Source organism: Drosophila mauritiana, unplaced genomic scaffold (assembly GCF_004382145.1).
Source record: "Drosophila mauritiana strain mau12 unplaced genomic scaffold, ASM438214v1 Y_10, whole genome shotgun sequence".
In the NCBI taxonomy this organism is placed as follows: Eukaryota; Metazoa; Arthropoda; class Insecta; order Diptera; family Drosophilidae; genus Drosophila; species Drosophila mauritiana.
In genome coordinates this window covers 102,947-175,035 of record NW_022881549.1, presented here as the reverse complement: position 1 = coordinate 175,035, position 72,089 = coordinate 102,947, and the positions used below count along the sequence as shown (strand labels likewise).

The 72,089-nt window shown below is 36.5% G+C and overlaps 1 protein-coding gene and 1 pseudogene across 1 annotated transcript; both read right to left on the bottom strand.

Annotated features, from left to right (window-relative positions):
* Window positions 1-17,726: 17,726 nt before the first annotated feature.
* LOC117149987 lies at window positions 17,727-18,345 on the bottom strand (the record flags this gene model as incomplete). The annotated part of the gene is made up of 2 exons (XM_033316877.1): window positions 18,145-18,345; window positions 17,727-18,076 (listed from the first exon to the last, which is right to left on the bottom strand). Coding segments are annotated over exons 1-2 (512 nt in total), but the record flags the coding sequence as incomplete, so codon positions are not given.
* Window positions 18,346-45,319: 26,974 nt separating this feature from the next.
* On the bottom strand, window positions 45,320-46,360 carry LOC117149988 (annotated as a pseudogene).
* Between the last annotated feature and the right edge of the window lie 25,729 nt (window positions 46,361-72,089).

The following is a 72,089-nucleotide window of genomic DNA, read 5'->3' as shown; positions in this document are numbered from 1 at the left end:
TTGCGACGAATTTCCTGTACCATCCGCACAATCCCATGAAACTGCGCAAGTCTTTCAAACTTTTAGGCAATGGAAAATCGGTAATCGCGGCCACCTTTTCAGGGTCTGTGCGAATTTCACCGTCTCCGATAATGTGGCCCAAATAGCGTACTCGTCGCATACAAAAGTGACTTTTGGCGACGTTTAGCGTTAAGCCGTAGGTCAGTAGGTCGTCTAAATAGATAAAAACCTCGTTTCTCAAATGAGCCGGCACTACTTTGTGCATTAACCGTGACATAGTGCTCGTGGCGTTACACAACCCGAAAGGCATGACTTTAAACTGATATAACGGTCTACCCGGGACGTTAAAAGCTGTTTTGTCCCGAGAGTTAAGATCCAAAGGGACCTGCCAATATGCATCCTTCAGATCTAGGCTCGATATGTACTCGGCTCTCGGCAAACGACTCAGTATCCCGTTTATTTGGAGTAACGGATATGCATCCTTCTCCGTAAAACTATTAGCCTTGCGACAGTCAAGACAAATTCTAACTTTCCCTGGTTTAGTCACCATCACGATCGGCGAAGACCAAGCACTCTCAGACTCCTCTATCACCCCTAAGCGTAACATCCGGTCGATTTCCGCATACATTGCTTTTTCGACGGCGGGGGAGACCGGGAAATGCCGTTGCTTCACAGGCCTAGCGGTGCCCACATCGATCGAATGAGAGACCAAATTCGTCTTACCTAACCCTTCTTGGCTAAAGGAAGGAAAACAGTTGATTACATTGGCCAACTTGGCTTTGTCACCTTCACATAATTCGTACTGATCCACCACCGTTTGCTGGTTGGGCTCAGGCGACAATATCTCAGCTATTTTCAAATTAGCGGGAAGGAGGTCATATAATTTCCAAAAGTCAATTCCCAAATAGAGATCCTGTTTCAACGATGGCACGACATACAACTTCAAAAGCTTTTTGATGTCACCGTATTCCACTTCTATTTTTAGCAGTCCTACTATACGTTGAGAATTCCCGTCTGCTGTCGCAGCTTCTCCTACCATCCTACCTTCCCGTTTTCCATCGAAGCTTGCACTAACCCTCCTCCAATACAACTAATCGATGCGCCTGAATCCAACAATCCATAGACCAGGCGATTCAATAAGCGAATCGGTAAGAACGGTCGAGGGTCTCGAGGTCCTGTTGGAATAGAACTGATGTAATCCAAACTGGCTTTACATTTTTTGACATTCTTCCAGAACAATTTCAAGCGTCGAGCACTACGAGATTTTCGTTTAAGAATTGCAGGAGTTTTTCTGGAATCCGAAATGCAGACGTTCCGTAATTCCGAAGTTTTGCTGTAAAGCAGTCTAATAGCCGGTTTAATTGGTACGTCAGGGAGGGGTAGAGACACACTTTTATCGGTGTTCTCTACTGATCGGTCATTGTTGACTGATTCCGTGCGGCATTCGAAGTCTTCGGTTTGACTGGCAACTTCGACATGCCGACCTTGAAGTTTTTTTGAGCATTTTCTACAACTTGGTTTGTAGGTGTTTGCTGCACCACACCCGTAACAAAACACTCGTCTTTCGGCTATACATTCTTGGTATCGGTGTCCTTCGACTCGGCAATTCCAACACACTAGGGAAAAAGCTTCAATGTCGTTCTCACCTCCGTATGTTGACCACACCTCCCGCCCAACCGACCGAGGGGCGCTGCCGTGTATCGTACGGCTCGATTCGCGAGAAGATATAGACGCGATATAAAAAATAGAATAGGAACGAGGAAATGAATATAATGTGGAATAACTATGTTAAATATTAGTGTTAGTAGGATCTAATTATGTAATAGAAAAAATAAAATCGATTGCTTTAAAGCGGCAGAGAGTCAAGATTACAGATAATAGGATAAAGTCTATTATAGTCAGAAAATAAAACTCTGTAAGGGTCATGCAACTCATAATTAGATCTACAATGATTTAAGATAAGGGGTATATAGTTTCTAGTGAATCTACTTGGAACCGAGAAGTTAAGCCGACTAATCAGGTCGGGACTCTCAACATCCCCACGAATAAGCTTACAAATAAAAACTGTTCCAAGCATAGTTCTACGGTTAACTAGGGATGGTAAATTAATTAAAAGTAGTCTACTGGAATTAGGAGGTAATATATGGTTTGCATCCCAATGTAGGCGCCGCAAGGCAAAAAGTAAGAAGTTTTTTTGGACCGATTCAATGCGGTCCGAGTGGACTGCGTATTGTGGACTCCAAACAGGTGATCCGTACTCGAGAATCGGACGGTTCGGTTTTAGTCAAGTAAGGGTCATCAAATTCCTTAGACCACCTTTTTATAAAACCAAGCACACCCCTGGCCTTATTGACAATAGACGAAATATGGTCAGAAAATTTTAGTTTTGGGTCCAGAAGAACACCAAGATCATCAACTCGTGTTATTCTGTCCAGAGAGCACCCACTTAGAGTGTAAGTCGTGCGTATTGGGTTGGCACGACAAAAGGTCATAACTTTACACTTGGAGCCATTTAAGTTTAATATGTTATCACGGCACCATATTTGAAATCGGTCTAGATCGGATTGTAAGTCCAAATGGCAAGAAGTGTCCTTGTACTGGAGGCATAATTTAACATCGTCTGCGTACATAAGTACACGCGAATGTTTTATTATTAAGGGGAGGTCGTTAATGAATAAGGTAAAAAGAAGCGGACCAAGATGGCTCCCTTGTGGGACACCGGATGTGACTTGGAGAATAGAAGATAACGAATTTTTAAAGAGGACTTGTTGTGTCCTGCCATTCAGATAGCTTGAAATCCAATTTAGAAGATAAACAGGGAACCCTATAAGATCAAGTTTTTTTATTAGAAGGTAATGATTAACAGAGTCAAATGCTTTACTAAAATCAGTGTAGATGTATTACGAAAGAAGTTAGCTCCAAGAGGTTAGTGGTTGTAGATCTGCGTTTCATAAAACCGTGTTGACACGGTGATATGATTGATCTACAAAGGTGCTGCAAATGAGGAGTGATAACATTTTCGAAAAGTTTTGGGATAGCCGACAATTTAGAGATTCCTCTGTAATTGCTTGCATCCAGTTTGCTACCTTTTTTATGAAGAGGAATCACAAAGGACTCCTTCCATATATGAGGGAATTGTGAAGATTACAAAGATAAGGTAAACAGTTTCAGTAGAGGCTTGCACAAGGCTTCCGCACAGAATCTGAGCACACAGCCAGGGATTCCATCGGGACCTGGCGAATAGACCGGTTTAACACGCTGAAGATCGTTAAGCAGTGAGCTTTCGTTTATAGTGGGGCAAAATATTAGATTCGACTTAGATAGAATGAGGTAAAGTTGAATATGTTGTTTGAAAAAACTTGCCGAATAGATCGGCTATTGCCTGATCCGATGTAACCGTAGTGTTTTCAAAAAATAGCGAGGAAGGGTAAGAACTTGTTTTTCGCTTAGTGCTAACGAAATTATAAAACTGTTTCGGATCCTGTGCAAGCTGGAACTTACAACGGTTTAAATAATTTTTGTAGCACTGAGCATTAAGCACGGTAAAGTTTAACCGAGCGCTTAAATATTTACAAAGGATGGACTGAGAACCGGTATTTTTAAATTTCATATAGAGTCTGGACTTTACATTTCTTAGGTGTGTCAACACTTTATTAAACCAAGGAGGTTTAGAGATTGACGGATAGTACATCGGAACACAAGAGTCAAAAAATGATTTAATTGCGGTATAAAACATATTAATCGCATCCGCCATTATGTTGCAGGAGTAAAGATCGGACCAATTAAAGCCAGCTATAAAATTGTTTAGCCTCCGAAAATTTGCCTTGCGAAAACAGGGAATTCGCTTTGTGGATTTCTCTGAATTTACTTTTAATACCGTACCTAAGTCGATTTCCACCTCGAAAGTAGGATGATATTGATCTTCAGGTTTTCCAACCATTTAATATGTGGACGACTTTATCTGGCCGATCAAACAAATCGGAAGAAGCGCTTCGTGGAGAAGGAACAGGATTTGGCGATGCTAAATACTGCCTCTCATAGGCATTTGGGTGATCAGCGGACATTTCACTTGCTGTAACGACTACAGCCGGACTCGGAGTGGGCATTATTCGCTGCATGCTTGAGGTGATAGCGTTTTGTACTAAATCAGCCATCTTCTCTGACAACGTTGCTAGAAGCCTACGCTCCATGGCTAACAAAGCTACTGCATTAGCACTTACATCGCTTGAACTAGCTTCATTTGTGTTAGCACCGCTAGCTGATGTCGAAGGACCCCCGTCTACTGTTGCGGGTGGAAGATTTTTAGTTTTAGTACGAGTTTCTCTCCCTACCCTTTCGGTCGCTTCGGCTGGAGGCCTACAGGTTAGTTTGCACCTCGGACAGATCTCACTTTTTTTTAAAATGATTGCCAATGCACTCCCTGTGAAATTCATGGTGACAGGATGTCACGTACAAATCTGGTGTGCTGATCTCGGCTGCACATAATTTACAAACAGGGTTTGAGACACTAGGAGATTTCCTAGTTGGTGATCGGTCTAACCCCATCATACTTGCGAAAAATTACAGGTTCAAAAATGGCGAGCAAAAATAGAATAAACTTATACGTAAAAATATCAACGATAAGGTGCGAAAAGATAATAAAACTGAACTCTTGGCTTGATGTTCTCCTTTCGTAGGGCTGTCTATTATTTTGGCTCAAAATTCTCACGAAGGCGTAGAAGGAGTTTTGTTAAAAGAAGATATTCCATGTTAGACTAAATTTCAACACCTCCAGTAGGTGTATCAGTGAAGTCCTGGATTGTGCCTTTTCCTTGGCACGAATATTCCAACCTAGAGGAAACTCTATCTTATTTAAAACGAATAGTAAAAAAGGAGGAAAATCGTCAACTATATGAAGATCTTGCATTTCTCTTGAGTAACGCGAAGATTTTCCGTTATGTTACGTTCAATATCTTTTTTTTTTTTTTTTTTTGAATAGCGTTAAGTTAGCTCAAGGAAGTAGATAAAACCGGGTCAGAAACCTAACCGAAGTTACTGTTACTCTGTTTTCCTCAGCAAAATTCACATTTCCTTTTGCTACACTTAGGAAAGTTTTTGGGATCAGTCTTAGTTATGGCCAGTCAGCAATATTAGTATTGACTTGACGTGTACTCCACAACCAATTCTAAACACAAAAATTTTTGGAAAAGAGACGGAAAATGTAAAGAAAGGATTGAAGATATTAATTCGCGAGTCTTAATGAATTCAAAATAAAAACTCACTAAGGCCCCACACGTTGGGATTAACTAAACTGTAACGTGTAATGAATTAAAATGATGGATGATTTGAGTACCTGTACTTGCGGGCGCACGCTTTAGAGGCCGGCTCTAGCTCATGGCATTGGGTGTGGTGGTCTTGCTTGTACAGATCTCTTTTCGTTACAGACAATAATTAATAAGATCAAGAAATTGAGCGTGCTTGCAACAACAACAAAATGAAGGAGCTAGAATGCAAAATCGGAGGAAGCAAATTAATACTTTCGGAAGCGGACAGTTCTAGAATGGGAGGAAGGTTGGAGAATCTTTCGCCGGCGAAACACAGGTGGAATCGTGTTCGCGTATTGCCCTACCCTACCTAAGACCACTTTCCTTAAGAGCATATCTAAAAATAAGTACATACTAAAGGAACCAAGTAAATATAGAAATACAGACTAGTGTAACTCAAAGGAATCTAAAGCAAGGTTTTTTATATTCAAGACCATTACAATTAAAGAGCTAAAGATACTAGTGGCTAAATTTATTTTTAGGAAGGAACAAAGCTTTCATTTAAATCTTCAATAATTTTTCGTTCTCTCCACAATCTTGTTCTATGAATTATTAATTTCATTTATTTTTTCTTTGATTTTTCTTTATAAAGAATCTTTAACGAGAGGATAAATTAATTTCGTTTGATAGAGAGCCGCGAGTAAATTCGGTTAGATTTTTTCTTGCTCTATCTTTTTTTTTCTTTTTTTTTATATTCCAAACGGCTGCTCTCGCCACTCCATTATTATTACTTGTTTATTTGCAGTGTATATACAATATATGATGCCCTCCAGTAAAATTTTATCGGTTTACTACCGAATATTTCTAATAAAAAGTAAAGTTTTATAATTGAGACTCACTCAACTTTTCACTCCTCGGCGAAAGATCGATCTCCCGGCGAAGATGAGCTGAAACGAAAAGGTGGCTTTCCACAAACACTTTAAGGAGGCATAATTTTTGGATTACACGACTGCGATCAAACTTTTATAAATCCCTACTCGAAAATTTAAGCGAGCACTTTCCAAAAATGATCTCTTCTTAAAAAAATTTAATTAGCTTAGGTCAGTTCACATACTATATAAAAATTTTAATCACTAATGAGAATTCAATTTAATCCAAGAAAAATTATTAAACAGCAAGACCGAGTTTCCTACTCGAGTACTTATTCTTATACCTTAACGTTAAACTTAAACTACATAAAAAAAATTTTGATTTTATTCACTCTATGTTCAAGATGGCGATCTGGCTGGATTAATACTCTCCAGTAAAGGTTAAGTCTGACTTTTAGCGTTTTTTTGCGTATAATTAGAAATTTTGATCGATTTAACTCTGATTTAATTTAATTTCTGGCATTCTGGACTGCCAATCAAGCAACATAAATTTTTCCCATTCACTCTAACCTCACTTTAAGCACTACTTAGGTTGCATTTCTGATTAATTTAAATATCCATCCTGGTGGTCCCGGCTTGGGTCGGTCGCTGTCCTGCGGCTGCGGCTGGTCCTTCGCTCCGGCTTGCTGGGACGGCGCTCCACTTCCCGCCCTGGCGCAGTTGCCGTCTCTCCTTCTGCCCGCAGGTGGCGGCTCCGTAAAACCGTGGGACCCGGGCAGTGATGCGAACGTAAAAGATGCCCAGCGAAAACCCTCCGAGCTTCAATTTCGGCTGTAATTGACCCAGTCGAAACTAGGGTCTGGCGGCAAGGCGGCAGTGAGATGGCCGTGACGAACGCCGATCTCTTCGGCTTAATATCGCCGGGAAACACACGCCGGACTTTTTTCGCGCACCACTATAGGCGAAGGAACGCCGTGCTTCCGATATTTCGCGCGACAAAAAAACCAAGTATGCCCGCAAGTTAAAATTTTTCGACGCACTTTCGAAACCTGACTCGTTGACTGTTCTGATTGAAAAGAAGGCAAACCGGAAACATTAGCCGAGGCGTAGGCCATCGGCGGAAACCACGATCAGCTGAACAACACTTTTTCTCCGATAACCGAATTATACCAAACTTATCGGGTGCAGCTAATAAGGGTTGCATTCAGTCTGGTATATTCTAGCTACTTCTTGCTACATCTAGCATGATCTCACATTAGTGTGTCACAGCTGTCCGCCCTATCGATTATTCATCGAGATTTTTCTCACCCACTGCTTCAGTCGCCACTACACTATCGTCAAATAAACGAAAAACTTCTTTCTGACAAATTTCCACTCCCTAGAATTGATGACATTTTAGATCAACTAGGTCGAGCTAAATACTTTTCATGCCTTGACTTGATGTCAGGTTTCCACCAAATAGAACTTGAGGAAACTCTAGGAATATAACATCCTTTTCAACGAGCAATGGCTCATATCGCTTCACGCGATTACCATTTGGTCTAACATTTCTCATAGATACTGGTGCAGATATCTCACTTTTGAAAGTAAATTCTGATAACTTCATAATTCAAAATGAAAAAATAATAAACATCGAAGGCATAGGCAAAGGTGTGATAAAGTCTCAAGGAACAACCTTAATAGAACTCCAAGCAAGAAAATATATATAACCAAGTTAAGACTGGTTTATAATCAGATCCCAAAATTTAAATTATCCAATATATGTTCCGATAACATAGCGCTGGCAACAATACAGTTCTTCTGCCAGCCAGATCACAAGTTATTCGGAAAATAGACATTAATGTTGTAAATGATTTCATATTTGTTCCTAATCAAGAAATACACAATGGGATTTATGTTGCAAATACAATAGCAGCATCCAAACATGTATACGTTCGACTTCTAAATACAACTAATTTCGACCAAGTGGTCAAAGTAAATAAAATACAATATGAAAATCTAAAAGATTATGACATTCATAATACCGACACTGGAATTAGAAGCGAACAAATACTTTCAAAACTAAAGAAAAATTTTCCAGACCAATTTAAAAATCAATTAACAGAAATATGCACACAGTATAGTGTTGTGTTCGGAGTGGAAACCGAACCAATATCAACAAATAATTTTTATAAACAAACATTAAGACTTAAAGATGATGAACCCATTTATATAAAAAACTATAGAAGCCCGCATAGCCATATTGAGGACATTCAAAAACAAGTAGGGAAATTAATAAGCGACAAAATCGTTGAACCCTCTGTATCTGAGTATAACAGCCCAATCTTGCTAGTTCCAAAAAAATCATTACCAAATTCACAAGAGGAAAAATGGCGATTAGTAATTGACTATCGTCAAATAAACAAAAAACTTCTTTCTGACAAATTTCCACTCCCTAGAATTGATGACATTTTAGATCAACTAGGTCGAGCTAAATACTTTTCATGCCTTGACTTGATGTCAGGTTTCCACCAAATAGAACTTGAGGAAAACTGTAGGAATATAACATCCTTTTCAACGAGCAATGGCTCATATCGCTTCACGCGATTACCATTTGGTCTTAAAATAGCACCAAATTCATTTCAGAGGTTGATGACTATATCATTCTCGGGATTAGAACCCTCTCAGGCATTCCTTTACATGGATGACTTAATGGTGATAGGATGTTCCGAAAAACACATGATTAAAAACTTAACTGACGTTTTTAATGTATGTAGGAAATATAACCTAAAGTTGCATCCAGAAAAATGTTCATCACGAAGTGACATTCCTAGGTCACAAATGCACAGACAAAGGAGTATTGCCAGATGACAAGAAATATGACGTCATCAAAAATTATCCTGTCCCTCATGATGCGGACAGTGCAAGACGATTTGTAGCTTTCTGCAACTATTATCGTCGATTTGTAAGGAACTTCGCCGTCTAATCACGGCACATAACTAGATTATGTAAAAAAATATCCCTTTTGAATGGTCAAGCGAATGCCAGAACGCATTCGAATACCTTAAAGAAAATCTTATGCACCCCACACTATTACAATATCCTGATTTTCGCAAAGAATTTTGCATTATAACGGATGCTAGTAAACAAGCTTGCGGAGCGGTTCTAACTCAGAACCGTAACGGGATTCAGCTCCCAATAGCTTATGCATCACGTTCATTTACAAAAGGAGAACGCAATAAGAGTACAACGGAACAAGAACTAGCGGCAATTCATTGGGCAATTACCCATTTTAGACCATACATTTATGGCAAACATTTCACCATTAAAACGGACAACAGACCATTAACGTACCTATTTTCTATGACTAATCCCAGTTCTAAATTAACTCGCATGCGGCTAGAGCTTGAAGAATACGACTTCACAGTAGAATACCTAAGGGGGAAAGATAATTTTGTAGCAGACGCACTCTCACGTATAAATATAAAGGAACTCAAAGACATGCAACATAAAGTCCTGAAAGTCACTACCAGGCAACAAAGTAGACAAGAAAACTGTACAGTAACAAATAAGGAACTATTGCCTAGGCAAAGTATCCAAAATTTATCTAAGCCCAACATACACGAAGTCATAACAAATGATGAAGTACGAAAAGTAGTGACCTTGCGAATAACTGAATCTATTTGTTTACTAAAACGAGGAAATGAAGTTATTGCAAGAATTAATGATCTGCATACATATGTATATGTATAAATGTAAGTAAGAATACATAGATATAAGCAATGTATGTGCGGGTTAGCTGAAACCAACTTCAGCATACTTTGATTATTCAAATAAAGAACCTCGAACAGAGCAGAAGCTAAGCTCTTCTTTTCTAAAACATCAAAATAGCACCCTTCACAATAGCACCTTTCATAACACTTTCGCGCTATTATCGAGTTTCCAATCAAAACTTAACACGATATTGACCGTTACACGGTTTCGACGTATTGTCGAGGTTCTAAATAAAACTTAACACGATATTGACCGTCGCATGGGTGTCTAAGAGAGTGGTGTTTTTACATAGCGATTAAATATATTTTAACGCTATCATGACCGACTGAGACAGTTACAAATAAAAGGCTAGAACCATATACAAACTTAGTCCAACTTTGAATTCAAAGTTTTTACCAAATAAAAAAGACGATTAAAATATCGAGACCTATTTTTGTTCTTTATTGTTTGATGTTCAGTTTAAGATTGAAAATAAAATGTAAGTGAACTTGATATGTTATAAATTTGTTGTTTTTGCTTAATTTACCATTTTTAATTGGTAACATTATATGCGTTAAGGTGTATCGATGATCCCGGTGCCTTATCAGCGATTGATGTACACATATACGGTCATCACACACAGTAACTTATTGGTATAATTGCTGTAAATTGTCCTGCACAAGCGATCCCAGTGCCTTATCAGCGATTGATGTATACATATACGGTCGCCTGAGAAGCAATTTGTCGTTTACAAGTGAATTTAGTCCAACTTTGAAATCAAAGTTTTTACCGAATAAAAAACACGATTAAAGTATCAAGACCTATTTTTGTTCTTTATTGTTTGATGCTCAACTTAAGATTGAAAATTAAATGTAAGCGAAAATGAGGAGAAGCCTCTGAGCTTCAGAAATATTTTAGTGTATTTTGGGAGAGCATTGCTCTTGGATGCTTAGTGAGGGCATTACTGTTGGATTCTTAAGTAGAGGAGAATCCTCAGAGAGAGCAGGCAAAACTGCTTAGGTCAGGCTTTGGGATTTGTGAACATGAAGTGCAGTTGCCAAAAAAATTGTTTATCGTTGCCAAAGAATTTATTATTCATGGAATTAATGAAATTGGCCGGTTTGGGTGGCGCAAATACGTCACTATATATATACAGGGTGCGGCAGCATAACTTCCTCTTTTAAAATGCGCGCCGCTCAGTTAGTTGATGTCATAGCGGAGCGCTACTGCAAAGTTTTGTCCCGACATCATGCGTTGGAAGTGAGGAGCGCGCCTTGCCGTTGAGGCCTACTTTTCAGGCGGATGTTCGGTTATTAAAACACAACGTGCAACGTCCTTTTAACATAGCTCCCTTTCACAGTTTAAAAACAAATTTCAATTCTCAATCTCGTCGGCGTTTCCTTTGTCTTTCTTTTTGTCATTGCCTTTGCCAGCCCTTAGCTACCCACTAATATGGTATAAGCAACCCAAACTTAACGTAAACATTGCGCTTCAATCAAAAACTGCATCGATCAGCATAATTGAATGTCACTATGCAGTGGAATAATTTAAGCATAAAGCTTTTATCGAAAGTTCAGTAAGTTTCCAAAAGAAAAGCTTCTGTCCGAGGTTGATTGGATTATGACTTAGAATTTGAAGATCAGTCTGAATCGGGACGAGATCGTCAACAGCTTGAAGCAAAAAAAGCTACCAACAAATTGTCTCGTAATAGTATAAGTGAAAAAGTCTGTCACCGAATAAATGTTAAAAAATAAAAAATAAAATTTATTTTTTTAAATAAATAAAAAGTAACAATTTTAACTGGCGCCCACGTGGGGCGGCGTACTTAAAAGTTTTAAATAAATATTAACGATAATAAGTTAAATATGAAACGGAACTCGCGCCGCCAACAAACCATATTTTTTGTGGAAAAATTGAAATATCCACAACAATCCAACGACATCTAACTACTGTTACAGTGATCATGGAAAAACTTAATTGGAAATCAATTAATGCAATAATCCAATTAAGAATTTAATATAAAAAGGTGGACTGAATACTTAATACAAATTACGAGAATGCAATAATAATAAAAAATCAGAACTCAACTACCAACCCAAAGAAAATCAAACAAATTTAAAAAAGGGCTATATACAGAATTGAAGGAAGACCCCAATAAATAATAATCAAGACGACCGAATTGAAGGAAGACTCCAACAAAAAATTAATAAGACCAACCAATTGAAGGAAGGAAGGAATTTATGCCACAAATAAAAAAGAATTGTTGGCAATAGTTTGCGCTCTTAAAAATCTCAGGAATTACTTATATGTAAGTTCTCTTTATCTTTCACAATCTCAGATAAAAACAAGAACGTAGAAATGAAAAGATGGTACTCCTTTATAGAAAGTTTCACCCCGAAAATAATATATAAACCCGGAACAACTACTGTCGTAGCTGACGCATTATCTCGAATAAAAATAAATAATATTACTAACAGCGATTTAGAACAAACTCAAATCAAAATACATAGCATTCTGCCGATACATAATACAATACATGAGTCATTGAATGTTTTTGATAAGACAAGACATATAATTGAATATGATACGCCAGAAAACTTAATAGAAATATTAAGGGAGTATCTAAAACCAAACATAACGGTAGGAATTCATTGCATTTAGAATATCTTTATCATATTCAATTACCATTAAAAAATTACTTTACCAACAAATTTCTTTATACTAAAATATTTCTACAAGACGTGAAAAATAATGAAGATAAGGCTATCATAATAGAAGAAACACATAGTCGTGATCACAGAGGACTAGACGAAAAGTATAAACAAATCAATAGATTATATTATTGGACAAATTTATTTATCAATTTAAAGGAATACATAAAAAATGATATAATTTGCAACGAAAATAAATACAACCGGCATTCTATTAAAATTCCTATTGGGGAAGCTCCTATTCCAACTAAAGAAGGAGAGAATTTACACATAGACATTTATTACGCGCAAAGTCCTATTTTCTTAACCTGTATTGCCGCGTATTCAAAATTCCTGGTTGTAAAAGAAATTTAAAATAAACTAAATAACGAGAATAAAGTAATGGAATTACTCCAACAATTTCCCCACGCTAAAGTTATTATAACTGATAATGAACCGAGCTTCACCTCTGTTCAATTTAAATACTTTGCACAAAGATGTGGTTTAACTCTACATTTCGCCGACCACAGACACAGTACCTCGAACGGACAAGTAGAAAGGGCTCATTCAACATTAACAGAATTAGCTCGTTGCATAGAGGAAGAATTTAATCTCACTGACAGAATATATTATTATCTGAAATAATTATTAGAGCCGCAAAAGAATTCAATCAAAGCATTCATTCTACAACAAACCAAAAACCTTTTGATATTCTTTATAATAAAATTGATCACGAAAACATTTCAAGAATTCTAAAGAACACACAAGAAAAAATGTTAGTAACACACAATGAAGGTCGTAAAGAAAAAGAATATCATGTAGGTCAAGTTGTTTATGAGAAGAAACACGGAGAAAGAAATAAGCTAAAAACTAGATACAAAAAACAGATTGTTAAGGAAAACTTACCTAACAAAGTTAAAATCAATAAGAGAAACAGAACTATCCACAATGACAACATTAAGTTTTTACAAATACCATATTTTTTTTATTAAATTACAGAAAATGCATTTCTTATTACTTCTAATACCATTCGTAATGATAACCACTTCAGAAATAATTGATTACTCCAATCACGAATTCTTCCTGTTCAAGGACAAAAAGGATGTCCTTACCTATGAATCATATAAGCTACAAACTAGATACAAAAAACAGGTTGTTAAGGAAAACTTACCTAACAAAGTTATAATCAATAATAGAAACAGGACTATTCACAAAGACAACATTAAGTTTTAACAAATACCATATTTTTTTATTAAATTACAGAAAATGCATTTCTTATTACTTCTAATAACATTCGTAATGATAACCACTTCAGAAATAATTGATTACTCCAATCACGAATTCTTCCTGTTCAAGGACAAAAAGGATGTCCTTACCTATGAATCATAAGCTGACTTATTCCACGTAACTAACTTAAGTTTTTATAATGAAATAATCAATATAGAATCAGGATATGTAAGAAAAGATAAAAATATACGGACACAATGGGAAATTACTTACGAAATACAGATACTAGAATTAATTTTGTCACAACTGATACCAACTAGATCAAAAAGGGGAATAAATGAGTTAGGCACTGTTTGGAAATGGTTAGCTTGAACTCCGGATCACGATGATTTCAATAAAATACAGAATAAAATAAATGATTTGATTGAAAACAATAACCAATAATTTATTATTAATTCCAAATTGTTTAAAGAGATAAAATTACTTTCCGATCATTTTAAAAACATTTTTATTGATCAAGAATTTCCGTTACGAAAACATCGTTTACGTTTATTAACATTTGACTTATAAAACATTATTGATACTATCACACTGGCCAAAATTGATTTATTCAACATAAAAATTTTAAATAATGAAGAAATTAAAGAAATATTAGATCTCGAGCAACAGCCTGTAATTATTGCAGACTTAATGGACATCTCCATATTCAAAATTGTATTGCATAAAGAACTCTTAATTATTTATATAAAATACCCCGTTATAACAAACAGATGCGAAATTTACTATACCAGATCCATTTGGATGGAATGATGGATGGATGATGGAAAATTACTAATAAGTAATCAGGTCGCAAAATGCGAAAATACCTTTTATGAAATATCTAATTTTAAGAACGAACTTTTTGACAACTATTGTATTATAAGTAAAGATAAGACGTGTTTTACCCACTTACAAAATGTAGAAAAATCAATGTGCACTAAAACTCTACAAAAAAAATATAAGAATATAGATATCATTCAAGAAGGTGCTATTCTAATAAATGGAAATAATATTGTGAACGATTCTCAAAATACTTGAGTACGTAACTACCAACCACTTTAAAAACCTAGAAATATCAGAATATATAAAATCCAACAATTCAGAACTTTCTCTTGACAACATTAATATTTTAAACCCATTTATTGAAATTTACAATTGTAAATTTTCAATTTCATTTATATTATTAATTTTAATCATTTTGTATTTCATTACTAGATTAATAATAAAATTCAGATATTATATATTTGTAACCAAACAAAACCGGCCAGAACCAGAAAAACAAAATAATGTGGTCGAATTTTTAACAGAATTAAATGAGCGTTTAAACGAAATTAATAATGAAGCGGGACGCGTCATTTTAGAAGGGGGAGAGTTATCCAACCCATGAACATAGCTTCCACAGTTTATAAACAAATTTCAATTCTCAATCTCGTCGGCATTTTCTTTGCCTTTGTTTTTGTCATTGCCTTTGCCAGCGCTTAGCTAGCCACTAATATAAGCAGCCCAAACACAGCTTCCGCTTGGAGACCAAACCACGGCCAACTTATGGCGCTTCAATCAAAAACTGCATCGATCAGCATAATTGAATTTCACAATGCAGTTTAATAATTTAAGCATAAAGCTTTTATCGAAAGTTCAGTAAGTTTCCAAAAGAAAACCTTCTGTCCGAGGTTGATTGGCTTAGGACTTCGAATTTGAAGATCAGTCTGAATCGGGACGAGATCGTGAATAAAGCAAAAGAAAAGCTACCAACAAAGTGTCTCGTAATAGTATAAGTGAAAAAGTCTGTCACCGAATAAATGTTAAATAATAAAAATTAAATTCTGTTTTGAGGGAACACATTCCAGAGCGCCTAATCTCAATTAGGGGCGATTTGGAATGGTCGGCACGCTCTCCCGCTTTTTTTCTATGGTGTTTTTTGAAATCCCGTGTTTATGTGAACCGTCCAAAAACACTACAAGATTTGAAAACCGACATCCAAGAATATATAGCCAAAAAACGCCAAAAATCGGTTTACGAAATGTATGGAGATTTGGGGACGTCACCTATCAGATTTCATCTTCCAAAATAAGTAATTACCTTCCGATTCAGTTCTGAAAAAGAAAACTATGCTGCCGCTTCCCGTATATACATATGAAATATAATATATTATACCAATAATTTTAAAACATGAGAATAGCGTTTAGTAAATATAGTAAACATTAATTTTCTCTACTTAATGGTGTCCTTTGAACGTAAAATAAAGTTGACATATACCATTTTTCCATTTCTGAACGAATTTTCGGTTTAAAGATAGCTTAGAAAATATGGCTTGCTTTGTGAAGAATAAACAAATTTTTGTAACATTATGGAATTGACTTGTGCAAAAATATCTTGATCATTTAATTATAAACGAATTTGACATGTCAGAGGGTTCAATAAAAGAAATACAAATTTCAGACAAATCCTTCAGTGTCACAACGTTACATTAGGTAGTTTTTGGAGAAAGATGACGTTGCAGACTGTGCAAAACTGCAACACCGATGACCAAATGCCTTAAATGCAAAGTCCATCTGTGCTGCAATAACAATAAAAACTGTTTTTTGACATACCACCCTTAAATTGTCATTATAAAGAAAAATATTTCATCTTCTGTGAATTATAAAAAAACAATGCTCACACACCACTACTGCCCAACGTGGCTCAACTTTCGCTACCGCCCAAACTAATTGGCGTGGCATACTAAAAGTTGTTGCTACATTTTTCTAAAAATTAATGTAAAAACATTAATGATAAACAAAAATTTTAATTTCACGGGGAAAAAGTTGGGCGCGAAAGGGTTAATGGTGTCATTTGAATGTAAAAAAAAGTTGACAATACCATTTTTCCATTTCTAAACGAATTTTCGGTTTAAAGATAGCTTAGAAAATAGGGCTTGCTTTGTGAAGAATAGACAAATTTTTGTAAATCAAACATTTAAAATTATGGAATTTGCCAAATTATCTTGATCACGAATTTGACTTGTCGGAAGGGAAAACTCCAATTCGCTGTTCATTGGAAATTGTTTAAGTTATTTGTATTTGCTAAAGAACTAATTTGGAAAACTTTAAACTGGACTATACAAGAATTATAGTATTTCTGTTGCGTATTTGTAATTGTTAAAGAGCTATTTGGGCAAATTTTAAACAAGTAACAACAAGAATTGAAAAAGCGTTTGACTGAATAACAAGCAATGATGCGTGAAAGCTCTGTGGCAAAAAGAGTGCAGAACGATTTGCCCAAAATACACATGAAGAAATTTTCTGAGGACTACAAAAAATTGACAGCATTTAAGACCGTCCTCGAAAGTACACAACAAGCAGCTCTAAACGGACATTCAAAAGTATCACTATTTAGAGTCGTATATCACGGGAGATGCTGCTGATTTAATACGTCACATGCCTATTACGGACTTAGCTAAAACGCTAAAACGTCCTCATCACATTGTGAATACTCTGCTAGATACATTAGTTAACTTTCCTTCGACTAGCAAAGCTGATTTCACAGGTCTGCTCATTTAACGGTTGGAACTACTGTAATTACTGTAATTGCAAATATTGATGAATAATTTAAGTTTTTGGACAGGAGCTGAAGAATGCAAGCTAAGCAAACGTAAACAAAAAAAAATGAAAAAATATCAAAACATTTTTGAAAAGTATGGGCATGGCAGTTTTGGGTGGGTTGTGTAAATCGTGTTTCGCTAATCGATAGAATCTTACAAAACTTATACAAAAATGATAAAACATTATGCGAAATTGTTGGCGTTGGAGTGGGGGTTTTTTTTCAAATCGATAAAAAATATAAAAACATGTTCTCTTGAAGCTTGCCTTTTTAGTTTCTGAGATCGAGTCGAAGTAGTGAAAGGGTTTTTACAGGTTTTACAAAAGATATCTATGAAATTTACTTACTCAGCTGTGTCATCAGTTGTACCACTGTTTCGGTCTCCCAGGCCTTCACACTTAATTAAAACTTCCTGTAATTTTTCTTGCACTAACTGTTCTCGTAAAGCTGATGCGTCAGATTCTTTCCAGGCATCCCCCAACAAATCTCTGAGTTTTTGCATAGCTTCTTCTGATGTTGAAGTCAGTTCAAGAGCAAGCCGTAACTTTTTTTCCGATGACAATATTTGGGGACGTAAAACTTCATTATCATTTACTTCTTCTACATACCGACGATGAAGATTAAAAATAATGTCACTATATCGCTTAATTCGCGATGCTTCAAAATGTCTTTTAGCTTCCATAAGAAACTGGACTACCTAAGAAGTTGGAGTTTAATTTATTTAAGTTAGTTTTAGTAATTATATTACGAGTGATTTTTTTTTACCCGGTTAGCTTCATTAAAAAAGTCATCATTAATGTCCGAATATAAATTAAGATCCAAAACATCAGTTTCTTCTATTACCTCTTGAAATAAAAGTTGAGGCTCAGAGTTTTCGTCCACGTTGTTCGCCTTTTTTGTTTTCTTTCTGTCCTTATTTGAAGCCATGTCGAAGCACTACTGTATTTGGCACAGAGTAAAAGAAAATATTTTTATAATTGTTAAAGGTCAGATAAATTCTAAACTTGTGACACAATTGTCATAGGTTTCCTCTTTAAAAAGGTATTTGTTTTGCTACTACTATATAATGAAGAATTTAGGTATGAATTTACGTAATATAATAAAATATTATATTTTGTTTTTGGAAAATCGATAGAAATTTACAAGACTGAAAGAAATTTAAATTATATCCAAAAAATGTTTAAAAATGTGGTCGTGTCAGTTTTTGGTGATTTTGGGGTAGAGTGCGCGTGCAAAAATCGATATCGAGGATAAAGGAGAACAGTATCCCAGCCTTGTGAATGTTCATGCGAATTCAAAGAGTTGGCACCCAAAGGAAACGATTTGATCGAGAGAGGACTTACAGGGCCCTACACCAGCCGGATTTCAGAAGGGGAAAACAAAACGCGGTGTGCAAGAGGTGCCAAGAGTACACCGCAGATTTTTGGAGCCGGAAAATTTCCAAGACTACTTGAAGGAGGCCGGCCGACTCCGACACATTCATCACCGGGCAGGGAACGAGGATGTAGTATCATGGAAGCCGAGTGTACCGACCGGGCAGATTCCAATTAAATTGCTTGCATTTTAACACAGAATAAATGTTAGTAATTTGATAAAATGCTGATAGATTTTTATTATTACAGTGCGTTAATTTTTCGGAATTATATAATGGCATAATTATCACTGTTCTTTGTCTTTATTATATGCACTTGCATTAACAATGCTAAAGATTCAGGATACCTTCGGAACCCGTCTTGAAACACGGACCAAGATGTCTAACATATGTGTAAGTTATTTGAATATAAGCTTAATAGCGTAATTAACTTGACTAACAATGGGATTCGTTTTTTAGGGTGTTCTGGAGATTTATGGAGGAGCTGCCACGAAAATGGCCAAACAATGATCGCGCAGTTCACAGGTGCCGATCAGATGACATGGGACTGCAGTTACAATCATGTGGCCGAGGAAGGAAAGCTTTTAAAAAACGGAGCGGTTTGGGGTAAGAAATGAGAATGAAAATCCTTATTACAAAAGTTGTATGCTTTTCCCAAATGCGTCTTCGTCAGAGTTCGTATTGGCGATCTTCGTTGAACTTTCGCTCGGCTCTCAGTCCCTTGTTGTTGGGTCGTAGTTGTATCTCTTTGCAGTACTGGGTAGACCGAGAGATGGGGTATGTTAACTCCTCCCCCCTAGTCCGAAGAGGAGGCCGTAAGGGTAAATGGCCGGATCAGAGAAGGGTGATTAGGCGACGTGTTGTTGGTGTATGCCACGAACTCCGACGATATTTTGAATTTAACTGTAATGCATGAATTAAATCAATTCAATAGAGTGTATTTTAGAGGTTAGTGAACATGTTACAACAGTAGGCGCTAGTTTGTTTGTGGGTTGTGTTTTTTTTTTGTTTGTTTTCTCTTATTTTTATTAATTTTTTTTAAATACATATGTATAACATTATTCTTGAATTAATTTTATTGTTTTTTTTTGTTTTTAAGTGGTTCATTTCTCGTAGTGCGTGGTGTGCAAAAAGAATTCAACCGAATTCAACAGTGTACAAGCGAACACGGCGTCAGGCGTAGCGCCTCCACCCTGGCGCGACATAAGCTCTTGGCGGCAGCCAATGTACAGTGATGCGTCGACATCGCAAAAAAAAACGGAGCAGTTCGGGGTATGAAATAAGAATAAATCTCTTTATTACAAAACTTGTATGCTTCTCCCAAATGCGTCTTCGTCCGAGTTCGTATTGGCGATCTTCGTTCTTCATTTGGAGGCGTAACAATCGGCAAATAAGTTATGTTTCAGATTACATTCATTCCGCAATCAAGAACAACAATCTGGGATCGAAACAGACAGAAGAAATTGACAAAAAATAGTACATTTTTATTTATTCATTAAAAAAAACTGCACGAGTGTAAAAGGCAACTAGACCGATGTATTTCTCAATATACTAAGGGGATGGCACCTAAGATAGGTCATATTACTGCCTCATAGGGGCATAGGGGTGGCACGACTCTGGGTTCTATCATTTTGTTGTTGTTCTTGTTGTTGTTTACAAGTGAATTTAATATTGTTATTTTTTTTCTTATTTTACTTATTTAAATTAATTTTATTTTTATTTTTTGTTTTACGTATCTTAGTTTGTATGTGTCTTTGATTTTTTTGTCTTTTCACTAATTTATTTGATATTCTTATTTTTAGTTTATGCTCTTAAGATAGATTTTGATTTTCAAAAGGGTTGCACTATTGCTTTTTCGTGCGGTTTTGAGGTGACCAATTCGATTTAAAGCCTCTCACAAATTCAATAGCGTCTTCCTGATATTAAATTCAGATTTTTTGTTGAAACACTTTCCCGCTATTGTCGAGTTTCCAATCAAAACTTAACACGATATTGACCGTTACACGCTTTCGACGTATTGTCGAGGTTCTACCTAAAACTTAACACGATATTGACCGTCGCATGGGTGTCCAAAAAAGAGTGGAGTTTTTACATAGCGATAAATATATTTTAAAGCTATCATGACCGACTGAGCCTGTTACAAATAAACGTCTAGAACAAACTGCCTTGAATCTATTAAATGAACCGTTTTGTATACAAACTTAGTCCAACTTTGAAAACAAAGTTTTTACCAAATAAAAAAGACGATTAAAGTATCGAGACCTATTTTTGTTCTTTATTGTTTGATGCTCAGCTTAAGATTGAAAATTAAATGTAAGTGAAATTGAGAAGAAACCTCTGTGCTTCAGAAATATGTTAGTGTATTTTGGGAGAGCATTGCTCTTGGATGCTTAGAGAGACCTTGGATTCTTAAGTTGAGGGAAACCTCAGAGAGAGCAGGCAAAACTGCTTATGTCAGGCTTTGGGATTTGTAAACATGAAGTGCAGTTGCCAAAAAATTTTGTTTATCGTTGCCAAAGAATTTATTATTCATGGAATTACTGAAATTGGATGGTTTGGGTGGCGCAAATACGTCACTATATATATACAGGGTGCGGCAGCATAACATCCTCTTTTAAAATGCGCGCCTCTCAGTTAGTTGATGTCATAGCGCTAGTGGTCCCGTTCAATAGGGGCTACTGCAAAGTTTAGTCCCGACATCATCCGTTGGAATAGTGAGGAGCGTGCCTTTGTCGTTGAGGCCTACTTTTCAGGCGGATGTTCGGTTATTAAAAAACAACGTGCATTTCGGAATCGCTTTAATTTAGCCGTGTTGGCTCCCGTCCCAGACCGCAAATCAATTGTTACATGGGTCAGATGGAATTATTGTTCCCTGGATTTTTGAGGATAATGAGGTTTATGTGAACCGTTCAAAAACACTACAAGATTTGAAAACCGACATCCAAGAATAAATAGCCAAAAAACGCCAGAAATCGGTTTACGAAATGTATGGAGATTTGGGGACTTCACCAATCAGATTTCATCTTCAAAAATAAGTAATTACCTTCCGATGATCAGAAAATTCAGTTCTGAAAAAAGGAATTAAAAAAACGCTGAAGGGGGTCTTTTGATATAAAATGCGAAATGAACCATAATCTTGTGTATGTAAAATGGTTTGATGGAGCTCTACAAAATTAACCACCGATAAAAAAAGTGGTACATAAGAATTTTTTATTGGTGCATGGGAACATCCATTACAAATGCTTGGCTACTGTAACCAAAAACATATTCCCCTTGTAAAATTTCAATCGGAAATTGCCCATAAACTTTTACAATCCACTGACGCTACTTTATTTCAAAAACGGAGAGGTCGACCAACAAATGCAGAAAGAGAAAGCTCAGTGGTATCATTGGGATCCCCAATCAGAGTTTCTTCGCATCAATAAAAGAAATACAAATTTTCAGACAAATCCTTCAGTGTCACAACGTTACATTGGGTAGTTTTTGGAGAAAGATGACGCAAAACTGCAACACCGATGACCAAATGCCTTTAATGCAAAGTCCATCTGTGCTGCAATAACAATAAAAACTGTTTTTTGTCATACCACCCTTAAATTGTCATTATAAAGAAAAATATTTCATCTATTATATTTCATATATTAATTATAAAAAAACAATGCTCACACACCACTACTGCCCAACGTGGCTCAACTTTCGCTACCGCCCAAACTAATTGGCGTGGCATACTAAAAGTTGTTGCTACATTTTTCTAAAAATTAATGTAAAAACATAAATGATAACAAAAATTTTAATTTCACGGGGAAAAAGTTGGGCGCGAAAGGGTTAATGGTGTCATTTGAATGTAAAAAAAGTTGACTATACCATTTTTCCATTTCTCAACGAATTTTCGGTTTAAAGATAGCTTAGAAAATAGGGCTTGTGAAGAATAAACAAATTTTTGTAAATCAAACATTTAAAATTATGGAATAGGACTTATGCAAAATTATCTTGATCATTTAATTATAAACGAATTTGGCTTGTCGGAAGGGAAAACTCCAATTCGCTGTTCATTGGAATTTGTTTAAGTTATTTGTATTTGCTGAAGAACTAATTGGGCGAACTTTAAACTGGACTATACAAGAATTATAGTATTTCTGAATAACTAATTGTGCAATCTTTAAACTGGAGTATACAAGAATTATAGTATATCTGTTGCGCTGCGCCACACGTATATATAATTTTTTTTGGCATTCAAACTAAAAAAAACTTTCATACACGCTAAAACCTAAAATAAGGCATATTTTAAGAGTTCCGTTAACCTTACATGTTTTATTCTTCATCATATAGGCTTTCGGTGTCGGATCTAAAAAACCTATAAAATCTACCCTTCCATTCACTTTTCAACATTATCCACGATTCGAAGAATTGGGATATGAAATAGCTCTTTACGACAAGTTTGAAGGGTATATTGATGCATCTAAAGACAAAGAGGCATACGAAGACAAGTACCTGCAATTTATGTATGAATTTAAGTAATATAATAAAATAATATTATATTATTTTTTGGAAAATCGATAGAAATTTACAAGACTAAAAGAAATTTTAATTATATCCAAAAAATTTTTAAAAATGTGGTCGTGTCCATTTTTAGGTGATTTCGGGGTAGAGGTTGGCGCGTGGCAAAAATCGATATCGAGGATAAAGGAGAACAGTATCCCAGCCTTGTGAATGTTCATGCGAATTCGAAGAGTTGGCACCCAAAGAAAACGATTTGATCGAGAGAGGACTTACAGGGCCCTACACCAGCCGGATTTCAGAAGGGGAAAACAAAATGCGGTGTGCAAGAGGTACAAAGAGGACACCGCAGGTGTTTGGAGACGGAAAATTTCCAAGACTACTTGAAGGAGGCCGGTCGACTCGGACACATTCATCACCGGGCAGGGAACGAGGATGTAGTATCATGGAAGCCGAGTGTACCGACCGGGCAGATTCCAATTAAATTGCTTGCATTTTAACACAGAATACATGTTAGTAATTTATTATTACAGTGCGTTAATTTTTCGAAATTATATAATGGCATAATTATCATTGTTTTTTGTCTCTATTTATGCACTTGAATTAACAATGCTAAGGATTCAGGAAGCCTTCGGAACCCGTCTTGAAACACGGACCAAGGAGTCTAACATATGTGTAAGTTATTTGGATATAAGCTTAATAGCGTAATTAACTTGACTAATAATGGGATTATCAAACAATGATCGCGCAGTTCACAGGTGCCGATCAGAGGACATGGGTCTGCAGTTACAATCATGTGGCCGAGGAAGGAAAGCTTTTAAAAAACGGAGCGGTTTGGGGTAAGAAATGAGAATGAAAATCCTTATCACAAAAGTTTTATGCTTTTCCCAAATGCGTCTTCGTCAGAGTTCGTATTGGCGATCTTCGTTGAACTTTCGCTCGGCTCTCAGTCCCTTGTTGTTGGGTCGTTGTTGTATCTCTTTGCAGTACTGGGTAGACCGAGAGATGGGGTATGTTAACTCCTCCCCCCTAGTCCGAAGAGGAGGCCGTAAGGGTAAATGGCCGGATCAGAGAAGGGTGATTAGGCGACGTGTTGTTGGTGTATGCCACGAACTCCGACGATATTTTGAATTTACCTGTAATGCATGATTTAAATATGTGTTCAATAGAGTGTATTTTAGAGGTTAGTGAACATGTGACAACAGTAGGCGCTAGGTTGTTTGTGGGTTGTGTTTTTTTTTTTTTTTGTTTTCTCTTATTTTTATAATTTTTTTTTTTAAATACATATGTATAACATTTTTCTTGAATTAATTTTGTTTTTTTTATTTTTTTAAGTGGTTTATTTCTCGTAGTGCGTGGTGTGCAATTCAACAGTGTACAAGCGAACACGGCGTCAAGCGTCGCGCCGCCACTCTCGCGCGACATAAGCTCTTGGCGGCAGCCAATGTACAGAGATGCGTCGACATCGCAACAAAAAAAACGGAGCAGTTCGGGGTATGTAATAAGAATGAATCTCTTTATTACAAAACTTGTATGCTTCTCCCAAATGCGTCTTCGTCCGAGTTCGTATTGGCGATCTTCGATCTTCATTTGGAGGCGTAACAATCGGCAAATAAGTTATGTTTCAGATTACATTCATTCCGCATTCAAGAACAACAATCTGGGATCGAAACAGACAGAAGAAATTGACAAAAAATAGTACATTTTTATTTATTCATTAAAAAAAACTGCACGAGTGTGCAGTCTAGACAACTAGACCGATGTATTTCTAAATATACTAAGGGGATGGCACCTAAGATAGGCAACCTGGGTCATATTATTGCCTCACAGGGGCATAGGTGTGGCACGACTCTGGGTTCTATCATTTTGTTGTTGTTCTTGTTGTTGTTTACAAGTGAATATAATATTGCTATTTTTTCTTAATTTATTTATTTAATTTAATTTAATTTTTATTTTTTGTTTTACGGATCTTAGTTTGTATGTCTTTGATTTTTTTGTCTTTTCACTAATTTATTTGATATTCTTATTTTTAGTTTATGCTCTTAAGATAGATTTTGATTTTCAAAAGGGTTGCACTATTGCTTTTTCGTGCGGTTTTGAGGTAACCAATTCGATTTACAGCCTCTCACAAATTCAATAGCGTCTTCCTAATATTAAATTCAAATTTTTTGTTGAAACACTTTCGGGCTATTGTCGAGTTTCCAATCAAAACTTAACACGATATTGACCGTTACACGCTTTCGACGCATTGTCGAGGTTCTACTTAAAACTTAACACGATATTGACCGTCGCATGGGTGTCCAAAAATGAATGGAGTTTTTACATAGCGATAAATATATTTTAAAGCTATCATGACCGACTGAGCCTGTTACAAATAAAAGGCTAGAACAAATTGCCTTGAATCTATTAAATGAACCGTTTTGTATACAAACTTAGTCCAACTTTGAAAACAAAGTTTTTACCAAATAAAAAAGACGATTAAAGTATCGAGACCTATTTTTGTTCTTTATTGTTTGATGCTCAGCTTAAGATTGAAAATTAAATGTAAGTGAAATTGAGAAGAAACCTCTGTGCTTCAGAAATATGTTAGTGTATTTTGGGAGAGCATTGCTCTTGGATGCTTAGAGAGACCTTGGATTCTTAAGTTGAGGGAAACCTCAGAGAGAGCAGGCAAAACTGCTTATGTCAGGCTTTGGGATTTGTAAACATGAAGTGCAGTTGCCAAAAAATTTTGTTTATCGTTGCCAAAGAATTTATTATTCATGGAATTAATGAAATTGGATGGTTTGGGTGGCGCAAATACGTCACTATATATACACAGGGTGCGGCAGCATAACTTCATCTTTTAAAATGCGCGCCTCTCAGTTAGTTGATGTCATAGCGCTAGTGGTCCCGTTCAATAGGGGCTACTGCAAAGTTTAGTCCCGACATCATCCGTTGGAATAGTGAGGAGCGCGCCTTTGCCGTTGAGGCCTACTTTCCAGACCGCAAATCAATTGTTACATGGGTCAGATGGAATTATTGTTCCCTGGATTTTTGAGGGTAATGAGGTTACAGTGACATTGAATTCGGACCGGTTTTTTTCCCACGGCTATACAATTGGATTTGGGGGACACTTGTTTCCAACAAGACGTTGCAACAGCACACACTTCAAGAGCATCGATGGCTGTTTTGAGGGAACACTTTCCAGAGCGCCTTATCTCAATTAGGGGTGATTTGGAATGGCCGGCACGCTCTCCCGATCTGTCCCGTGAAATCCCGTGTTTATGTGAACCGTGCAAAAACACTACAAGATTTGAAAACCGACATCCAAGAATAAATAGCCAAAAACCGCCAGAAATCGGTTTACGAAATGTATGGAGATTTGGGGACTTCACCAATCAGATTTCATCTTCAAAAATAAGTAATTACCTTCCCATGATCAGAAAATTCAGTTCTGAAAAAAGAAAACTATGCTGCCCTTCCCGTATATATGATATATAATATATTATACCAATAATTTTAAAACGTGAGAATAGCGTTTTGTAAGTATAGTAAACATTAATTTTCTCTAGTTAACCCTTTCGCGCCCAACGTTGCTTGTGAGCAATTTCATGCGGAATTTAAAAAACGCGGAAGGGGGTCTTTTGATATAAAATGCGAAATGAACCATAATCTTGTGTGTGTAAAATGGTTTGATGGAGCTCAACAAAATTAATCACCGATAAAAAAAGCGGTACATAAGAATTTTTTATTGGTGCCTGGGAACATCCATTACAAATGCTTGGCTACTGTAACCAAAAACATATTCCCCTTATAAAATTTCAATCGGAAATTGCCCATAAACTTTTACAATCCACTGACGCTACTTCATTTCAAAAACACAGAGGTCGACCAACAAATGCAGAAAGTGAAAGCTCAGTGGTATCATTGGGATCCCCAATCAGAGTTTCTTCGCATCAATAAAAGAAATACAAATTTCAGACAAATCCTTCAGTGTCACAACGTTACATTGGGTAGTTTTTGGAGAAAGATGACGCAAATCTGCAACACCGATGACCAAATGCCTTAAATGCAAAGTCCATCTGTGCTGCAATAACAATAAAAACTGTTTTTTGTCATACCACCCTTAAATTGTCATTATAAAGAAAAATATTTCATCTTCTGTGAATTATAAAAAAAACAATGCTCACACACCACTACTGCCCAACGTGGCTCAACTTTCGCTACCGCCCAAATAATTGGCGTGGCATACTAAAAGTTGTTGCTACATTTTTCTAAAAATTAATGTAAAAACATAAATGATAACAAAAATTTTAATTTCACGGGGAAAAAGTTGGGCGCGAAAGGGTTAAAGGTGTCATTTGAATGTAAAAAAAAAGTTGACTATACCATTTTTCCATTTCTGAACGAATTTTCGGTTTAAAGATAGCTTACAAAATAGGGCTTGCTTTGTGAAGAATAAACAAATGTTTGTAAATCAAACATTTAAAATTATGGAATAGGACTTATGCAAAATTATCTTGATCATTTAATTATAAACGAATTTGGCTTGTCGGAAGGGAAAACTCCAATTCGCTGTTCATTGGAATTTGTTTAAGTTATTTGTATTTGCTGAAGAACTAATTGGGCGAACTTTAAACTGGACTATACAAGAATTATAGTATTTCTGAATAACTAATTGTGCAAACTTTAAACTGGAGTATACAAGAATTATAGTATATCTGTTGCGCTGCGCCACACGTATATATAATTTTTTTTGGCAGTCAAACTTAAAAAAACTTTCATAAACGCTAAAACCTAAAATAAGGCATATTTTAAGAGTTTTAAGAGAATATAATAAAATAATATTATATTATTTTTTGGAAAATCGATAGAAATTTACAAGACTAAAAGAAATTTTAATTATATCCAAAAAATTTTTAAAAATGTGGTCGTGTCCATTTTTAGGTGATTTCGGGGTAGAGTGCGCGTGGCAAAAATCGATATCGAGGAAAAAGGAGAACAGTATCCCAGCCTTGTGAATGTTCATGCGAATTCGAAGAGTTGGCACCCAAAGGAAACGATTTGATCGAGAGAGGACTTACAGGGCCCTACACCAGCCGGATTTCAGAAGGGGAAAACAAAACGCGGTGTGCAAGAGGTGCAAAGAGGACACCGCAGGTGTTTGGAGACGGAAAATTTCCAAGACTACTTGAAGGAGGCCGGTCGACTCGGACACATTCAGCACCGGGCAGAGAACGAGGATGTAGTATCATGGAAGCCGAGTGTACCGACCGTACAGATTCCAATTAAATTGCTTGCATTTTAACACAGAATACATGTTAGTAATTTGCTAAAGTGCTGATAGATTTTTATTATTACAGTGCGTTAATTTTTCGGAATTATATAATGGCATAATTATCACTGTTCTTTGTCTTTATTATATGCACTTGAATTAACAATGCTAAGGATTCAGGAAACCTTCAGAACCCGTCTTGAAACACGGACCAAGGAGTCTAACATATGTGTAAGTTATTTGGATATAAGCTTAATAGCGTAATTAACTTGACTAATAATGGGATTATCAAACAATGATCGCGCAGTTCAGAGGTGCCGATCAGAGGACATTGGACTGCAGTTACAATCATGTGGCCGAGGAAGGAAAGCTTTTAAAAATCGGAGCGGTTTGGGGTAAGAAATGAGAATGAAAATCCTTATTACAAAAGTTGTATGCTTTTCCCAAATGCGTCTTCGTCAGAGTTCGTATTGGCGATCTTCGTTGAACTTTCGCTCGGCTCTCAGTCCCTTGTTGTTGGGTCGTAGTTGTATCTCTTTGCAGTACTCGGTAGACCGAGAGATGGGGTATGTTAACTCCTCCCCCCTAGTCCGAAGAGGAGGCCGTAAGGGTAAATGGCCGGATCAGAGAAGGGTGATTAGGCGACGTGTTGTTGGTGTATGCCACGAACTCCGACGATATTTTGATATTTTTGTGGGTTGTGTTTTTTTTTGTTTGTTTTCTCTTATTTTTATAATTTTTTTTTAAATACATATGTATAACATTATTCTTGAATTAATTTTGTTTTTATTTTTTTTTTGTTTTTAAGTGGTTCATATCTCGTAGTGTGTGGTGTGCAAAAAGAATTCAACCGAATTCAACAGTGTACAAGCGAACACGGCGTCAAGCGTCGCGCCGCCACTCTGGCGCGACATAAGCTCTTGGCGGCAGCCAATGTACAGTGATGCGTCGACATCGCAACATTTGGCGATCTTCGTTCTTCATTTGGAGGCGTTACAATCGGCAAATAAGTTATGTTTCAGATTACATTCATTCCGCAATCAAGAACAACAATCTGGGATCGAAACAGACAGAAGAAATTGACAAAAAATAGTACATTTTTATTTATTCATTAAAAAAAACTGCACGAGTGTAAAAGGCAACTAGACCGATGTATTTCTCAATATACTAAGGGGATGGCACCTAAGATAGGTCATATTCCTGCCTCATAGGGGCATAGGGGTGGCACGACTCTGGGTTCTATCATTTTGTTGTTGTTCTTATTGTTGTTTACATGTGAATTTAATATTGTTATTTTTTTCTTATTTTACTTATTTAATTTAATTTAATTTTTATTTTTTGTTTTACGGATCTTAGTTTGTATGTATCTTTGATTTTTTTGTCTTTTCACTAATTTATTTGATATTATTATTTTTAGTTTATGCTCTTAAGATAGATTTTGATTTTCAAAAGGGTTGCACTATTGCTTTTTCGTGCGGTTTTGAGGTGACCAATTCGATTTAAAGCCTCTCACAAATTCAATAGCGTCTTCCTGATATTAAATTCAGATTTTTTGTTGAAACACTTTCGCGCTATTGTCGAGTTTCCAATCAAAACTTAATACGATATTGACCGTTACACGCTTTCGACGTATTGTCGAGGTTCTACCTAAAACTTAACACGATATTGACCGTCGCATGGGTGTCCAAAAAAGAGTGGAGTTTTTACATAACGATAAATATATTTTAAAGCTATCATGACCGACTGAGCCTGTTACAAATAAACGTCTAGAACAAACCGCCTTGAATCTATTAAATGAACCGTTTTGTATACAATCTTAGTCCAACTTTGAAAACAAAGTTTCTACCAAATAAAAAAGACGATTAAAGTATCGAGACCTATTTTTGTTCTTTATTGTTTGATGCTCAGCTTAAGATTGAAAATTAAATGTAAGTGAAATTGAGGAGAAGCCTCTGTTCTTCAGAAATATGTTAGTGTATTTTGGGAGAGCATTGCTCTTGGATGCTTAGAGAGACCATTACTCTTGGATTCTTAAGTTGAGAGAAGCCTCAGAGAGAGCAGCCAAAACTGCTTATATCAGGCTTTGGGATTTGTAAACATGAAGTGCAGTTGCCAAAAAATTTCTTTATTGTTGCCAAAGAATTTATTATTCATGGAATTAATGAAATTGGCCGGTTTGGGTGGCGCAAATACGTCACTATATATACACAGGGTGCGGCAGCATAACTTCCCTTTTTAAAATGCGCGCCTCTCAGTTAGTTGATGTCATAGCGCTAGTGGTCCCGTTCAATAGGGGCTACTGCAAAGTTTAGTCCCGACATCATCCGTTGGAATAGTGAGGAGCGCGCCTTTGCCGTTGAGGCCTACTTTTCATGCGAATGTTCGGTTATTAAAACACAACGTACATTTCGGAATCGCTTTAATCGCCGTGTTGGCTCCCGTCCCAGACCGCAAATCAATTGTTACATGGGTCAGATGGAATTATTGTTCCCTGGATTTTTGAGGGTAATGAGGTTACAGTGACATTGAATTCGGACCGGTATGTAAACATGCAGAATTTTTTTCCCACGGCTATACAATTGGATTTGGGGGACACTTGTTTCCAACAAGACGTTGCAACAACACACTTTCCAGAGCTCCTTATCTCAATTAGGGGTGATTTGGAATGGCCGGCACGCTCTCCCGATCTGTCCCGTGAAATCCCGTGTTTATGTGAACCGGGCAAAAACACTACAAGATTTGAAAACTGACATCCAAGAATAAATAGCCAAAAAACGCCAGAAATCGGTTTACGAAATGTATGGAGATTTGGGGACTTCACCAATCAGATTTCATCTTCAAAAATAAGTAATTACCTTCCGATGATCAGAAAATTCAGTTCTGAAAAAAGAAAAGTATGCTGCCTCTTCCCGTATATATGAAATATAATATATTATACCAATAATTTTAAAACGTGAGAATAGCGTTTAGTAAATATAGTAAACATCAATTTTCTCTACTTAACCCTTTCGCGCCCAACGTTGCTTGTGAGCAATTTCATGCGGAATTTAAAAAACGCGGAAGGGGGTCTTTTGATATAAAATGCGAAATGAACCATAATCTTGTGTGTGTAAAATGGTTTGATGGAGCTCAACAAAATTAATCACCGATAAAAAAAGCGGTACATAAGAATTTTTTATTGGTGCCTGGGAACATCCATTACAAATGCTTGGCTACTGTAACCAAAAACATATTCCCCTTATAAAATTTCAATCGGAAATTGCCCATAAACTTTTACAATCCACTGACGCTACTTCATTTCAAAAACACAGAGGTCGACCAACAAATGCAGAAAGAGAAAGCTCAGTGGTATCATTGGGATCCCCAATCAGAGTTTCTTCGCATCAATAAAAGAAATACAAATTTCAGACAAATCCTTCAGTGTCACAACGTTACATTGGGTAGTTTTTGGAGAAAGATGACGCAAATCTGCAACACCGATGACCAAATGCCTTAAATGCAAAGTCCATCTGTACTGCAATAACAATAAAAACTGTTTTTTGTCATACCACCCTTAAATTGTCATTATAAAGAAAAATATTTCATCTTCTGTGAATTATAAAAAAAACAATGCTCACACACCACTACTGCCCAACGTGGCTCAACTTTCGCTACCGCCCAAACTAATTGGCGTGGCATACTAAAAGTTGTTGCTACATTTTTCTAAAAATTAATGTAAAAACATAATTGATAACAAAAATTTTAATTTCACGGGGAAAAAGTTGGGCGCGAAAGGGTTAATGGTGTCATTTGAATGTAAAAAAAAAGTTGACTATACCATTTTTCCATTTCGGAACGAATTTTCGGTTTAAAGATAGCTTACAAAATAGGGATTGCTTTGTGAAGAATAAACAAATGTTTGTAAATCATACATTTAAAATTATGGAATAGGACTTATGCAAAATTATCTTGATCATTTAATTATAAACGAATTTGGCTTGTCGGAAGGGAAAACTCCAATTCGCTGTTCATTGGAATTTGTTTAAGTTATTTGTATTTGCTGAAGAACTAATTGGGCGAACTTTAAACTGGACTATACAAGAATTATAGTATTTCTGAATAACTAATTGTGCAAACTTTAAACTGGAGTGGCGCCACACGTATATTTAATTTTTTTTGTCAGTCAAACTTAAAAAAACTTTCATACACGCTAAAACCTAAAATAAGGCATATTTTAAGAGTTCCGTTAACCTTACATGTTTTATTCTTCATCAGATAGGCTTTCGGTATCGGATCTAAAAAACCTATAAAATCTACCCTTCCATTCACTTTTCAACATGATCCACGATTCGAAGAATTGGGATATGAAATAGCTCTTTACGACGAGTTTGAAGGGTATATTGATGCATCTAAAGACAAAGAGGCATACGAAGACAAGTACCTGCAAGCGTACTCAATTTAGGTATGAATTTAAGTAATATAATAAAATAATATTATATTATTTTTTGGAAAATCGATAGAAATTTACAAGACTAAAAGAAATTTTAATTATATCCAAAAAATTTTTAAAAATGTGGTCGTGTCCATTTTTTGGTGATTTCGGGGTAGAGTGCGCGTGGCAAAAATCGATATCGAGGATAAAGGAGAACAGTATCCCAGCCTTGTGAATGTTCATGCGAATTCGAAGAGTTGGCACCCAAAGGAAACGATTTGATGGAGAGAGGACTTACAGGGCCCTACACCAGCCGGATTTCAAGAATGGAGTTTTTACATAGCGATAAATATATTTTAAAGCTATCATGACCGACTGAGCCAGTTACAAATAAAAGGCTAGAACAAATTGCCTTGAATCTATTAAATGAACCGTTTTGTATACAAACTTAGTCCAACTTTGAAAACAAAGTTTCTACCAAATAAAAAAGACGATTAAAGTATCGAGACCTATTTTTGTTCTTTATTGTTTGATGCTCAGCTAAAGATTGAAAATTAAATGTAAGTGAAATTGAGGAGAAGCCTCTGTTCTTCAGAAATATGTTAGTGTATTTTGGGAGAGCATTGCTCTTGGATGCTTAGAGAGACAATTACTCATGGATTCTTAAGTTGAGGGAAGCCTCAGAGAGAGCAGGCAAAACTGCTTATGTCAGGCTTTGGGATTTGTAAACATGAAGTGCAAAAAAATTTCTTTATCGTTGCCAAAGAATTTATTATTCATGGAATTAATGAAATTGGCCGGTTTGGGTGGCGCAAATACGTCACTATATATACACAGGGTGCGGCAGCATAACTTCCCTTTTTAAAATGCGCGCCTCTCAGTTAGTTGATGTCATTGCGCTAGTGGTCCCGTTCAATAGGGGCTACTGCAAAGTTTAGTCCCGACATCATCCGTTGAAATAGTGAGGAGCGCGCCTTTGCCGTTGAGGCCTACTTTTCATGCGGATGTTCGGTTATTAAAACACAACGTACATTTCGGAATCGCTTTAATCGCCGTGTTGGCTCCCGTCCCAGACCGCAAATCAATTGTTACATGGGTCAGATGGAATTATTGTTCCCTGGATTTTTGAGGGTAATGAGGTTACAGTGACATTGAATTCGGACCGGTATGTAAACATGCAGAATTTTTTTCCCACGGCTATACAATTGGATTTGGGGGACACTTGTTTCCAACAAGACGTTGCTACAGCACACACTTCAAGAGCATCGATGGCTGTTTTGAGGGAACACTTTCCAGAGCGCCTTATCTCAATTAGGGGTGATTTGGAATGGCCGGCACGCTCTCCCGATCTGTCCCGTGAAATCCCGTGTTTATGTGAACCGTGCAAAAAAACTACAAGATTTGAAAACCGACATCCAAGAATAAATAGCCAAAAAACGCCAGAAATCGGTTTACGAAATGTATGGAGATTTGGGGACTTCACCAATCAGATTTCATCTTCAAAAATAAGTAATTACCTTCCGATGATCAGAAAATTCAGTTCTGAAAAAAGAAAACTATGCTGCCCTTCCCGTATATATGATATATAATATATTATACCAATAATTTTAAAACGTGAGAATAGCGTTTTGTAAGTATAGTAAACATTAATTTTCTCTAGTTAACCCTTTCGCGCCCAACGTTGCTTGTGAGCAATTTCATGCGGAATTTAAAAAACGCGGAAGGGGGTCTTTTGATATAAAATGCGAAATGAACCATAATCTTGTGTGTGTAAAATGGTTTGATGGAGCTCAACAAAATTAATCACCGATAAAAAAAGCGGTACATAAGAATTTTTTATTGGTGCCTGGGAACATCCATTACAAATGCTTGGCTACTGTAACCAAAAACATATTCCCCTTATAAAATTTCAATCGGAAATTGCCCATAAACTTTTACAATCCACTGACGCTACTTCATTTCAAAAACACAGAGGTCGACCAACAAATGCAGAAAGAGAAAGCTCAGTGGTATTATTGGGATCCCCAATCAGAGTTTCTTCGCATCAATAAAAGAAATACAAATTTCAGACAAATCCTTCAGTGTCACAACGTTACATTTGGTAGTTTTTGGAGAAAGATGACGCAAATCTGCAACACCGATGACCAAATGCCTTAAATGCAAAGTCCATCAGTGCTGCAATAACAATAAAAACTGTTTTTTGTCATACCACCCTTAAATTGTCATTATAAAGAAAAATATTTCATCTTCTGTGAATTATAAAAAAAACAATGCTCACACACCACTACTGCCCAACGTGGCTCAACTTTCGCTACCGCCCAAACTAATTGGCGTGGCATACTAAAAGTTGTTGCTACATTTTTCTAAAAATTAATGTAAAAACATAAATGATAACAAAAATTTTAATTTCACGGGGAAAAAGTTGGGCGCGAAAGGGTTAATGGTGTCATTTGAATGTAAAAAAAAAGTTGACTATACCATTTTTCCATTTCTGAACGAATTTTCGGTTTAAAGATAGCTTACAAAATAGGGCTTGCTTTGTGAAGAATAAACAAATGTTTGTAAATCAAACATTTAAAATTATGGAATAGGACTTATGCAAAATTTCTTGATCATTTAATTATAAACGAATTTGGCTTGTCGGAAGGGAAAACTCCAATTCGCTGTTCATTGGAATTTGTTTAAGTTATTTGTATTTGCTGAAGAACTAATTGGGCGAACTTTAAACTGGACTATACAAGAATTATAGTATTTCTGAATAACTAATTGTGCAAACTTTAAACTGGAGTATACAAGAATTATAGTATATCTGTTGCGCTGCGCCACACGTATATATAATTTTTTTTGGCAGTCAAACTTAAAAAAACTTTCATACACGCTAAAACCTAAAATAAGGCATATTTTAAGAGTTCCGTTAACCTTACATGTTTTATTCTTCATCATATAGGCTTTCGGTGTCGGATCTAAAAAACCTATAAAATCTACCCTTCCATTCACTTTTCAACATGATCCACGATTCGAAGAATTGGGATATGAAATAGCTCTTTACGACGAGTTTGAAGGGAAGACAAGTACCTGCAAGCGTACTCAATTTAGGTATGAGTTTAAGTAATATAATAAAATAATATTATATTATTTTTTGGAAAATCGATAGAAATTTACAAGACTAAAAGAAATTTTAATTATATCCAAAAAATTTTTAAAAATGTGGTCGTGTCCATTTTTAGGTGATTTCGGGGTAGAGTGCGCGTGGCAAAAATCGATATCGAGGATAAAGGAGAACAGTATCCCAGCCTTGTGAATGTTCATGCGAATTCGAAGAGTTGGCACCCAAAGGAAACGATTTGATCGAGAGAGGACTTACAGGGCCCTACACCAGCCGGATTTCAGAAGGGGAAAACAAAACGCGGTGTGCAAGAGGTGCAAAGAGGACACCGCAGGTGTTTGGAGACGGAAAATTTCCAAGACTACTTGAAGGAGGCCGGTCGACTCGGACACATTCAACACCGGGCAGGGAACGAGGATGTAGTATCATGGAAGCCGAGTGTACCGACCGTACAGATTCCAACTAAATTGCTTGCATTTTAACACAGAATACATGTTAGTAATTTGCTAAAGTGCTGATAGATTTTTATTATTACAGTGCGTTAATTTTTCGGAATTATATAATGGCATAATTATCACTGTTCTTTGTCTTTATTATATGCACTTGAATTAACAATGCTAAGGATTCAGGAAACCTTCGGAACCCGTCTTGAAACACGGACCAAGGAGTCTAACATATGTGTAAGTTATTTGGATATAAGCTTAATAGCGTAATTAACTTGATTAATAATGGGATTATCAAACAATGATCGCGTAGTTCAGAGGTGCCGATCAGAGGACATTGGACTGCAGTTACAATCATGTGGCCGAGGAAGAAAAGCTTTTAAAAATCGGAGCGGTTTGGGGTAAGAAATGAGAATGAAAATCCTTATTACAAAAGTTGTATGCTTTTCCCAAATGCGTCTTCGTCAGAGTTCGTATTGGCGATCTTCGTTGAACTTTCGCTCGGCTCTCAGTCCCTTGTTGTTGGGTCGTAGTTGTATCTCTTTGCAGTACTGGGTAGACCGAGAGATGGGGTATGTTAACTCCTCCCCCTAGTCCGAAGAGGAGGCCGTAAGGGTAAATGGCCGGATCAGAGAAGGGTGATTAGGCGACGTGTTGTTGGTGTATGCCACGAACTCCGACGATATTTTGATATTTTGATATTTTTGTGGGTTGTGTTTTTTTTTGTTTGTTTTCTCTTATTTTTATAATTTTTTTTTAAATACATATGTATAACATTATTCTTGAATTAATTTTGTTTTTTTTTTTTTTTGTTTTTAAGTGGTTCATATCTCGTAGTGTGTGGTGTGCAAAAAGAATTCAACCGAATTCAACAGTGTACAAGCGAACACGGCGTCAAGCGTCGCGCCGCCACTCTGGCGCGACATAAGCTCTTGGCGGCAGCCAATGTACAGTGATGCGTCGACATCGCAACAAAAAAAAAACGGAGCAGTTCGGGGTACGTAATAAGAATGAATCTCTTTATTACAAAACTTGTATGCTTCTCCCAAATGCGTCTTCGTCCGAGTTCGTATTGGCGATCTTCGTTCTTCATTTGGAGGCGTTACAATCGGCAAATAAGTTATGTTTCAGATTACATTCATTCCGCAATCAAGAACAACAATCTGGGATCGAAACAGACAGAAGAAATTGACAAAAAATAGTACATTTTTATTTATTCATTAAAAAAAACTGCACGAGTGTAAAAGGCAACTAGACCGATGTATTTCTCAATATACTAAGGGGATGGCACCTAAGATAGGTCATATTCCTGCCTCATAGGGGCATAGGGGTGGCACGACTCTGGGTTCTATCATTTTGTTGTTGTTCTTATTGTTGTTTACATGTGAATTTAATATTGTTATTTTTTTCTTATTTTACTTATTTAATTTAATTTAATTTTTATTTTTTGTTTTACGGATCTTAGTTTGTATGTGTCTTTGATTTTTTTGTCTTTTCACTAATTTATTTGATATTATTATTTTTAGTTTATGCTCTTAAGATAGATTTTGATTTTCAAAAGGGTTGCACTATTGCTTTTTCGTGCGGTTTTGAGGTGACCAATTCGATTTAAAGCCTCTCACAAATTCAATAGCGTCTTCCTGATATTAAATTCAGATTTTTTGTTGAAACACTTTCCCGCTATTGTCGAGTTTCCAATCAAAACTTAACACGATATTGACCGTTACACGCTTTCGACGTATTGTCGAGGTTCTACCTAAAACTTAACACGATATTGACCGTCGCATGGGTGTCCAAAAAAGAGTGGAGTTTTTACATAGCGATAAATATATTTTAAAGCTATCATGACCGACTGAGCCTGTTACAAATAAACGTCTAGAACAAACTGCCTTGAATCTATTAAATGAACCGTTTTGTATACAAACTTAGTCCAACTTTGAAAACAAAGTTTTTACCAAATAAAAAAGACGATTAAAGTATCGAGACCTATTTTTGTTCTTTATTGTTTGATGCTCAGCTTAAGATTGAAAATTAAATGTAAGTGAAATTGAGAAGAAACCTCTGTGCTTCAGAAATATGTTAGTGTATTTTGGGAGAGCATTGCTCTTGGATGCTTAGAGAGACCTTGGATTCTTAAGTTGAGGGAAACCTCAGAGAGAGCAGGCAAAACTGCTTATGTCAGGCTTTGGGATTTGTAAACATGAAGTGCAGTTGCCAAAAAATTTTGTTTATCGTTGCCAAAGAATTTATTATTCATGGAATTACTGAAATTGGATGGTTTGGGTGGCGCAAATACGTCACTATATATATACAGGGTGCGGCAGCATAACATCCTCTTTTAAAATGCGCGCCTCTCAGTTAGTTGATGTCATAGCGCTAGTGGTCCCGTTCAATAGGGGCTACTGCAAAGTTTAGTCCCGACATCATCCGTTGGAATAGTGAGGAGCGTGCCTTTGTCGTTGAGGCCTACTTTTCAGGCGGATGTTCGGTTATTAAAAAACAACGTGCATTTCGGAATCGCTTTAATCGCCGTGTTGGCTCCCGTCCCAGACCGCAAATCAATTGTTACATGGGTCAGATGGAATTATTGTTCCCTGGATTTTTGAGGATAATGAGGTTTATGTGAACCGTTCAAAAACACTACAAGATTTGAAAACCGACATCCAAGAATAAATAGCCAAAAAACGCCAGAAATCGGTTTACGAAATGTATGGAGATTTGGGGACTTCACCAATCAGATTTCATCTTCAAAAATAAGTAATTACCTTCCGATGATCAGAAAATTCAGTTCTGAAAAAAGGAATTAAAAAAACGCTGAAGGGGGTCTTTTGATATAAAATGCGAAATGAACCATAATCTTGTGTATGTAAAATGGTTTGATGGAGCTCTACAAAATTAACCACCGATAAAAAAAGTGGTACATAAGAATTTTTTATTGGTGCATGGGAACATCCATTACAAATGCTTGGCTACTGTAACCAAAAACATATTCCCCTTATAAAATTTCAATCGGAAATTGCCCATAAACTTTTACAATCCACTGACGCTACTTTATTTCAAAAACGGAGAGGTCGACCAACAAATGCAGAAAGAGAAAGCTCAGTGGTATCATTGGGATCCCCAATCAGAGTTTCTTCGCATCAATAAAAGAAATACCAATTTTCAGACAAATCCTTCAGTGTCACAACGTTACATTGGGTAGTTTTTGGAGAAAGATGACGCAAAACTGCAACACCGATGACCAAATGCCTTAAATGCAAAGTCCATCTGTGCTGCAATAACAATAAAAACAGTTTTTTGTCATACCACCCTTAAATTGTCATTATAAAGAAAAATATTTCATCTATTATATTTCATATATTAATTATAAAAAAACAATGCTCACACACCACTACTGCCCAACGTGGCTCAACTTTCGCTACCGCCCAAACTAATTGGCGTGGCATACTAAAAGTTGTTGCTACATTTTTCTAAAAATTAATGTAAAAACATAAATGATAACAAAAATTTTAATTTCACGGGGAAAAAGTTGGGCGCGAAAGGGTTAATGGTGTCATTTGAATGTAAAAAAAGTTGACTATACCATTTTTCCATTTCTCAACGAATTTTCGGTTTAAAGATAGCTTAGAAAATAGGGCTTGCTTTGTGAAGAATAAACAAATTTTTGTAAATCAAACATTTAAAATTATGGAATAGGACTTATGCAGAATTATATTGATCATTTAATTATAAACGAATTTGGCTTGTCGGAAGGGAAAACTCCAATTCGCTGTTCATTGGAATTTGTTTAAGTTATTTGTATTTGCTGAAGAACTAATTGGGCGAACTTTAAACTGGACTATACAAGAATTATAGTATTTCTGAATAACTAATTGTGCAATCTTTAAACTGGACTATACAAGAATTATAGTATATCTGTTGCGCTGCGCCACACGTATATATAATTTTTTTTGGCATTCAAACTAAAAAAAACTTAACCTTACATGTTTTATTCTTCATCATATAGGCTTTCGGTGTCGGATCTAAAAAACCTATAAAATCTACCCTTCCATTCACTTTTCAACATTATCCACGATTCGAAGAATTGGGATATGAAATAGCTCTTTACGACAAGTTTGAAGGGTATATTGATGCATCTAAAGACAAAGAGGCATACGAAGACAAGTACCTGCAATTTAAGTATGAATTTAAGTAATATAATAAAATAATATTATATTATTTTTTGGAAAATCGATAGAAATTTACAAGACTAAAAGAAATTTTAATTATATCCAAAAAATTTTTAAAAATGTGGTCGTGTCCATTTTTAGGTGATTTCGGGGTAGAGGTTGGCGCGTGGCAAAAATCGATATCGAGGATAAAGGAGAACAGTATCCCAGCCTTGTGAATGTTCATGCGAATTCGAAGAGTTGGCACCCAAAGAAAACGATTTGATCGAGAGAGGACTTACAGGGCCCTACACCAGCCGGATTTCAGAAGGGGAAAACAAAATGCGGTGTGCAAGAGGTACAAAGAGGACACCGCAGGTGTTTGGAGACGGAAAATTTCCAAGACTACTTGAAGGAGGCCGGTCGACTCGGACACATTCATCACCGGGCAGGGAACGAGGATGTAGTATCATGGAAGCCGAGTGTACCGACCGGGCAGATTCCAATTAAATTGCTTGCATTTTAACATAGAATACATGTTAGTAATTTATTATTACAGTGCGTTAATTTTTCGAAATTATATAATGGCATAATTATCATTGTTTTTTGTCTCTATTTATGCACTTGAATTAACAATGCTAAGGATTCAGGAAGCCTTCGGAACCCGTCTTGAAACACGGACCAAGGAGTCTAACATATGTGTAAGTTATTTGGATATAAGCTTAATAGCGTAATTAACTTGACTAATAATGGGATTATCAAACAATGATCGCGAAGTTCACAGGTGCCGATCAGAGGACATGGGTCTGCAGTTACAATCATGTGGCCGAGGAAGGAAAGCTTTTAAAAAACGGAGCGGTTTGGGGTAAGAAATGAGAATGAAAATCCTTATCACAAAAGTTTTATGCTTTTCCCAAATGCGTCTTCGTCAGAGTTCGTATTGGCGATCTTCGTTGAACTTTCGCTCGGCTCTCAGTCCCTTGTTGTTGGGTCGTTGTTGTATCTCTTTGCAGTACTGGGTAGACCGAGAGATGGGGTATGTTAACTCCTCCCCCCTAGTCCGAAGAGGAGGCCGTAAGGGTAAATGGCCGGATCAGAGAAGGGTGATTAGGCGACGTGTATTTGGTGTATGCCACGAACTCCGACGATATTTTGAATTTAACTGTAATGCATGATTTAAATATGTGTTCAATAGAGTGTATTTTAGAGGTTAGTGAGCATGTGACAACAGTAGGCGCTAGGTTGTTTGTGGGTTGTGTTTTTTTTGTTTGTTTTCTCTTATTTTTATAATTTTTTTTTTAAATACATATGTATAACATTTTTCTTGAATTTATTTTGTTTTTTTTTTTTTTTTGTTTTTAAGTGGTTTATTTCTCGTAGTGTGTGGTGTGCAAAAAGAATTCAACCGAATTCAACAGAATTCAACAGTGTACAAGCGAACACGGCGTCAAGCGTCGCGCCGCCACTCTGGCGCGACATAAGCTCTTGGCGGCAGCCAATGTACAGTGATGCGTCGACATCGCAACAAAAAAAAAACGGAGCAGTTCGGGGTACGTAATAAGAATGAATCTCTTTATTACAAAACTTGTATGCTTCTCCCAAATGCGTCTTCGTCCGAGTTCGTATTGGCGATCTTCGTTCTTCATTTGGAGGCGTTACAATCGGCAAATAAGTTATGTTTCAGATTACATTCATTCCGCAATCAAGAACAACAATCTGGGATCGAAACAGACAGAAGAAATTGACAAAAAATAGTACATTTTTATTTATTCATTAAAAAAAACTAGACCGATGTATTTCTCAATATACTAAGGGGATGGCACCTAAGATAGGTCATATTCCTGTCTCATAGGGGCATAGGGGTGGCACGACTCTGGGTTCTATCATTTTGTTGTTGTTCTTATTGTTGTTTACATGTGAATTTAATATTGTTATTTTTTTCTTATTTTACTTATTTAATTTAATTTAATTTTTATTTTTTGTTTTACGGATCTTAGTTTGTATGTGTCTTTGATTTTTTTGTCTTTTCACTAATTTATTTGATATTATTATTTTTAGTTTATGCTCTTAAGATAGATTTTGATTTTCAAAAGGGTTGCACTATTGCTTTTTCGTGCGGTTTTGAGGTGACCAATTCGATTTACAGCCTCTCACAAATTCAATAGCGTCTTCCTGATATTAAATTCAGATTTTTTGTTGAAACACTTTCGCGCTATTGTCGAGTTTCCAATCAAAACTTAACACGATATTGACCGTTACACGCTTTCGACGTATTGTCGAGGTTCTACCTAAAACTTAACACGATATTGACCGTCGCATGGGTGTCCAAAAATGAATGGAGTTTTTACATAGCGATAAATATATTTTAAAGCTATCATGACCGACTGAGCCTGTTACAAATAAAAGGCTAGAACAAATTGCCTTGAATCTATTAAATGAACCGTTTTGTATACAAACTTAGTTCAACTTTGAAAACAAAGTTTTTACCAAATAAAAAAGACGATTAAAGTATCGAGACCTATTTTTGTTCTTTATTGTTTGATGCTCAGCTTAAGATTGAAAATTAAATGTAAGTGAAATTGAGGAGAAGCCTCTGTTCTTCAGAAATATGTTAGTGTATTTTGGGAGAGCATTGCTCTTGGATGCTTAGAGAGACCATTACTCTTGGATTCTTAAGTTGAGAGAAGCCTCAGAGAGAGCAGCCAAAACTGCTTATATCAGGCTTTGGGATTTGTAAACATGAAGTGCAGTTGCCAAAAAATTTCTTTATTGTTGCCAAAGAATTTATTATTCATGGAATTAATCAAATTGGCCGGTTTGGGTGGCGCAAATACGTCACTATATATACACAGGGTGCGGCAGCATAACTTCCCTTTTTAAAATGCGCGCCTCTCAGTTAGTTGACGTCATAGCGCTAGTGTTCCCGTTCAATAGGGGCTACTGCAAAGTTTAGTCCCGACATCATCCGTTGGAATAGTGAGGAGCGCGCCTTTGCCGTTGAGGCCTACTTTTCATGCGAATGTTCGGTTATTAAAACACAACGTACATTTCGGAATCGCTTTAATCGCCGTGTTGGCTCCCGTCCCAGACCGCAAATCAATTGTTACATGGGTCAGATGGAATTATTGTTCCCTGGATTTTTGAGGGTAATGAGGTTACAGTGACATTGAATTCGGACCGGTATGTAAACATGCAGAATTTTTTTCCCACGGCTATACAATTGGATTTGGGGGACACTTGTTTCCAACAAGACGTTGCAACAACACACACTTCAAGAGCATCGATGGCTGTTTTGAGGGAACACTTTCCAGAGCTCCTTATCTCAATTAGGGGTGATTTGGAATGGCCGGCACGCTCTCCCGATCTGTCCCGTGAAATCCCGTGTTTATGTGAACCGTGCAAAAACACTACAAGATTTGAAAACTGACATCCAAGAATAAATAGCCAAAAAACGCCAGAAATCGGTTTACGAAATGTATGGAGATTTGGGGACTTCACCAATCAGATTTCATCTTCAAAAATAAGTAATTACCTTCCGATGATCAGAAAATTCAGTTCTGAAAAAAGAAAAGTATGCTGCCTCTTCCCGTATATATGAAATATAATATATTATACCAATAATTTTAAAACGTGAGAATAGCGTTTAGTAAATATAGTAAACATCAATTTTCTCTACTTAACCCTTTCGCGCCCAACGTTGCTTGTGAGCAATTTCATGCGGAATTTAAAAAACGCGGAAGGGGGTCTTTTGATATAAAATGCGAAATGAACCATAATCTTGTGTGTGTAAAATGGTTTGATGGAGCTCAACAAAATTAATCACCGATAAAAAAAGCGGTACATAAGAATTTTTTATTGGTGCCTGGGAACATCCATTACAAATGCTTGGCTACTGTAACCAAAAACATATTCCCCTTATAAAATTTCAATCGGAAATTGCCCATAAACTTTTACAATCCACTGACGCTACTTCGTTTCAAAAACACAGAGGTCGACCAACAAATGCAGAAAGAGAAAGCTCAGTGGTATCACTGGGATCCCCAATCAGAGTTTCTTCGCATCAATAAAAGAAATACAAATTTCAGACAAATCCTTCAGTGTCACAACGTTACATTGGGTAGTTTTTGGAGAAAGATGACGCAAAACTGCAACACCGATGACCAAATGCCTTAAATGCAAAGTCCATCTGTGCTGCAATAACAATAAAAACTGTTTTTTGTCATACCACCCTTAAATTGTCATTATAAAGAAAAATATTTCATCTTCTGTGAATAATAAAAAAAACAATGCTCACACACCACTACTGCCCAACGTGGCTCAACTTTCGCTACCGCCCAAACTAATTGGCGTGGCATACTAAAAGTTGTTGCTACATTTTTCTAAAAATTAATGTAAAAACATTAATGATAAAAAAAATTTTAATTTCACGGGGAAAAAGTTGGGCGCGAAAGGGTTAATGGTGTCAATTTGGTTGTAAAATAAAGTTTTTGAGATCGAGTTTTTCATACGGACATAGCCAATTCGACTCGGCTATTGATCCTGATCAAGAATATATATACTTTACAAGGTCGGAAACGCTTTCTTCTGCCTGTTTCTTTTGTATTTTTTCAACGAAAGTAGTGTATTCTTTTACTCTACTGGTAACGTGTATTAATACAGGTTTTACAAAAGTTATCCACAGCTGATTTTCATAAGTTGATGAAGTTTACTTACTCAGCTGTGTCATCAGTTGTACCACGGTTTCGGTCTCCCAGGCCTTCACACTTAATTAAAACTTCCTGTAATTTTTCTTGCACTAACTGTTCTCGTAAAGCTGATGCGTCAGATTCTTTCCAGGCATCCCCCAACAAATCTGTGAGTTTTTGCATAGCTTCTTCTGATGTTGAAGTCAGTTCAAGAGCAAGCCGTAACTTTTTTTCCGATGACAATATACCGACTACATACCGACGATAAAGATTAAAAATAATGTCACTATATCGCTTAATTCGCGATGCTTCAAAATGTTTTTTAGCTTCAATAAGAAACTGGACTACCTAAGAAGTTATAGTTTAATTTATTTAAGTTAGTTTTAGTAATTGTATTACGAATGATGTTTTATTACCCGGTTAGCTTCATTAAAAAAGTCATCATTAATGTCCGAATATAAATTAAGATCCAAAACATCAGTTTCTTCTATTACCTCTTAAATAAAAGTTGAGGCTCAGAGTTTTCGTCCACGTTGTTCGCCTTTTTTGTCTTCTTTCTGTCCTTATTAGAAGCCATGTCGAAGCACTACTGTAAAAGAAAATATTTTTAAAATTGTTAAAGGTCAGATAAATTCTAAACCTTTGAAGCCCTTCTCATAGGTTTCTTCTAGAAAAAGGTATTTGTTTTGCTATTACTATATAATGAAGAATTTAGTTTTGAATATATAATATAATAAAATTATATATGTCGGAGCACAATTATTATTCTCCATTTCGCGCAGCGAGTTTCGAACGCACCGAAGTTCTACACACAATTAATTCGTGTCACTCACTTCTTCTCCGTGCTAACCTTCGAACCACACTCGGCGACAGCGACCACACATGCCAAAGCTACAAAAATACAGCCGACCAATAGCAACGCAGTATGCAATATTGTAATATGATGAAATACCAATGATTTCCCCGAAATGATGAAATTACTGTACTTCTGGAATATTCTAACACATAATACAATATGATACATACCAATGATTTCCCCGAGCTGATGGAATTATTATTCTTGTGAAATATTCTAGCACATCCACCAGCTTACAAAAGTATGCGCCGACACGGCCATCCTGACCTTTACACGTCCTCGTGAAATATTACCAAAATGATTCGTTCTCTACAATTTTATTGTAAAACTATTTTTACATCATTTTAAAATAAATATTAGCCAATTGACAATTGACAAATCAAATTTCCAAATTTAAATTTCCGATAAAAATTTCTTTTCTTTAACATAATTCATTTTCTTCTTATTCATATGTAATGCGCAACACGCCATGATCAAGACATTTGCCTTGCACTTGTGCTTACATTATACTTAAAAATTTCATTATTAGCCCTTTAGGCATCCATACTGTCTCTTTCAACAGCTTCAATAATTTCGCTACTGTCTCTTTCAACAGCTTTAATAATTTCGCTACTGTCTCTTTCAACAGCTTCAACAATTTCGCTACTGTCTCTTTCAACAGCTTCAACAATTTCGCTACTGTCTCTTTCAACAGCTTCAACAATTTCGCTACTGTCTCTTTCAACAGCTTCAACAATTTCGCTACTGTCTCTTTCAACAGCTTCATTACAATTTTCAAATTCTGCTGGTACTTGCCAATTTGGCATTTTCCTTATGTCATCGTGAGCATATTTATATTTTCTATTATTTGTCAGTGACCTGAGCATATACCTGTCTCCGTCTAACAATTCACAGAATTGAAAAGGCCCTCTGAACTTCGGGCTTAATTTTGTTTGATGCCTCTCTTCATTCTTTAACAATACAAAATCTCCGACTTGACATATATCAACTTTAGCTTTGTTTTTATCAAATGCTGCTACAGCTGAAATACTCTGAACTGCACGTGCTCTTACTTCTTCTAGATCAACCTCATCTACCTCATCGCAAGGTGGAACCAACCCCAACGGCCGAGCAACTTTGCCAATAAACAATTCTAAAGGGCTTGCCTTTGTCACTCGACTAACCGTACAGTTTAATGCTAACTGAACCTCACCTAATGCGTCTTGCCAAGAGCGACTGCTAGTCTCGACTGCGGTTAGTAAGTTTTTTAAGGTGCTCATAATGCGTTCTACTTGACCATTTGCTCTACTTGCACCAGTCGCAATCAAGTGCAAATTTATTTTCTGTTGCTCACAGAAATCCCTAAATCTACTGCTGGCAAAACACCTACCCTGATCTGCAATAATGCGATTTGGTACTCCAAACAGAGATATAGCCGACGTCACTGCACTTACGCAATTCTCAGCGTCAATTTTGAGCGTGTGAGTTAAATAAACAAATTTTGTAAAGGCATCCACTTGAACGATGATATACTCTTTCTGATCAGACTTGCCGCTTAACTTTCCAGTTATGTCGATGTGAACAGTGTGCCAAGGGATATTTACTTTTGGTATTGGATGAAGGCTAGCTTGAATTTTGCCCGAGGAGGTCTTTGACATTTTACACGTAACGCAGTTTCCAACGAATTTTCGAATATATTTAGACATGTTATCGAACAAGTAATAGTCATAGGCCTTGTCTAACGTCTTCTCCCATCCCAAGTGCATGATTGACTCATGAATTTGGTTTATAACAGACCATCTAAATACCTTGGGAACAATTGATAACGATCGAGATCTACCATTTCGCTGAATTTTTCGATATAATATTCCTCCTCTTAACTCATAAGTTTTTGCAACGTCCTCAGCCAGGGAATTGTCTTTCAATTTATTTACAATATTTACTATTTCGAAATCTTGACGCTGTTCAGCCAAAAGCCAATTACTTGATATTTCAGCCAAATTAATTCGTTTTTCAAGAACTTTGGGAGTTGTAATACTCAAATCAGCTGAAGGCACATTTCTTGAAAAGAAGTCAACATGCGCCATTCGTTTGCCTTCCCTATATTGTAAATCAAATGTAAATGATTGTAAATAAGACCACCATCTCTGTACTCTAGGAGATAGGTCTTGTTTTGTCCTTGAGGCCTTAAGAGAAGTACAGTCAGTAAAGACAACAAAGTTTCTACCCAGTAAATAATGGCGAAAATGTTTCATTGCTAAAACAACAGCAAGAGTCTCCAGTTCATATGAGTGGTAACGTGACTCAGCCGGAGAAGCTGCCTTACTAAAATATTCAACGACATGAGACTTGTTGTTAATTTTGTGTAATAAAATGGCACCGTATCCACGAGAACTTGCATCTGTATGCAACTCGATGGGATGCTGCGGATCAAAAATTACTAAAACAGGCTTCTGGGTAAGAATAGAAATAACCTTTTGTCTTATTTCTTCATGCTCTGGCTTCCAAATAAATTAATTCCTTTCTGAAGTCAAAAGATATAACGGCTTCATAAAACAAGAAAATCCTTGCATAAATTGTCGAAAGTAAGACGCTAATCCGATAAATTGTCGCAAAGCAGGGACCGACTGAGGAGGTGGTAAAGCAGTTAACTCTGCAATTTTAAGCGAATTTGGCCGGATTTCACCTGCACTCACTTCGTATCCCAAATATTGAACCTTTGACTTTAAAAAAGAACATTTGTTTATATTGAATGAAAATCCAGCTTTTGTGAGACAATCAAGAGTAATCTGCAAAATTTCTAAAGCTTCACTTTTCGTTGAAGCAGCCACCATTACATCGTCCATATAAACGACTACAAATTTATTTGCAAGGTCTCCGAGAGCTTGCATCACTGTACGCTGGAAAACAGATGGAGCATTTCTGAGCCCAAACGGCATTGCCAAGAATTCATATTGTCCATCTGGGGTGACAAAAGCTGTACACTCTACTGAATCTGGGTGTAAGGGATTTGATAATATCCACTTGCCATGTCCAGACATGAAAAATATTTCGCTCCATGAAGTCTCGCTATTTGATCTGATATAAGGGGCAAGGGGTATCTGCCTGATACCGTATTAGAATTTAATTCTCTATAATCAACACACAAACGATGAGAGCCGTCCTTTTTGTTGACTAACATTATGGGACTTGCAAAAGGTGAACAGCTTGGTTTTATAATGTTATAATGTTCTAATAATTCATTAATTTTGTCTCGCACCAATTCCCTTTCATTTGGCCTAAGTCTATATGGTCGTCTTTGAACAGTTCTTTTTGGGTCAACTAATTTAATTTTCATTTCTCCCGAGCTAACTCTGGTCACTGGAATTCCGGCAATAAAAGATTTTGAGTCTTTTTCCACTAAGTTTTTTAGTTTATCTCTGTCTTCACCAACAAGATCAGTATTTAACTCAGAAAATTTCTCATCATTAGAACAATAGTTTACAGTTTTTGCTCTGACAATTTCAAATTTACCAGGTGATATTATAACATTAAATTCTGGAAACAATACTTCACGACCAATAATTATGTCATTTTTCAAATATATGTCATTCAAGACATGAAACAATATTTCAATACAATGATTGTTAATTATTACGTTACTAAGTATCTGCAATGTGCTACAAATACTACCATTGCCAATACCGTTCAACATCACTACATTGTTAATTCTTTTACCAACTAATTTGCTACTTTGCTTTTGTTTAATTAAAGAACATTCCGCTCCAGAGTCAAACGTTGTCGAAAATGTCTTGCCTTGATGAATCATCTCTCCCTTGGGTTCGACAACCTCGCATAGCTCCAACCTTTTCACTTGATGCGTGCCTTTGTCCTTTTTGGGCTTGCTGCAGTGTGTTGAAATATGACCGCGCTCGCCACAATTAAAACAAGTCACATCCGATTTTTGACGGTGACCAAAAGGGTTCCTGTCGTTGCTGTCCTTGGCATTAGACGAAAATTGCTGCTGCTGTTTAGCTCTACATTCGATCATCTTGTGACCGAGTTTTCCACAGAAATGGCATCTCATGGTTGAAAGTCGCTGGCGCTTTATGTCAGCTGGAGGCATTTCTTCTTGCGGAGTTTTCTTTCGTTTATTAAACGTAAATGCTTTAAGCTCAGTTTGTAATTCACTTCTTGTGCGCACATTTGAAGTAAATGTTAATCGTTGCAGCCTGCTATCTACATGAGCCAACTTAGCAAGCGTCACAGAAACAGCTATTTCCTCCACATCCATCTCACGCCACTTCGTAATAAGCGACGTCATTAGTTGATTCAGACAAAATAATATTTGCCGTAGAGCACCACGCCGTTGCGTCTGCACCATCAAGGTCCGCGTTGAATTTACCAAAACACCATAATATTTTTATTTGTTGTTTCGGATGCCGTTGATTGTATTGCTCTAACAAGTTCGATCAAGTTTTTATTTTGTATTTCCATTAAAACGCGCCACGGCCCATCTAGAGTGTTAGGCAGCGAGCCAGATCCCACTTCTGATGTCGGAGCACAATTATTATTCTCCATTTCGCGCAGCGAGTTTCGAACGCACCGAAGTTCTACACACAATTAATTCGTGTCACTCACTTCTTCTCCGTGCTAACCTTCGAACCACACTCGGCGACATCGACCACACGCTGCCGCCGCGCTGTAACGGGAGATGCCAAAGCAAAAATACAGCCGACCAATAGCAACGCAGTATGTAATATTGTAATATGATGAAATACCAATGATTTTCCCGAAATGATGAAATTACTGTACTTCTGGAATATTCTAACACATAATACAATATGCTGACATACCAATGATTTCCCCGAGCTGATGGAATTATTATTCTTGTGAAATATTCTAGCACATCACCCAGCTTACAAAAGTATGCGCCGACATATATATATATTTTTTTTTAAATCGATAGAAATTTAGAAGACTAAAAGAATTCTAAATTTATATCCAAAAAATTTTTAAAAATGTGGGCATGTCAGTTTTGGGCGATTTTGGGGCGTTAGAGTGCGCGTGGCAAAAAGTTTTTTTGTAATCGATACAATTGCCAAGAGGCTTCACGACAAAGCTGGCTGACCAGGTCAGGCAGAGGAAGCAGCGACACGGCGAGAATTTTAAAGACTATATGTAGGAAATGCAGACCCTAATGCGACCATTATGGATGTCGCAGAAGGAGACGATGCCGAGGATAAAGGAGAACACCACCCCAGCCTTGTGCACGTTCATGCGAATTCGAATAGCTGGCACCCAAAGGAAACGATTCGATCTAGAGCGGACTTACAGGGCCCTACACCAGCCGGATTTCTCAAGGGGAAAACAAAACGCGGCAAGAGGTACCAAGAAGACAGCGCAGGCCCGTCGAGGAACAGCAACAGCAGGCGGGAGCCGGATCCGGTGCAGCGTGGTTTTGTGCTAAACTCGGATGGCAGATGGACGGTATGGACACATAGAACTCGGGCAGACAATACCGGTAGCAATCGTGGAGAGGTCTGCGGTCTTCTCGGAGAAGGGTCTTGACGAATTCTTAAGGTAACAATGCAAGACGATCAACCGAGCAACAATACTTGGGTCACCACGTGACAGATCAAGGATCGGGAGAAGGTACCGGCAATAGCGCTAAAGCCTCCAGGAAACGTGAAGGAGCTGAGACAGTACTTGGGAGTGACGCCGTTGTACAGACGTTTCTTACGCGATTTTGCGAATCTAGACCCCTGAATGCGCTCCTAAAGAGGCCGTCAAGTCCAGGCTGGTCGCCGAACCGATTCATGCGGATGCCAGTGACTATGGGATGGGCGCCATCCTCACACAGCACTCCGATCACGGCGAGCGGGTGATCTTCTACTCCAGTAGAACGCTGAACGCAGCGGGGAGAAAAAACTCTGCAACGGAAAAAGAATGCTTAGCAATAAGAGATCGTAGCAATTGAGGCCGTACCTGGAGGGCAACTTCGTGGTGATAGCGTAGAGAGCATAGAGAGGCCGCCCGTTCGGCAGAATTGCAGTGTGGGCGCTAGAACTGCAACAAAACGATTTTGAAACATCGTATAGGAAACATCGCGGAAATCCTTTCGAGACAACCCTTGCAGGAGACGAGCCGCAGGGTGTGTGCGAAGGACAATGATCAAACAGGCAATCAGCAGAAGGGTGCGAAGAAGGGTGAGGCTGGAGCCCCAAAGTGCTGATTACAGTGCGTTAATTTTCCGGAATTATATCATTGATTTTGAACCACCTTGAACCACGGACCAAGGAGCCTAACATATGTGCAAATTATTGGGATATAAGCCCAATAGCGTAATTATCTTGACTAATAATGGGATTAGTTTTTTAGGGCGTTCAGGAGTTTTATGGAGGAGCTAGGGGTACGCCACCAGCTCACGGCTGCATATACCCCGCAAGAGAACCCCACGGAAATGGCCAACAGGTCCGTCAAAACAATGATCGCGAGTTACCGAATCGACCATACAGTGTATACGCAATTCGGTACCACCCGCCAAGCCACCTAGAAGCAGTTCATCGCACAGCGATCTCAAATGATCACCACAATTTATACAACATAAGCATTCTTACCGATTGTCTTTAATCAAAATTCCATACGGAAGTACACCTCCCTCAGGAGATACTGGTAACTCGCGCAGTTCACAGGTGCCGATCAGAGGACTAGGACTGACGGTACACACGTGTGGCAGAGACCACTGGATACATTCATTACGCAGCGAAGGGAGCCGAGACTACAGAATGCTACCGAGATTTGACGGGCCGTTCACAATAAAAAAATTAACAGCAACCAGGAAAGTGAAAACGGCTCATATCAGTGACTTGAGCGGGCTAAACGGTACCAAACGGTATCTTTTGGCGAAGAAGGGGGAAGACGATACAAGGTATAGAATCAACATAGAAGTCACTCAACACACAGACTGGCCCGTTATAGCGCGAGAGCGGGACAGGGAGGGTACGCAGCCAAGAAACGTTAACGTCGGCCAACACAACCAGCGCTGGCGCAGGCAAGCAGTAAAGGAGTAGCACGAGGAGGCTGCTCGTCAAGGATCGCGGAAACAAAAGGTAGGTGTGGTCGTGAAGGCCGAATAAAATCGCGAACGACGGAAAACGGGTTTAACTGAGTAAAGGCTATCTAATAATCGGTGAACTCGAGTATAATGCTCTCTCTAGTTTATAATCATAGCTTCAAACTCTTTCACAACGATTTTACCCGGTTTTACAACGCTTTACAAAGCTCATTTGGACAGTTAACTAGAAAGGTAGGTTCCTATTGTGAGAACAGCTAAATTTTTTGACTTTCATTTTATTTTATCGGCTACCATTTTGTTAAATCGGGGGAAACCAGAAAAGGAAAATTTGTTTCCTTAGTGGAACCACCGTGAGTGTTTTTTGCACTGCAGATTGTATTTCTGAAGAGCCAACTTGTGCCGGTAGTCTAGGCTCAATATTCACTTGTAGAGGTAAACTAATCAGCACAGGTTGAATCACTGGTTGAGAAGCCAGTGCAGATAAATCGGAATCTTTAGCGTGAATAACTTCTATAAATCTATATGTATGTATGTTCGTCTTCCATTAAGCGTAGCGAGTTTCGATGTTTTCGCAGGCGATACGTCAATCATACCGATCTATTTTTTTTCTAACTGGCCCGCAATTACCTCGAACCACACTTGGCGACAACGTTGTGACGCTTCGTCGTTCATCTAGGCGCATCGTTGTCGCCCCGCTCCAACGGTATTTTAGCGCCGAAGAAAAACAACCGAAAAAACAATGCAAAGACGCATACCATAAAATGATGAAATAATTCGAGTTCATGCGAAATATATACTAGCAATCTTTATACTCCGATACGGCCATCCTGACTCTAACACGAACTGGTGTAATGAAGGCCATCAATTGTCTTTCTATACTTTTTTTTTTAACAAAAGATTTCATATTTCCATTTCAACTCGTATAAACAGTATCAAGCCTCCTTAACCAACATCTTTGGTTTTTTTTTATAAAGTAATTATAAACAAGATTAATAATTCTTCTTCATTCGACATTAGAGTTACTCATTACCCCACACGCCATGATCAAAACAAACATCAGCACATTGACTTGTGCTTGCATTATTTTATTTGGTCTATTGTCTTTATATGGTCTCTGCCAATATCTTTGATCAGCAATAAAACTTTCGTCACCCTGTTGGTCTTCGTCACCTTCTTCAGTGACTTCAACATTTTCATATACACCGGCACCAACTGATTTATCACTCTCATCTAATGTTTTATCCCTCTCAACATTATTATTAAAATCATCACACACATTCAGCTCCTCTGGCAATTTTCTCAAATCTGCATGTGCATATTTGTAATTTCTTTTAATGGTTAAGGACTTTAAAGTGTACCTATCACCCTCCAGAACCTGTATTATTTCAAAAGGCCCCTTACATTTCGGATTCAACTTGGTTTGACGCCTTTCTTCGCTTTTAAGTAGCACAAATTCTCCTACTTTTTGCCTAGGTACTTTTGCCTTATTTTTATCAAATCGCTTTTTGTCATAAGCATTCTTCTCAGTTTGTGCTCTTCATTTGAAGAGCAACATAATTTTCAATGTCACCAGGTGGAAGTAATCCTAATGGGCGTGCCACCTTTCCCAATAACATTTCAAGAGGACTCGCCTTGTACAATGGATTGCCAACAATGGATCCCCTAACACATCCTGTCAAGACTGCAATCCAGTTTCAACCGCCGTTAACATATTTTTCAATGTGCTCATGGTTCGTTCCACTTGACTATTAACTCTACTAGCACCGGTGGTAATTATAGTCAATTATATGCAAGTTTATTTTTTGGTCTGACTCAGAATATATTTCCTGAGTGTGATTTGGAAATTTTGCATGATATAAGGATGTCAACAAATTTTCTAACATATTTTTACATATTGTCAAACAAATAAAAATCGTAAACTTTATCTAGTGTCATTTCCCAACCTATATCCATTATCGACTCATGTACTTGATTTATAACAGACCTGAAGACCTGACCACCTGAAGGACCGCGTCACCACTGGTATTTTTCGGTAAAGAATTTCTGCCCCTAGTTCAAATCTCTCACGAGGATTACATTCAGGTTGTGGGAGGCCTGGACGATTAACGAATCGTTTTGCTGAATCCCAATCTTTTAAGTCGCCTTTACGGCCTAGCTGCATTTAATCTCCTTGCGGTTACGGTTGTGTCTAACAAGTCGATCGTTGTTTCTGCTGGAATGTCTACAAATCTGTTCTTCCACAGTGTGTCGATTAAGGTCACGGTGGAGCCACGCACGTACCAAGGACAGTTAGTTATCTGCCGTAGGGTTCGGTTCTGCATTACTTGTAGTCGCTTGGATTTGGCAGCAATCCGCCAGATCTGAAATTGGAGCTATACAATGCACGTATACTGCTCTTTTGGATCTAAGCGACATAGTGCTCCTTTTATTTATAAACCATATTAGTTGCTGCATTCTTTGGCCACACCTTTCGGTTCTTGTTTTTAATTGAGCCCCAAGAGTGAGGCGCTTATCCAGCCGTTTGTATCATGACGACTAGAGCCAAATGGTCAGAGTCAAGATCCCAATTAGAGCTTATGCTTGTACTGCTTGTAGGTGGGCGGTATATCGTGATGCAATGCTAAATCAATGCAGGTGGGCGTATGACTTGACACATATGGGTACCTTGTAGGTGATCCCGTTGCAAGAATATTAGACCCACAGCTAGAAATGGCCCCCTGGGTGAGTTGTATATATCTCCCCATAGCCAGTGTCGCGCATTCCAGTCACCACCTACCAAAGACACTAGAATAACAAGATGCGTAACGCCATACGGTTTTTTGGCACGCGATTTTTTGGCCGTGGCTCTAGAGGTGGCTCCAGGCTCTCTCGAGTTTTGGTTCGAGAGAGAAAGAGCGGAGAGCGCTACAGCAAACAGCTCTTTTCAACGCATACAGTGATAGCAGACAACTGTATGTGTGCACACGTATGCTCATGCATTGTAAATTTGACAAAATATGCCCTTCACCTTAGAAGTTCGTTGACTTTAAATCTATATTATTTTTTATCAATTGGCAAAATGCGAAAAATTCTTGTTTTGCATTGCCTTAACGTTATTATTATTTAAATAAAGCTCAGAAATAGTACTAGCCGAATCTATGTACATTACAAAATAAATTTCGAAAATGACTTTATATTAGAATACTTGTCATTAGGGTATTCAGCTTGCGGCGCGAGAAAAATTAATAAGGCAATGATTGTTGAGTGCTTGTGTCCGCACTTCGTGCCTGAAGATATGAATTTTGCAACAAACTGTTTTCATATTTTTATATATTTTATTAATTTTTATTTTCTACTGCGTATTATTATTTTTTACGAATTGTTATTATGAAATATTATTATTTTTATTATTTATTAATAAAATTATTATTTTTTTATGAAATTAAAAAATAATTATTATTTTTATGAAATATTTATTTCTCAATGTAATATTTTCTTTTTGGAAAATTTATGATTCAAATTACAGTAGTTATAATAATTTCCTTTGCATTTGCTTTAATTATTTAGTATATGTCGCATTACGAATGTATTTTGACCACTGTACGTGTCTGTCATATTATTAGCATGGTTTGACCACTGTGCTTGCAAGACACAGCTGCGCAATGAGCTTGGTATATTGTGAGGACATTCTTAGAATTTGACTACAACGTAGAATATGACTGGCGCCAAAGTACCGTTACGAGTGAGGCGACAGCGTTGTCGCGCTGTCGCCAAGTGTAGTCCAGCTAGCGTGTGTAAAGGATAGATCGATGCGTAGAAAATACGATCAGTTGCATACAGACAGTCGCGCACGCCGGTTGGAATTCGCTTCACTCGAAAGGTTTATTTGCTAATATGGAAGATCAGGAGCAAGAAAATGCCAACGCTGCGACATCAGAAGTGGGATCTGCTTTGCCTACAAATATCACCGATGCATACCTGGCAGCTTTACAAGTGCAAAACAACAACCTATTGGAGATCATCAAAAATATGCAGACACCAAAGGCATCGGCAACTGATGAAAAGGGAAAACATATAACTCTCCCAAAGTTTCATCCTGAGGGACCTGGTGCAGATGCCTCCGCTTGGTGTACAACAGTGGATCTTATTTTTGCTGATAAAATGCCCGAAGGTAGCAGCCTGATGATAACTTTAAGTAAGGCGCTAGAGGGAAGTGCATCACAATGGCTGTCCCAAATATGCTTTGCTGGCATCACATGGCCACAATTTAAAGAACTCTTCGTTCAACGCTTCGTTGGCATCGAAACGTCTGCTGCCACAATGATGAAAATTTTGAACGGGCGACCAAAATCTGGAGAAAGTTACACCGAATATGGAAACCGAATCGTCACCTTACTTATGTCCAAATTTAAATCTATTGATCTGGAGGAAATTGCAGTTTCACTTACTCTGGCTCACATGGCACAAATTGATGACAAATTGTCGCGCTGGGTTTTTACAAACAATATTAAAACTCGAAATGACATGCAACAACAACTACAAGCGCACACTTTTAAAAAAACGGAACCTTGATGACGACGCATCTACAACAGACCAGGAGCGTAAAAAGTCTAAGTATCTCTCTCAAGTGGAATGCAATTATTGTGGAAAGACTGGACATAAATATGCTGAATGTCGTGCTCGGCAGAGGTCACAAAATCAAAGTCACAACGGAAGTTCAACGCAGGGATCAACAGTCAAATGTTTCAAATGCGACGAGTTTGGGCACTTCGCATCCGCCTGTCAAAAAGGACGATCACGAGGAAACGACCAAATAACCGAGAAACGTGTTGACATCTGTACTGTAGCTCCACCATCAGGAATATTGTGAAGTTCAACCGGTGAGTCCGTTCCATACTTTTTTGATTCCATATTGAAAGGATGAATTAGTGGTGCTGTGCTTATGAGTGACAAGTTCTAGCTACGTAAAGATTTGTAATTTTAATTTCATAAATAAAAAAAGATTCAATATAAGAAATAAGATTCAATGTAGGCGACCATGTCTTGCTCAAGAGTGAAGAGTGGCATCAAACAAAGCTAAACCCAAGGTTTGGGGCCATATGTAATGGCGGAAAAGCTTGATGGTGACCGATATGTGTTGAGATCTTTGACAAGCAAGAGAACGTATAGTAGGCCCACGAATAGTTATGGTCGATGCCTGTTGAGGTAGACGCAGACCAATGCGAGAGATCGCCGACTGAGGCACTCGTAGAGATCAATGTGAGAGATCGCCGACTGAGGCACTCGTAGAGACCAATGCGAGAGATCGCCGACTGAGGCACTCGTAGAGACCACAGCGAGAGATCGCCGACTGAGGCACTCGTAGAGACCATAGACTCTGAGTTAATTATTCACAAGGCTACAGCTATGAGGGTCCGGAGAGACCATGACGCATGAGGATGCGTGAGATCGTTGCAAGGAGTGCAGCAAGAGCCTGACAGTGTGACATAATAGAGAAACTGAAGACCGCACCATAGCAGAAGAGACTTGTTATGGCGGGGGTCGTTTGTGTAAAAGGAACTACACAAAATATAAGTTCAGTTTGTGTAAAAGGAACTACACAAAATATAAGTTCAGTTTGTGTAAAAGGAACTACACAAAATATAAGTTCAGTTTGTGTAAAAGGAACTACACAAAATATAAGTTCAGTTTGTGTAAAAGGAACTACACAAAATATAAGTTCAGTTTGTGTAAAAGGAACTATACAAAATATAAGTTCAGTTTGTGTAAAAGGAACTACACAAAATATAAGTTCAGTTTGTGTAAAAGGAACTACACAAAATATAAGTTAATTATGTGTAAAAGGAACTACACTAAAGATAGGTTTATTATGTGTAAAAGGAACTACACAAAAGATAAGTTAATTATTTGTAAAAGGAACTACAAAATATGTTTGATTTTAAAGAATAAGAGAAAAATGTGTTAAAGGAATTACACGAGTGGTATGATTTGTTAAATTTGAGTTGTGTTACGAAAATTTAAGTAATTTAGTCATGTTATGATAAGACTAAAGTTGAAACTAATTTGAATCAGAAAAGGATTGAATGGAAATAATTCTTTGAAATATCCAGGGAGTCTTTGAATCCTGAAGTGTTATCACTTATGTGGTAGATTTAAGACAACACACGAGGACGTGTATTATGTCAGGAAGGCCGTGTCGCATTACGAATGTATTTTGACCACTGTACGTGTCTGTCATATTATTAGCATGGTTTGACCACTGTGCTTGCAAGACACAGCTGCGCAATGAGCTTGGTATATTGTGAGGACATTCTTAGAATTTGACTACAACGTAGAATATGACTGGCGCCAAAGTACCGTTACGAGTGAGGCGACAGCGTTGTCGCGCTGTCGCCAAGTGTAGTCCAGCTAGCGTGTGTAAAGGATAGATCGATGCGTAGAAAATACGATCAGTTGCATACAGACAGTCGCGCACGCCGGTTGGAATTCGCTTCACTCGAAAGGTTTATTTGCTAATATGGAAGATCAGGAGCAAGAAAATGCCAACGCTGCGACATATACTTATTAAGTCATTTGTCTTAATATGATGTATGTAAAGGAACCATTTTTATTATTTAAAATGCGCATTATATTCAGCTTTCAGTTAAATTTTTTTTTGTTTGGTCTTTTCCAATTTGATATTTTTAAAAAGCGCGCACTTATTTTGTGATGTACATATCATAGATTCGGCTTTTACTATTTCTAAGCTTTATTTACCTAAATAATAATAACACACACGTCGCAGATCCATACATTATCACTGTTTCTCCTCTGTTCAGCATAATCTCATTTAAGAGAAGAATATCGACGCTGTTGTTGTGCGCGAAGAGCTCAGTTTCTCTGGCTTTGCATGAAATGCCATTGACTTTCCATATAAGAACCTTATGGTGGTTCATTGCGAGGCCGAAACTTTGTCATGAGACTGGTGCTTAGCTCAAGCCCATTGATTTATATTATTAGCCATTTCAAATACGATATTTTCAAGCTTTTCTAAGCAGTGGTTGTTGCTGTTGAAGCCACTTGAGAAATTGCTGTTGCTGCTTTTGTTGGAGCTGTTGTTGCCATTGCTGAAATTGTTGTTGTTGTTGCTCCACAAGCGATTGTTCATCAAGAAATCTGTGCTGTGTTGATTACTGTCTTCTCGTTGTTGCAGTGAATGTTGCTTCTGTATAATATTAATATTTAAAATTACCTTTTGCAGCGTAGGACACCCCTGTATTGCCATTGGCACTGTTTGACTGTTGCTATTGTATTATATGTTTTTTCTTTTGAGGCAGTTGCTGTGTCCGCTGCTGTAATAATTGCGGATGCTGAAGATTGTGACGCAATACCGATTTTCCAGCCTTATGTTGTAACACCCAGTTGAAAGATTGGTTTTCAGTTTTGAATTTACTTTTTATTGATTTGTAGGAGCAGGGATGGTCCCGCTCCATTCGAAGTTAATTCGTCAATAATTTGGCGATCTACATACAATGGTTTCTTAGCCTAAGTCGAGGAGCAGCGCTGCCGGCATAGCCTGCAGCGCACCGACGCATATATGCGATTCCTACATATATATAGTGACATATCCATAAGTCCCTAAGACTTAAGCATATGCCTACACACCACTACACATACAGTATGTACACCCAAATACACCCCCTATGTACCCAACAAATATCATATAAGAACAAATTGTCATAAGATCCTCAAAACCAAGGTTGAATGAAAAAAAACCCCAAACCATAATGGACGGTCATAAGATCCTCAAAATCAAGGTTGAGTGGAAAAATCCCAACTCCAATAATCACCCACAAGTAGACTAAACATCACGTCCCCACGTTCAAACTTCGGACTCGCAGTCTCGAAAACAAAAGTGTCAAATTCTAAAGCTAAAACCCTTGTATCCAAGAGCAAGTGCACTTGATCCAAGAGAAGCATAAAACAATTAAAGTCAGAAGCTTTTTCTCTTCACTTGATCATATCCCTTAAGTCCAAAGTCCATATTAGAAAAGCTCGATGCCGAGGCTTGAACGTCAACCAAATCAGAATAAGCACATGAGTTCAGTTTGAGACCTAATTGTAATCGGTCGGTGTTCTTCAACAAAAATAAAAATTGTAATCATTCAGTGAAATAAAATTATATTTTTTTCACATATGAGTATTACGAGTATTTAATTGGCGCAGTCGGTAGGATCCAATAAATAAAAGAGTCCTTTTAGTACGGTACTAATCCATTAAAAGGATACGTTATATGACTAACTATCCAGGATTAGCGAATTAAAAACAGTGATTCTAACATTATTTTGAGATCCGCAAAAGAATCTACGTGAAAGTAAAACTTAACCAAAAATCCCGTGCGGTCGGAACCAAAGTTAATTAAAAGACTTTCAATTCCGTAATCTAAAAACCCAAACACTTAAAAATTTAAAAACTAAAACCGAAGAAAACAAATACATCATGTCGGTTCCACAACTATCAGAAATCCATCTAAGCCAACTATTGAACCAGATAAAAGAATTAAATCACTACGATGGCACACCTGGAAAACTATCTGGATTTGTAAATCAAATAGAACAACTACTTAATTTATACCCAACACAAGACCCGAGACAAGCACATGTCGTATATGGAGCAGTGAAGCGAGTATTAGTGGATGAAGCACTAGAAGTCGTAACCCAAGAAAGAGCGACAACATGGATGGAAATGAAGGAAGCATTAGCAATGGCATTCAAGGATCACAGGCCATATACAACCATTATGAGACAACTAGAGGAAACACCATACCCAGGAAGCATCAGTAAGTTTATAGAGAGACTAGAGATACAATATTGGATTATATTTGATAAGTTAGAGTTAGAAAATGATCCCGTTGTTAAATCAAACTATACAGATATGTTGAACAGGACTGTTAAAACTGTAATAGATCGAAAACTGCCGGATAGAATTTACATGACATTAGCACGCAAAGATATTGATACTATTTACAAATTAAAACAAGCATCAATGGAGGTAGGACTTTATGATGCTAATCCAGAAAATTACCGTCCAAGTAGATCAGAAGTGAACAAAAATAGGAACAGGGGAAACAATAATCAAAATAATTACCAGAAATACTACAATAACAGAAATCAGAATTATTATCATTCTGGCATGAATCCGAATAATAATACCCAGCACCTCAAAATTCAGACCAATTTATACCAAAACAAAATCAGTATTCACCCCGTCCTATACCAAATCATTTAAGAGGAAATTATCACGCATATAGAAGGGATTTGAATCAAGCCCAACAAAATAATCCTCTTAACTTCCAACCCTCGACCTCGAATAATTTTAATAATCAAAAACCAATAAAAAGACAACGCGAGAGTGAGAGTGACCAGTACAGAATGGATGTAAATTTTCATCAAGCTGCCTCGGACACTCAAATGAAAGAGAAGGACACACCAGTCCCTATGTAGAGATATCCTATCATAATAAAACGTACAAAGGAATGATCGACACAGGATCATCAATAAATATTATAAAGGAAAATTTTGAAAACATAAAAGAAAACGAAGAAAATCTAACAGTATACACTATTAAAGGTCCAATTATACTAAAGAAAAGTATAATAATAAAACCCACTTCAGTCTGTCCGTCTGTTCAAAAATTCTATATCCATAAATTTTCCGACAATTATGATTTCCTGTTAGGTCGAAAATATTTAGAAGATACAAAAGCAAAAATAAACTACGATAATAATACAGTAATTTTAGGGTCAAAAACATTCAAGTTTTTGTATGATGAAAAGAAGGGCGAGACCGCATCCAAATGCCTCGACCCACAGCAAAAGATTGACTCTGCTCCTATGGAGAAAATCAATCCAAAGATGCAAAAGGCTAAGACCACATCTAAAGGCTTTAAGCCAAAGCGTCAACAACAAAAGAAAGAGACCGCATCATCTAAATGCCTCATTTCAAATGTTGTTAATGACACAGTGGACAATGATGTAACACATCTCGATTCCATTGACGACAATATAGTCAACTTCGCGATTAACAATGAGTTACGCGAATGTAACGAGTATAGACTCGAACATTTAAATGTAGAGGAAGTTGAATGTTTAAAGAAGGTCCTATATGAATATAGAGACATTCAGTACAAAGAGGGCGAAAATTTGACCTTCACAAGTACAATTAAACATGTCATCCAAACTCAACATGAAGATCCAGTATACCGTAAACCCTACAAGTACCCCCAAAGCGTTGACCAAGAAGTCAACAAACAAATTAAAGAAATGATAGAACAAGGGATTATTCGCAAATCAAAATCTCCTTACTGTTCTCCTATCTGGGTGGTCCCCAAGAAGGCAGACGCCTCTGGGAAACAAAAATTCAGGTTAGTAGTCGATTACAGGAATCTAAATGAGATAACTGTTAATGACAAATTTCCCATTCCTCGAATGGACGAAATATTGGACAAATTGGGTAGATGCCAATATTTTACGACAATAGATCTAGCTAAAGGTTTTCACCAAATACAGATGGATGAAAATTCTATTGCAAAAACTGCTTTTTCCACAAAGCATGGGCATTATGAATATACTCGTATGCCCTTTGGTTTAAAAAATGCTCCAGCTACTTTTCAGAGATGTATGAATAATCTTCTGGAAGATTTGATCTACAAAGATTGCTTAGTTTATTTAGACGATATTATTATTTATTCCACTTCATTGGAAAAACATATTTTATCTCTAAAGAAAGTCTTTGAAAAACTGAGAGAAGCCAATTTGAAATTGCAGCTAGATAAATGTGAATTCATGAAGAAAGAAACTGAATTCCTAGGACATATCGTCACAACAAATGGCATCAAACCTAACCCAAACAAAACCAAAGCGATCACAAACTTTCCATTACCTAAGACACCCAAACAAATAAAGTCATTTTTGGGATTATGTGGATTCTATCGCAAGTTTATTCCTAACTTTGCAAAAATAGTTAAACCCATGACCCTTAAGCTAAAGAAAGGTGCTGTAATAGATACGAAATGCAAAGACTACATCGAATCATTTGAAAGACTAAAGGTTTTGATAACATCAGATCCGATATTAATCTACCCTGATTTTTCAAAGCCCTTTTCTCTAACAACTGATGCAAGTAATGTAGCTATTGGTGCAGTATTATCACAGAATCATAAGCCCGTTTGTTATGCTAGCAGAACATTAAACGAACACGAAATTAACTATGCTACTATTGAAAAAGAATTGTTAGCTATAGTTTGGGCAACAAAATATTTTAGGTCATACTTATTTGGAAGGCCATTTGAAATAATGAGTGATCACAAGCCACTGGTATGGCTCAATAATATCAAAGAACCAAACATGAAACTACAAAGATGGAAAATCAAACTTAATGAATTTGATTATAAAATAAAATATCTTCCAGGCAAAGAAAATCATGTCGCGGATGCTCTTTCCCGCACAAAGATAGAAGAAGTCATGGTTGGCGAAGTCGCAAACAGCGCAAAGGCAACTATACATAGTGCCAATGAAGATAATTTGAATTATATATCCATAACAGAAAGACCAATCAACTTCTTCTCTAGACAAATAGAGATAGAAAAAGGCGACAATGGAACAACAAGTGTAACTCACTTCTTTCAAAAATTAAAGATTAAAATAATCTATAAAGAAATGACACTTGAATCCGCCAAAAACCTCATTAAGGAATATGTGTGCACCAAGAAAAGTGCAATTTACTTCCCTAATGATGAAGATTTTCTGATTTTTCAGAGGGCATTTACCGAAATCATAAGCCCTAACAATTTCACAAAATTATTGAGATGTACAACCAAGCTAATTGACATACTAACTTATGCGGAATTTAAGGACTTAATCCTAAAGAAACATAAGGAACTTTTACATCCAGGTATTGAAAAAACCGTTAATTGGTTTAAAGAAGAATACTATTACCCTGATAGTCAAAAGCTAATTCAAAACATTATCAATGAATGTGAAATCTGTAATCTGGCGAAAACAGAACATCGAGACACAAAACTGACATACGAAACAACACCTGAAAAAGGAAAATACGTGATAGATTTTTATCTCACAGGAAACCAGATCTTCCTATCTTGTATTGATATTTATTCGAAATTTGCCTCCCTAGTAGAAGTAAAAAGTAGAGATTGGCTAGAAGCAAAAAGAGCCATTACCAAAATATTCAATGACATGGGAAAGCCACAGGAAATTAAAGCGGACAAAGACTCAGCTTTTATGTGCATAGCTTTGCAAACCTGGTTAAGATCCGAAGGTGTTGAAATTTCTGTAACAACAAGTAAAAATGGGGTATCCGATATAGAAAGATTCCATAAAACCGTAAATGAAAAACTAAGAATCATTGGAAACGAACAAAACATTGAAGATAGGTGCACAAAATTCGAAACAATATTATACGTATACAACCACAAAACTAAACATAATAGTACCAAACGATATCCAGCAGACATTTTTCTATATGCATGTAGTCCAGACTTTAACGCAAAACAAAACAAAATTGATAAGATAGAATACCTTAATAAGAATAGGCATAATTTTGAAGTTGACACAAAATATAGACAGGCTCCACTTGTAAAGAGTAAAATTACTAACCCATTTAAAAAGACAGGACAAATTGAACAAGTAGATAGTAAACATTTTGAAGAGACAAATCGCGGCAGGAAAATCGTACATTATAAATCAAAGTTTAAGAAAAAGAAAAAATTCAATAAAAGTAAATACGATAATTCCAGAACAACCAATGAAGAGCAAAACACACAGCACATTCCTAGTAATGCTTAGTTGCATCTTATCATTTATCACCATGGTTAAATGCAGCAATATCGAAGTAAACCCAATAAGCGCGAAAAATGGATATCTTATATTCCAAACTGGAACAATGCAAATTCCAACCAGCTACGAATACCACTATTTGAGTATAAACATAACAAAGACAATGCTAATGTTCGAAAACCTAGTTACTGAAGCAAAAGATTATCCCAATGTACCACAGATACAATATTTAGTCGATAAACTAAAACGGGAAATAAATGGTATAAGAATAATTCAGCGAAGTAAAAGAGGTCTTTTAAATGTAGTAGGAAAAGCTTTTAAATACTTATTCGGTACATTAGATGAAGATGATAGGGAAGAGCTAGAGGACAAAATTAATAATATGTCAGAAGACTCCGTAAAAACCCACGATTTAAATATGATTGTCGACATAATCAACAGCGGAATTGACATAATTAATAGGCTCAAATTAGAAAAAGAACTAGGCCAACAAATTGCAATACTTATATTCAACCTTCAACAATTCACAGAATACATAGAAGATATAGAATTAGGTATGCAATTAACCAAACTAGGAATCTTCAACCCAAAATTATTAAAACACGATTATTTGAGACGCGTAAATTCAGAGAAAATGCTAAAGATAAAAACATCAACTTGGCTCAAGACAGATACGAACGAAATTTTGATTATTTCCCACGTTCCTAACGAAGTCACTAAAGTTCCGATATTCCAAATAGTTCCGTACTCAGATGAACATAACTATATTCTAACCGAGCAAATATTCGATAAGTTCTATATATTCGATAACCAAGTATTTCATAAGGATACAGATAAAATAATATTTGACAAATGTATCATTGGACTTATAAAACAAGAGCAGACTCAATGCAAATACACATATAAATTACATAGAACCAAATATACTTTTAACATGGAATATTCCTGAAACAATTGTCAACCAGGATTGTACAAATACCCAAATAATAATCTCTGGAAACAACATTGTTAAAATTAAAAATTGTACCATGCAAATAGATGAGTTTCTAATTTCAAACAACCTAGCAGATTTTACACAAACAATTTATATCACCAATAATGTTACACGTTTAGAACCAATAAATCATTTACAAACAAAAGAAATGATAAGAGCCCATGTAAAACACTATAACTTCTATCAAATTATATGCATTACAACATTTATCATCATGATAATTAGTTTGACTCTGTATTTAGCATATAAGTTTAAAAATATACCTAAGAAAATTATTGTCAAATACCGTAAACAAAGAGAAGAACATCCGCACCTAGAAACTAATGTCAATGAAGATATTCAGCTAGGAAACAATATTATGATATACCCAAATCTAACGACCTGAGGACAGGCCAAATTCAAAGGTTGGGGGACTGACATATCCATACCATAAGTCCCTAAGACTTAAGCATATGCCTACACACCACTACACATACAGTATGTACACCCAAATACACCCCCTATGTACCCAACAAATATCATATAAGAACAAATTGTCATAAGATCCTCAAAACCAAGGTTGAATGAAAAAAAACCCCAAACCATAATGGACGGTCATAAGATCCTCAAAACCAAGGTTGAGTGGAAAAATCCCAACTCCAATAATCACCCACAAGTAGACTAAACATCACGTCCCCACGTTCAAACTTCGGACTCGCAGTCTCGAAAACAAAAGTGTCAAATTATAAAGCTAAAACCCTTGTATCCAAGAGCAAGTGCACTTGATCCAAGAGAAGCATAAAACAATTAAAGTCAGAAGCTTTTTCTCTTCACTTGATCATATCCCTTAAGTCCAAAGTCCATATTAGAAAAGCTCGATGCCGAGGCTTGAACGTCAACCAAATCAGAATAAGCAGTTGAGTTCAGTTTGAGACCTAATTGTAATCGGTCGGTGTTCTTCAACAAAAATAAAAATTGTAATCATTCAGTGAAATAAAATTATATTTTTTTCACATATGAGTATTACGAGTATTTAATTATATATATTGTCGCCGAGCGACGGTGCTGGAGGAGGGGTGCTATAGGCACACATATTAGCGGTCAGCGCTTGGCCAGCGTGAGTACTGCTGATCATGCAATTAGGTATGTTGCCCTCGACATACGCTTGGGCTGAACTGTTTATGTACACATTGCAACAGAGTGCTACAATGTGATTGTATATTATGAATACAGTGGTTAACCGATATGTGTGCAAATTAAAATTGTTACTCTTTATTTATTTAAAAAAATAAATTTTATTTTTTATTATTTAACATTTATTTGGTGATAAACTTTTTCACTTATACTATTACGAGACACTTGGTAACTTATGTTTAACTTCGAGCTGTTGACGATCTCGTCCCGATTCAGACTCCCGATTCAGACTCCCGATTCAGACTGATCTTCAAATTCTAAGTCCTAATCCAATCAACCTCGGCCAGAAGCTTTTCTTTCGGAAAATTACCGAACTTTCGATAAAAGCTTTATGCTGGAAATTTTCCACTGCATTGTGAAATTCAATTATGCTGATCGATGCAATTTTTGATTGATACGCAATAAGTCGGCCGTGGCTTGGTCTCCAAGCGGAAGCTGTGTTTACGTTAAGTTTGGGTTGCTTATGTTAGCGGGTAGCTGAGTGCTGGCAAAGGCAATGACAAAAACAAAGACAAGGGCAATTCCGACGAGATTGAGAATTGGAATTTGTTTATAAATTGTGGAAGGGAGCTATGTTCATGGGTTGGATAACTCTCCCCCCTCTAAAATGACGCGTCCCGCTTCATTATTAATTTCGTTCAAACGTTCATTTAATTCTGTTAAAAATTCTACATCATTATTTGGTTTTTCTGGTTCTGGCCGTTTTTGTTTGGTTACAAATATATAATACCTGATTTTTATTATTAATATAGTAATGAAATACAAAATGATTAAAATTAATAATATAAATGAAATTGAAATTTTCCAATTGTAAATTTCAATAAATGGGTTTAAAATATTAATGTTGTCAAGAGAAAGTTCTGAATTGTTTGATTTTATATATTCTGATATTTCTAAGTTTTTAAAGTGGTTGGTAGTTATGTACTCAAGTATTTTGTTTTCTGAATTGGTGTATGAAATATTATTTATTGTAGTTGTACTGTTAAATGTTATTAAATATGACCCATTTAAATGAGAATCGTTCACAATATTATTTCCATTTATTAGAATGGCACCTTCTTGAATGATATCTATATTCTTATTCTTTTCTAGAATTTTAGTAAGCGGGTAAAACAAGTCTTATCTTTACTTATAATACAATAGTTGTTCAAAAGTTCGTTCTTAAAATTAAGTTCCATTAAGTCTGCAATAAGTACAGGCTGTTGTTCGTGATCTAATATTTCTTTGATGTCTTCATTGTTTAAAATTTTTGTGTTGAATAAATCAATTTTGGCCAGTGTGATAGTATCAATAATGTTTTGTAAGTCAAATGTTAATAAACGTAGGCGATGTTTTCTTAATGGCAATTCTTGATCGATAAAAATGTTTTTAAAATGATCGGAAAGTGATTTTATCTCTTTAAACAATTTGGAATTAATAATAAATTGTTGGTTATTGTTTTCAATTAAATCATTTATTTTATTCTGTATTTTAATGAAATCATCGTGATCCGGAGTTCCAGCTAACCATTTCCAAACAGTGCCTAACTCATTTATTCCCCTTTTTGATCTAGTTGGTATCAGTTGTGACAAAATTAATTCTATTATCTGTATTTCGTAAGTAAGTTCCCATTGTGTCCGTGTATTTTTATCTTTTCTTACATATCCTGATTCTAGATTGATTATTTCTTTATAAAAACTTAAGTTAGTTACGTGGTATAAGTCAGCATATGATTCATAGGTAAGGACATCCTTTTTGTCTTTGAACAGGAAAAATTCGTGATTGGAGTAATCAATTATTTCTGAAGTGGTTATCATTACGAATGTTATTAAAAGTAATACGAAATGCATTTTCTGTAATTTAATAAAAAAAATATGGTATTTGTTAAAACTTAATGTTGTCTTTGTGAATAGTCCTGTTTCTACTATTTATTATAACTTTGTTAGGTAAGTTTTCCTTAACAACCTGTTTTTTATATCTAGTTTTTAGCTTATTTCTTTCGCCGTGTTTTTTCTCATAAACAACTTGACCTACGTGATATTCTTTTTCTCTGCGACCTTCATTGTGTGTTACTAACATTTTTTCTTGTGTGTTCTTTAGAATTCTGTAAATGTTTTCGTGATTAATTTTATTATATAGAATATCAAAGGGTTTTTGGTTTGTTGTAGAATGAATGCTTTGATTGAATTCTTTTGCGGCTCTAATAATTATTTCAGAATAGTCAGTGAGATTAAATTCTTCTTTTATACAACGAGCTAATTCTGTTAATGTTGAATGTGCTCTTTCTACTTGTCCGTTCGAGGTACTGTGTCTAGGGTCGGCGAAATGTAGAGTTAAACCACATCTTTGTGCAAAGGATTTAAATTGAGCAGAGGTGAAGCTCGGTTCATTATCTGTCATAATTACTTTGGCGTGGGGAAAATGTTGGAGTAATTCCATTACTTTATTTTCGATGTTTAGTTTATTTTGAATTTCTTTTACAACCAGGAATTTTGAATACGCGGCAATACAGGTTAAGAAAATAGGACTTTGCGCGTAATAAATGTCTATGTGTAAATTCTCTCCTTCTTTAGTTGGAATAGGAGCTTCTCCAATAGGAATTTTAATAGGATGCCGGTTGTATTTATTTTCGTTGCAAATTGTACAATTTTTTATGTATTCCTTTAATTTGATATATAAATTTGGCCAATAAAATAATCTATTAATTTGTTTATAATTTTCGTCTAAACCTCTGTGAGCACGACTATGTGTTTCTTCTATTATGATAGCCTTATCTTCGTTATTTTCCACGTCTTGTAGAAATATTTTAGTATAAAGAAATTTGTTGTTAAAGTTATTTTTTAATGGTAATTGAATATGATAAAGATCTTCTAAAGTGCAATGAATTCCTACCGTTATGTTTGGTTTTATATATTCCCTTAATATTTCTATTAAGTTTTCTGGCGTATCATATTCAATTATATGTCTAGTCTTATCAAAAACATTCAATGACTCATGTATTGTATACCTCCCCTTTGTTAATAACAGTTGTTGTTGAAACTGATTTAACGGTTTTCGGGTCTCTTGTATTACATTTTCAAAACTACTTTCGGCAGAATGCTGTGTATTTTGATCTGAGTTTGATTGTTCTAAGTCGCTGTTAGTAATATTATTTATTTTTATTCGAGATAATGCGTCGGCTACGACATTAGTTGTTCCGGGTTTATATATTATTTTCGGGGTGAAACTTTCTATAAAGGAGTACCATCTTTTCATTTCTACGTTCGGGTTTTTATCTGAGATTGTGAAAGATAAAGATTGATGGTCTGTTTGTATTTCTATACCAATTACACCATATAAGTAATTCCTGAGATTTTTAAGAGCCCAAACTATTGCCAACAATTCTTTTTTATTTGTGGCATAAAGTTGTTCAGTTTTATTTAGAGTTTTGGATATGAAAGTAATTGGTTTATTATCCTGTGATAAAACTGCTCCGATAGCTACATCTGATGCGTCTGTTGTTAAAGTGAATTTTTTGTTATAATCTGGTTGAACTAATTCCACTTGTGCTATTAGATTATCTTTAAGTTCTTTAAAAGCTTTAACAGCTGGGTCGTCTAACTGTATTGTAATTTTTGTAGACATTCTCCTAGAAATTTTTCCATTATCTCCTCCTAGGTATTTGGTTAAAGGTTTTGCAATTTTTTCATAATTTCGGACAAATTTACGGTAATAGCCGGTGAGGCCTAGAAAACTTCGAAGTTCTCTAATGTTTTGTGGAATCGGATACTTCATAATTGTGGACATTTTCTCAGGATCTGTTTTAATTACATTGTGAGATACTATATAACCTAGAAATGCTGTTTCTAATTTAAAGAATTTGGATTTTTCTAGAGAAATTTTCATAATAGCTTGTTGTAAAATATTTATTATTTGAATTAAATCTGTGTAATGTTGTTCAATTGT